Consider the following 72,089-nt stretch of genomic DNA (forward strand, 5'->3'; position numbering starts at 1 on the left):
GAAGGGGCAGCTGGTGAGTAATGACCTACCTTGACCCTTTACTGGCTGTAGGGGTGGGCAGGTTGTCTAACCTCTCTAAGTCCCAGGGGGGCCACGTGTAAAAGGTGGTTAGAACAATGTATCCTCACCACTTGGCCGACATTGACTCCCTCTCCCTTTCTGCCTTCTTCCTCCTTATTTGATCCTCCAAACATCCTTCATTCAATCATTCAACAAATTCCTGCTGGGCATGTGCTGTGAATCAGGCGCTAAGCTCTGGGGAACACTGTGAGGTGAAAGAATCCCGGTCCCGAAGATGAAGTCAAGAGGGGAAGTTGGAACATGGTGTCAATCAAATAACCCTCTGTGGGGCTCTGAGAGGGTATAATGGGAGCCTGACTCGGGGCTGCTAATCGGGGAGGGCATACAGTAGGAGGAGAGCCTATAGCTGAGAGTGTGTAAATAGAATAGAACTGAGGCAAAGTTTTAGGGAGGGTGGGGGGCTTTCTTAGCAGGAGAGTCAGGATATGCAAATGCCCTGTGCCAGGAGAGAGCATGGAGCATTCAAATAATTGCAGGAAGACTCAGGTAGCTACAGCTAGGGGCAAGAAGTGGCTGAAGGTGGTGAGGACAAGACCTTGCAGGGCCCAGTCATCCTTAGAAATCCGATTTTCAGACAAGAACTAGGAGGAGCCATAGCTGTGTTTCCCGTCACTGTGACAAAATAACCTGACACAATCTGCTTACAAAGAGGAAAGGTTTCAGTTCAAGGTTGCTTGCTCCAGTGGTTTTGGGCCTGGGGTGAGGCAGCACATCACAGCAGGAGTCCAGGGAAGAGCAAGCTGCTCACCTCACAGGAAGTAGAGAGTCCTTCAAGGACACACCCGTTTGACCTAACTTCTACTAGGCCCCACCTCCCAGTAGCACCGCAGGCTGGGGATCAAACTTTTAACACTTAGACCTTCGGGGGACCCTCAAGAGCCACAGCATAGCGATGGCTTTTCAGCAGGAGTGGGGTCCAGCCACGATATGGTCAGATGTGCCCTGAGACAAGAGAGCAGTGTGACACCCTGAGCCCCTCGTTCCAGGTGGAGGAGCTGGAGGGGGTACTCAGCACCTAGCACTTACTGGCAAAATCAACAGGACCCAGGGAGGGAAGGACCAGCAGGACGCCCAGGTTTCAGGCACGATCCATGGAAGGCAGGTGGTGCCAGTGACATCGGGACTCCAAGAGGGGACAGGACTGAGGGGCTGGGGAGGAGCCGAGCACCATCATCTTCATTTTGAGTTGAAGAAGCTGAGGTTCTGCCAGAAAAAGATTCAAGCGATGGCCGGGAGTTGGGGGTGGGGGCGCACAATGCTGTTTGATCAGACACCTGCTGCGCCAAGGGCCACTTCCTGTAGGGCAGTTAGAAGTGTCCCCTCGCTGAAGGACTGGGAGCCTGGCATCCGGCTATTCTGGAAAGAGAACTTCACACCTCATATGGAAGACAGAGCTGGTGAGAACGAAACCAAGAATGGTTTCCTGAGCTCACAAAAATATCCTGGGTGCTTTTAAAAATACTTCTGGGACATTCTTTGAATACTTGCCAGTTAGGCCCTTCCACCTACAGCGAGATTGCTTTGAAGCCGAATGATTTTATAGATAAGAAAACCAGAGGTTGAGGTTCAGAGAGGGAAGTACTTTTGCTCACGGACACACAGCCAAGTCCAGTATGTGAGGTTCCAACTTGGGACAAGGAGGTCAGCCTTGAATTTTTCTGAATTTCCCCAGGATTCAGAAATCTGAAGGAAAAAAAGTGACATGGATGTTAATATAATTGTCAGAAGTTAATTTCAATTTCCAAACCATTTCTCCATCCATCCCCTGGAGGGGGTATAATTGCCAAGTTGGGGGAAATGAATACATCTCATGCAAACACTGGCAACCTGACCCAAAGGGTAATTGGTACTGAATGCTAGAAGTCAGGAGAGAGCAAATGCTGGCTGGGGTCATGAGAGAAGTGGCAACAAATGATTGTTCTTTTAAAACTGCAAATATCCACAAGGCATGGATTGTACTGGGGGCATTGTTCTGTACCCAAGAGCTCTGTCTCCCCCTCCTCCCAGAGCCCTCTGCGGCAGCTGAGGGTGAGGCAAGGGGGGCGCTTCACCCTGGTCCCACCTCTGCTTAGGAGACCCCAGGACCCAGAGCAGCTGGACACTGACCCCAGCACTCAGCCATCCACGGGAGGCTGCCTGCCACAGTCCTGGGAGACCGTCCTTGTGCACAGGACATCCAACATGCAGGAGGTAGTTACTGAGGATTCGGGATGTGAGGGATGTTCTGTGAGATGCTTTAATAGGGAAAAGAGGACATGGATTCACCTCCCCCCCCACCCACCCCAAGGAGCTCACCTTCTCGGTACCCCGGAGTGGAGAGCCCTTTGGGACGGCACCCTGAAGTGACCTTAAACAGCCTTGGATCACGGGCTGGAAGGCTTTCATGGTTCAATTCTATTCCACTCTCTCTAAGCCAGTGGACCCCCAGTGACTCCCCATACTTGCTCCAAGTCTGCGGCAGGTAGACAACAGGTTCAGGCTCAAATTTATGACCCATTTTGCGTTCGCTGAAATCTACACTCACCATTAAACTTTCTACTTACAGTGAATGAAGCTGGTTTTCCATTTGTGATGGTCGTTTCTTTCTAAAATAAGTTTATTGGTATCAGAAAATCAAAAGCGTCTCCGTGGCAAGGAACATAGCCACCGAGATTAAGGACCGGTGGAGACCTGCCCGTGGCTGTCTCGCATTTGAGAGAAATTTCTAGAGAGGAAAGAAACCGCCTCCCACCCAGCGCCACGGACTCCGAATAGCCCTATGGAATCCTTGTCCCACCTATTTCCAAAATACCCTCAAGATTAGAGGACTTTCCTTTTGGCCCAGGATCCACTGGCAAAGGTCCTGCTTGGGCTAAGACAGCAATGAACAACTTGGATATTGTCTTCGGGGGGTGGGGGGGGATGGTTTCCCTCCCCCCCAACTCACCCGCTGAGGAAAAATAAATTAATAAAAACAAAAAGCCGGACATTGTTTCGCAACTAAGGCCTCAAGATATTTCAAGGGACAGTGATAAAAGAGACAAGGTCTTCTAGAGAGAGACAGACAGACGCAGAAGTGAAGCTAGGGGCCACCAGGTCGAAGGTTGGGACACAACACCCCACCCGCTGCCAGGGCCAGCATGAGACCTCAGATGCCCTGAGCAGGGAGGCTTCTCTCTCACCCCTTCCTGCGTCATGCAAAATATAAATAAACCAAATCACAGACACATCCTAACATGTATGCCAGAATTAAAATTAGTTTATACTTCTGATAAACTAACCGATTGCAAAATTCTAGATAAGATTGTCACAATGAACTTTTGTTTTTAGGTTTTGTTTGTCCCCCCTCCTGCCACCAACTCCCCTGGTGCACTGGGTGCATTTTTTAGAGTAACCACTGGTTGCTAAGGGACAGTGTGGTGGGAGTGTGGCTGGCCTAGTCCAGGGGCTGCCACGGTGCCCAGGCGCAGAATGTGGTCATGCCACCTGTCAAGAGTCACTCTGTGCCCTGAGTCATCTGTCAGCCTTTCAGCCAGCGGGTCAGGAACCGCCCCCTTCTCCCCGACCCCATCTGGGCCCAGAGACAAGCAGTTTTGAGAGTTTACTCTGCACGGATCCACACAGGGACATCGGCAAACACGGTGTTTGCCTTCACAGGTGTAGAAAGTGACCTATGAATAAGGAATAGGATGGTCTACCAGCCGCTGTCGTGTCACGCACAGTGGCAGTGAGAGACCTTCCTGGGGCGGCACAGCATGCTTTGTCCCACCTTATCCTTTTACAAATAAGGAAATGGGAGTTCAGCTCCCCATGGCTCCCGTCAGGGAGGGATGGCAGGAGTTGGTGTTTGATTTAATTATGGACAGATCCTGACACATGGTGCTCAGAAACTCTTCACTGTATCAGAACAAATCTTGGTTGATCTGCTGGAGGAGAGACAGGTTGGAACCTGGTCTCAGTGAGCCACCATTAGGCCTGGCGGGAGGTGGGAGGTGGAAGCGGGAGAGAGCTCGCAGGTGGTGATGGAGGCAGGTGCAGAACCATCCCTCTCCCAGCCTGCGGCTGCCTGGTCTGTGGGCAGCTTCTGTGTCTAACCAAGTGCAGAATCACCAAGATCGGTGCTTTGAGGGAAATACTTTCCTGAAAGTTCTACTCCGGCTCTACTTTAACGTGTCATGACCGGCCCAACTTGGAGGCCTGGAGAATCCTCCCTTCTCCCAGGCGAACTGGGGACCTTCCCCTCCTGCCCTCAGGGGCACAATGCCCACTGCGGGGAGTTGGTGGCCAAAATGGTTGTTTCTACAGCTCTCTCTGGGCAGCTTGCCTTCTGTCCCCTATCTAGCGGAGATCAGGCGATACGGGGACAAGGAGAGTATTATGGTGGGAACCCGTGTCCAGAGTGTCCTTAAAAGGGTGTGATTCTGTGCGCGCTGCAGGTTCGAAAGGGACACCGCCCACCCCTGTGTCCACTGGACCTTGGGCAGGAGAAGCACAGGCGTGGGCTGGCTGGGTCTTCTGTGCCTGGAGGAATGAAGAAGTTGAATTCCTTGTGTTTCATTTTATGGAGAAATAAGGAAAGGATTTTTTTTTCTTTCTTTTTTTCTGAGTAGGGCCTTTTTTGGTGACATAAAACAAACTTTTGTGTTGGCAGAACTGTGAGGCTGCAGCTGGGAATTCCAGGCGAGCGGGCCTCCCAGCACTGCAAGTGGGAACAGGCGAGTGGGGCCTGGAGCTTCCCCCCTGGGCTGGCTGCGGTGGCTGCTCTGACTCCGCGTCTCTCTGGGTGACCCCCCCAGTGGGTCCCCAACACCCAGGAGGACCAGATTTCGCCTGGCTCCTGGTGGACAACTGCCCTCCCCTCAGGGTTCAGGTTCTGATGGTGCATCCGACTGGGAGGCTCCCCCTGTTGAGAGTGGGGATTAGTGGACCCCGACACAGTCCCCTGCGAGGTAGGAGCGTGAGTCCTCTCGTTGGAAGGAGCAAAACCAGTTTGTGACAGAAGGAAGTAGACGGGTCACCTCATTCTCTGGGACGTCCGATCCATTTATGGGCCAAGCCCTTCTTTCCTGGGAGCCGCCTGCCACGTTGGCACCACAGGGTCCCACCCCCATCCGCAGTTGATTGGTCCAGGGACGAACACGTGACACCGCCGGGCCAATCCGGTTCTTCCCCTGGACTCTGCAATTACAGGGCCTTTGCTTGGGGAGCTCTGGAGTGGCCGGTGCCTCTGCAAAGACCAGGGGGTAAGAACAAGGCTGCAGGAAAGAAGAACAAAGCCGGTGCTGAGAGAAGACACCCAGAGACAGACAATGGACTGGACTGGTGCTCACCAAATGCCTGCTCCCTGTCTTTTTTTCTGGTGCTCTGGCTATCGTGCCCCCTTAATAAATTTCCCCTTCTGTTAGTCCAGCAGGAGTGATTTTTCATTACCTGAAACTAAAATCTTTATTAATGTAGATATTTAATAAAATATGACCAGTAATAACCAATATTTACTGAATGCTAACTATGTGCCACATACTCTTCCAAGAGGCATGTGAGTATTATCTTATTTAAACATCTCAACAGCTCTATGTGGGAGGTGGCATTATTCCCGTTTCATAGATGAAGAAACTGAGGCACAGAGAGCATTACTTGCTCAAGATCACATAGCTAGTGGGGCCAGACTTGAACCCAGCATTCTGACTTCAGCTTTAGATTCCTGGCCATGACCTTTCAATATAGGGCCCCCCTCCTATTTTGGGGGTGGGTACTGGGGATTAAACACAGGGGTGCTTAACCACTGAGTCACATCCCAGCCCATTTTTACATTTTTTAACTTTGGGACAGAGTCTTGCTAGGTTGCTGGGGCTGACCTCAAACTTGCCATCCTCCTGCCTCAGCCTCCTGAGGGATTGCAGGAGTGTGCCATCGCACCTGGCGCTACAGCCCTTTTCGATGGAGACTTCTGGAAGGTGGCGACTAGGCCCTTCTGAGCCCACCTCAGCACACATTCACTCAGGTCAGGAGTTGCTGACCGAGAAGGAGGCCTTGCTCTCTGTCCCCTCTGTCCCCTCTGCCCTGACCACCCCCTGTCTCTGGAAGCAGGGGGAGAGTCCAAAGTCCCTGGACTCTGCATTGGGTGGTAAACATTAAACCCTCTGGCCTTCCTTATTCTGAGTGCCCAGAGGGACCACCCAGGAGGAGGGTAGAGAGGGGACTGGGCCATCTGGGAAGGTCACTCTCACCTGGAAGCACTTGCTGGGTATCCCGGAATGAGAGGCCTGGCCTTTCTGTACCTCTCAGAGACAGGGCCTCGCTTAGGGGCCTCCACCGGGAGTCATGAGCTGGCTGACCTTGGCCGGGCCTCTGAGCCTCCGTTTCATTATCTGTCAGGTGGGGATTAAAACAACCCCTACCCAGAGCAGTACAGAGACGATGCTTCCAAAGGGCTTGGAAACCTGGACAGGGTTGGGAAAATGTTGATGTATGGTGTGAGCCAAGTAGGGGCCCTCCGTCTGGGGCCCTCAAAGTTTTTGTTTGATTTTTAAAATTAAAATTGGGAAGATAAATATCAGGGAGTTAAATGGGATAGCTCTGTGTGATAGGTTGCCAGGTATTTCAATTTACTTTTTCTTTTTGCATGTAAACTTTCTTGCCTGAACATAGATGATTTATATATTTTAAAACGTATTGGACTTTACACATAGGAAATATTTTTTAATATTTACTTTGAAAGGCTTTGGCAAACATAAAATCCTCCAGACACGCCAAAGAGCAGGAGAACTTGTCTAATGTTTGGGGGACATTTGTGAGTTGCGTCCCCAGCATCCTCTCTGCTCTTCTCTTTTGGGGAAGATCTGGTGGGTTGGTCCCCACCCACGGTGGGCCTGGATTGACTTAAGTCAGTCCCCCTGGTGAGTGGTTTAGGGAGCCCATGGTGGACGTTGGGCCTGTGAGACTCAATTCCAAGACTTATATTTGTTTGAGGAAATAGATTTTCATTAAAAAAAAATATGAAAGATGACATCCATCATATATCCTGGGAGCCTCTACCTGGATGAGAACAGGGTCAGGAGGGAGGAAGAGGAGGCACGAAATGGAAAGAGAGGAGCTATGTCCTGATGATGTCCCTGAGCCACCGGGAAAGTGGACTTTTCTATTTAGTGAGCCAACAGGTTCCCCCCTCCCCTCCCCTCCCCTTCCCTCTTTCCTTCCTTTCCTGGTGCTGGGGAGGGGAGCGGGGGCCTCCTGCGCGCTAGACGAGCTCTTTACCACTGAGCTCCATCCCAGCCCCAGATGCCTTGATTTTCAAAACCAGTTTCAGAAGTTGGGTTTTCTGTTACTTCAGCTTCCTAACTGGTAACCTGGGACCTGACGTGGAGGGCTGGGGGCAGCAGGCCCCCGCCAGCAGAGCTGGCAGAGCTGATACCAGAGCTGCCGAAGGTGGACCCGAGGCTCCTGGCTGGGAAGTTGGGATTCTCAAATAGCTGCCGGGGAGAGAGTTGGTTACACTGCAGCCCGCTCCGTCTTGGGATTCAAACTTGAGCCGAGAAGGCTGCTCCTCAGGAGCCTCGTGGGGAAATGTCAGGAGTTTGGAATGCTTGGCCACTTCTTGTGTCCTCATAAATTCTTACCAGAAAGGGCCATGCTTCCTTGATAATGCACTTGTTGAAGGGAGAGAGGGAAGACCTGGGCTCTGCTGAGAGAGGCCCTTTCCATCTGAGTCTTGAACTTTGAGTTGATGACGTACCCAGGGTCCAGCCCCAAAGCCGAATTCTCCACTCCATGCTGTTTAGTATAACAGAGGCCAGGAGGCAGGAGACTTAGCGGGAGATCAAACCACACACCCCTCAGGTTCCTCCTGAGCCCATCCTGACCCATGCTCCCTGTTCAACAAGGAGACCCATCTCCTCTTCTCAGCTCCTGCTGGATGGAGACAGGAGGCTGATCAGTAAGACCTCTCCTTCCCCGCCATGGCTTTGACCTGCTGCACTAGAGACCATCTATTAACAGGGGGCTGGCTGTGTGGGGGCCAGGCACAGAGACCAAGGCCAGTTATCAGAAGAGAGATTGTCCCAGGTTCTGTTCTGAACACAAAGTCATGGCAAGGCCACCTGGTTGGGTGGCTAGTCCATGCATTTGAGTGGAAACAAATAGATCAGATGCCTATGAGGCCTTTCAAAATAGTACGGCTGGGGGTGAAGCCCAGTGGCGGAACTGTGCTTAGATGTGCAGGGTCCTGGGTTCTATTGCCAGTGCTGTATATAGTAACCCCCACAGGGCCCATATCAGTCTGCCATGTAGACTTCTGCACTAACAGGAAGTGGGACCTTAATCATTACAATCTCCATGGGCACCTCACCATGGTCCGTTTCAGATGTGTGCAGGGAAGGCAGGGAGGTGGACTGGCAGACAGGCAGGAGGATGGACGGTCTTCAGGGATGGATGATGAAAGCCCCGGGGCGGAGTCGGGTGGAGGAGACTCCTCTCTGCCATCTGGTGCGCGGCCAAGCTTGGTTCTCAGTTATTAGAGATGGGTTCTTTCCTGCTTGCCTTCTGGAAAGGGCCACAGAGCTGCTCAGGCCGGGCCTGCCTGAGTCTGCTCTGGCCTCCAGAATCCAGCCTCTAGCCGACTGCCTTGACCTTTCCTCTTGGCCTGCAGCCGTCTCCAGGGCTGAGAATAGGAAGAGACATGCTCCCTCTCCGAGCACGGAGCATGCTCCCAAGTCCCTTGAGAAATAAGGACAAAATGAGGGCACTGTTTGCTGGACAATAGGGTTTTTCTTACAGGGCAGGCCTTTGGAAGGAAGGCTCCCTTTGAGGGCGGGAGGGGCTGGAGGACACCCTCTGGGTAGGGGCTGAGATGGGGATGACTGATGGAGGGAGTCCAGGGGCTGGAGTGGAGCTGTAGGTGTGAAGGGGCCAGGTGGGTTAATTCTGCCTGTGACCGAATGAAGATAAAGAAAAGGCTAGAGCAAAGGCTTGGCCACACAAGGGGTTAGGAGAGGGGGTGGAACAGGATCAGACTGTGAACCTAGGCCTGGGGTGAGGCCTGGGGCTTGGGCCTGTGAGGAACGTCACACGCTGCTCAAACCCAGACTTCAGACACAGGCAACCTGGGTTCAGAGTCTCCTTCTCCCCGGACTATTTGGGTAGTCTCCGGTGGACTCCCGCAACCAGTTGTCTTCACCCTAATCTCACTTTCTCTCCCCAGAATACTACTTAATGCCCCAGTTTGTCCCCTTTGGCCTGCCTGTCCCTTATCCGCTCCAGCTCTTTGTCTATACCCTTATCATCTCCGAGTTACTGTATAATCTACTTATTTGTAACGTTTATCATCTGACTTCCCTACCAGGGTGGCAGCTCTCTAAGGACATCTTTCTCTGCTCACTTGCGTCTCCAGGTCTTAGGACCCTGAGTGGCGCTTAACAGGCAAACCACAAATCTTGGTCGAGTGAATGAAGCTTCTAACCCTGTCCTGAGCAGACCCTCATTTAGAAAGCCAGGATGCCAATCCTGGGCTGCCTCTGTGTCACCACGGGAGCAGATGAGAGCTCCCTGTAAAGAGCTGGCGGGGGGGGGGGGGGGGGGGGGGGGGCGGTGCCGTCGGGGCGGCGGTCCGGGAGGCGGGGCCGGGCGCCGGTGGGGCCTGGCAGCGGCTTGGGGCCTGGCGGCGGCTTGGGGCCTTGTGGCGGCTTGGGGCCTGGCGGCGGCGGGCCCGGCGGCGGCGGCGGCAGGGGGCCGAGCTGCGGGGGGGGGGGGGGGCGTGGGCCGGGCGGCGGCGGGACCGGTGGCGGCGGGGGGCGGGGCGGCAGGGGGCGGGGCGGCGCTGCCTTCCGAGCGGCGGTCCGGGAGGCTGGGCCGGACGGCGGCGGTGGGGCCTGGCGGCGGCTTGGGGCCTGGCGGCGGCTTGGGGCCAGGCGGCGGCGGCGGCGGGGGGCCGGGCGGCGGCGGGGGGGGGGGGGGGGGGCGGTGCCGGGCGGCTGGGGGGGGCCGGGCGGCGGTGTGGCCCTGTGGCGGCTTGGGGCCTGGCGGTGGCTTGGGGCCAGGCGGCGGGGGGCCGGGTGGCGGGGGGCCTGGTGGCGGGGCGGCGGGGGGGCGCTGCCATCGGGTCGCACTGCCGTCGGGGCGGCTGTCCGGGAGGCGGGGCCGGGCAGCGGTGGGGCCTGGTGGCGGCTTGGGGCCTGGCGGCGGCTTGGGGCCTGGCGGCGGCTTGGGGCCTGGCAGCGGCGGGCCCGGCTGCAGCGGCGGGGGGCCGGGCTGTGGGGGGGCGGTGCCGGGCGGCGGGGGTCGGCCGGGCGGCGGCGGTTCCTTCCGGTGGCGGCGGGGCGCCGGGGGGCGCTGCCCTCGGGGCAGCGGTCCAGGAAGCGGGGCCGGGCGGTGGGGCCTGGCGGCTTGGGGCCTGGCGGCGGCGGCGGACCCGGCAGCGGCAGCGGGGGGCCGGTTGGCGGGGGGCCGGTCGGAGGCGGGGGGGGCTGGGCGGAGGCGGAACGCCGGGTGGAGGGGGACCAGGCTGCGGGGGGGCGGTGCCCGGCGGCGGGGGGCCGGCCGGGCGGCAGGCGGGTGTGGGGGGCGGGCGGCGGCGGGCCTGGGGGCGGCGGGGGGCGGGGCGGCGGGGGGCGCTGCTGTCGGGGCGGCGGTCCGGGAGGCGGGGCCGGGCGCCGGTGGGGCCTGGCGGCGTCTAGGGGCCACACGGCTGCGGGCCAGGCGGCGGCGGGCCCGGCGGCGGCGGGGGGGCGGGGCCCGGCGGCGGGGGGGGGGGGGGGGGGGCGGGGCCGGGCGGGTGTGGGGGCCGGCGCGCCCTGACCGGTCTGCGCATGCACGAGCCCGGCCAGGCGGCGTGAGGTCACAGGTGGGCGGTTGGCGGCGCTTGGCGGCGGCTAGCAGTCGGGCGGGCTGCTTTGGATGCTGCTCCCCAACTGGGGTCCTCCACACAGTGTAGCAGGTGAGCAGGCCGGGGCTGCCTTCGGGGCAGAGGTCGGCGGTCCATGAGGCGGGGCCGGGCGGCGGTGGGGCCTGGCAGCAGCTTGGGGCCTGTCGGTGGCTTGGGGCCAGGCGGCGGGGGCCCCGGCAGCGGGGTGGCCCGGGCGGGGGGGGGGGGGGGGGCGGGGGGGGGGGGCGGGGGCGGGCGGTGCCATAGGGGCGTCGGTCCGGCAGGCGGGGCCGGGCGGCGGTGGGGCCTGGCAGCCGCGGGGCCTGGCGGCGGCTTGGGTCCTGGTGGCGGCTTGGGGCGTGGCGGCGGCGGCAGGGGGCTGAGCTGCGGGGGGGGGGGGGGGGGGCGCTGCCTTCAGAGCGGCTGTCCGGGAGGCTGGGCCGGGTGGCAGTGGGGCCTGGCGGCGGCTTGGGGCCAGGCGGCGGCGGCGGGGGGGGGGGGGGGGGGGCGGGGGGGGGGCGGTGCCGGGCGGCGGGGGGCCGGGCGGCGGGGGGCCGGGCGGCGGTGTGGCCCTGCGGTGGCTTGGGGCCAGGCGGCGGGGGGCCCGGCGGCGGGGGGCCCGGCGGCGGGGGGGGGCGGGGCCGGGCGGCGGGCGGGCGGGGCCGGGCGGGTGTGGGGGCCAGCGCGCCCTGATCGGTCTGCGCATGCGCGAGCCCGGCCAGGCGGCGCGAGGTCACAGGTGGGCGGTTGGCGGCGGTTGGCGGCGGCTAGCAGTCGGGCGGGCTGCTTTGGATGCTGCGCCCGGGTGGGGTCCTCCACACAGTGTAGCAGGTGAGCAGGCCTGCGCTGCCATCGGTGCAGAGGTCCCGGAGGTGGCGGGGGGGGCGCTGCCTTCGGGGCGCGCTGCCGTCGGGGCGGCGGTCCATGAGGCGGGCCGGGCGGCGGTGGGGCCTGGTGGCGGCTTGGGGCCAGGCGGCGGTTGGCCCGGCGGCGGGGGGCGGGGCCAGGCGGGTGTGGGGGCCGGCGCATGCGCGAGCCCGGCCAGGCGGCGCAAGGTCGCAGGTGGGCAGTTGGCGGCAGCCAGCAGTCGGGCTGCTTTGGATGCTGCGCCCGGGTGGGGTCCTCCACACAGTGTAGCAGGTGAGCAGGCTGGCGCTGCCATCGGTGCAGAGGTCCCGGAGGCGGCGGGGGCGGGGCTGTGCCGTCGGGGCGTGTGTCCGGGAGGCGGGGCCGGGCGGCTGCGGGGGGCCGGGCGGCTGCGGGGGGCCAGGGTGGCGGTCCGGGAGGCGGGGCGGGGAGGCGGGGCGGGGCGGCGGGGGGCCAGGCGTGGGGGGGGGGGCGGGCGGCGGGGGGTGCGGGTCCAGCGGCGGGGGGCCAGGCGATGGGGGGCCGTAGGGGGGGGGGCGTGCCGTCGGGGCGGCGTGCCGTCGGGGCGGCGGCTTGGGGGGCGGCTGTCAATTTAAATAAATTAAGATAGCTAATTCTTTGTGTTCGAAACTATATTGTTTCATCCCAAACATTTTATTAAAAAATGTTTTTTTTAAATGATATTATTCCTTTTAACTTTTAACCAGAGTCTTCATTTTTCTGATGGAGAAAGACATAAAAATATAGAAATCATGATTCTTGATGATGACATTCCAGAAGGAGATGAAAAATTTCAGCTCATTTTAACAAATCCTTCTCCTGGACTGGAACTGGGGCAACAGACAATAGGTATTTGACAATTTCTTCTCCATAGCCACCTCTTTCTCATGCTTGTTTCCCTAATTTGGGGGAGAGACAGATTAGAGAGACTTCATGATTTCTACTTACAATAAAAAAAAACATTTTAAATTAGGCATCTTGGAATTCTATGTCAGTGTTTTTGAATGGGTATATTTATCTAAAGAACAAAAAAAGAGTTAGTTGGTACTAAAGATACTATTGAGTCATTTCCACAATTTAGAATGTTCAAAACATGAACAGAGAGAATGCAGAAAATATGTCTCAAGTGATGGCTATAAAGGAGGAGGAGAAAAATAGGTAAAACAAAATAAAGGGAAAGAAAAAGAATGTATAAGAGAATTTGACTGTGAGAAGAAAAAAAAGGAGAGAAAGAGAAACAAGTAAAAAAAAGAAACAAAACAAAACCAAAATTAACAAGACAAAAACACAGACCCTTAAGGGTCAATTCAAGGAAAAATAAACATGTTTAAAAAATGCTAAAACTGAGATAAAAAAAAAAAAACAAATGTATGTATGTATGTATGTCTACCAACGAATCACTCCAGCAAGAATACATACACACATGCACACTTAAAGAATCATCTCCACTTAGGTGTTTCAAAGTGTTGATAAAGGTGGATGTCGGTACCTATCCTCAACTGTCATTCTGTTTCTTCTTGGGCTATGTATTGAGAGTAAGAGACACAACCTTGGTTGGGGGTTAACTACTTCCTCTTTTTGTGTTGTTCACTAAACTGCCTACTGGGTTGGCCTAACATTGAAGTTGTTTGAAATAGCTTTCAGCTTCCCTGCTTACCATTATAAGACAGGAAGGAACGGGAAGTAGTATCAACTGCAGTTTTGTGCAGACAGATAACATTGATGCACTCCGAGTGTGGAGCTTCTGCACAGTCCTAGTAGTGATGTTCTGGTGGCTAGGGCTTAGGTCTAATCAGAGCTTAAGGACTTTGTTGAGTATTATCTTCCCTGGAGAACACACATTCCTAGTGCCAGGCTGATGGCAATCGCTGCCAGGATCTCAGGAATCTCCCTAGAATTCTATTTGTAGGACAGGAAAGCCAGTCCTCTCCACGTGTTTCACGTCTCTATAAGTCTTACACACTTATAGAGACGTGAAACACAAACATGGCCTTCCCACACTTAGTCCCTAAGTGTATTCATACCCACTTGTTCAGTTTCATGACCTCTTCAGCTGGTTATGTGAGCCACCAGACTCAAAGGGTTAGTGAGTTGCACTCCCCTCTGTATTTCTTACTTGAATCACCATGGGTACAATATTCTCCATAACTCTTGCATTTGTGTTCTACTAGGTACACGTTGGGCCACATGATGGGACATTATGGCAGTTCTTGTTTGATCTTACAGGCTTCTGCAGCAGCAAACAGCAAGGTGGCCTCCTCAAGATGACTTCCATGTCAGGTTGAGAGAAACAGATTTCACAACAAGCACATTTCAAACAAGAGCCTGTTGTGCAGCCTCTGGATAGCTAAATTATGACTTTTTATCATCCATAGGTTTTTCCATGCCAATAGGTTGTGTCTCTCTCTATATATATTACCCCTCCCCTCTGTGGCCAATCAGTGCTGCTGCTGCTGCTGCTACCAAGTTGGCTCCAATGTACTCTTTCTTGTTCTTTGTTCAATGCATCTTCATTTCTATGTTTCTAAGAGACCATGATTGTCTAAAATTGAATTTTAGTTCCCTTTTTTTACCCACCTTGCTGAGAAGCAGTTCTCCTGCTGCTTGAGTGTGGAGTCATGGAGCAACTGGAAATGCAACCTTCCTCTATTCCACTATCTTGAATCTCTTCTAAATTTATATTTCAAACTCTTATCATATGATAATTTTTTTCTTGTATCTTGTTAGTAGACAAGCATTTCATTTAAGGATGAAAGTTCTGGACCTTCTTTTCCATTACCTTTGCCTGACGGATAGCTCCAGGACATGTTGAGCAGTAGCAGTGCTGGCAGTCATCATTATCTTGTTTCTTTCTTTTTTTTATTGTTATTATTAGTTGTTCAAAACATTACAAAGCTCTTGACATATCATATTTTATACATTTGATTCAAGTGGATTATGAACTCCCAATTTTACCCCATATACATATTGCAGATTCACATCGGTTACACATCCACTTTTTTACCTACTGCCATACTAGTGTATGTGGTATTCTGCTCCCTTTCCTATCCTCTACTATCCCCCCTCCCCTCCCCTCCCATCTTTTCTCTCTACCCCATCTACTGTAATTCATTTCTCTCTCTTGTTTTTTTCCCCTTTCCCCTCACTTCCTCTTACATGTAATTTTGTATAACAATGAGGGTCTCCTTTCTTTACCATGCAATTTCCCTTCTCTCTCTCTCTTTCCCTCCACCCTCTCGTCCCTGTTTAGTGGTGATCTTCTTCTCATGCTCTTCCTCCCTATTCTGTTCTTAGTTGCTCTCCTTATATCAAAGATGACATTTGGCATTTGTGTTTTAGGGATTGGTTAACTTCTGTTTTTACTGGGAATGTTTTCACTGTTTCATCATTAAATTTGGTCTCTGCTGTTGACTTCTGAGAGGTAGCATCACATCAGGTTGACAAACCTACCTTCCATTCTAAGATTGCAGAGTATTTTCATATAATAAAGGAATATGAAATTTTATGTAATGCTTTAAAAATGACCTCTCTTTAAAAAAAAGGAAAAGGTACTCTTAAAATGATCACTTGAGGTCGAGAGTTGACCTTCTTTCCAATGAAATATCCACACTCATTTCAGCATTTATAACAGCCCTTCTTATTTTCACTTATCATTGAATATTTTTGTTTTGACAGCTGTAATTACCATCCTTGCTAATGATGATGGCCCTGGAGTTCTATCATTTAACAACAGTGAGCACTTTTTCCTGAGAGAGCCAGCAGCTCTCTATGTTCAGGAAAGCGTTGCGGTCTTGTACTTTGTTCGGGAACCTGCACGAGGACTGTTTGGAACTGTGACAGTTCAGTTCATTGTCATGGAAGTGAATTCTTCAACAGAATCCAAGGACCTGACTCCTTCCAAAGGCTATATTGTATTAGAAGAAGGTGTTCGACTCAAGGTACAGTATGCAACTTTAATGAGGATGAAGCTTATAACTCTAATATTTACAAAATATTTTTTCCTGCATCCTCAAAAGAAGAAAAAGATATTTCCAACTTAGGTGAGAAATAAAGACACGATTAGATTATTATGTGACAAGTGCTAATGTACTATATAATATGTATAGAGGGCAACTGAAGGAATTTACTATTAATAGAGAAATATGGAAATAATAAAAATACACATTTTTTTTTAATTTTAAATTCCAAACTTATTTAAATGGTATACTTCACTTTATATGTAAAGCATAAGCCAAAAAAGCTCCCAGCCTCAGTCAGTCATTTCTTTTTGCTATATTTTAATTAAGCAGCATGTAACTGCTGCTTCAAACTGTTTGAGAATAGGAATAGTGTTTTAAAGAGAAAAATCCTGGATTTGAGATTAATTATGAATGTGATCTATCCTTACATAAGTTTAGTTTCCCAACTTATTTTTCTATATATTTTCCATTCCTGTATATTGATTTTCTGTTCCTACTAAACTTTATTTTTAAAAATATAGTTGAAGTTTAAATTAGTTCATCGAATTATCTTTAGACATTTTTCAAGCTAGCTAAAATACTGCTTTAAAGAAATACATTTGGGGCTCGCCTGGCATGCGTGCGGCCCGGGTTCGATCCTCAGCACCACATACCAACAAAGATGTTGTGTCCGCCGAGAACTAAAAAATAAATATTAAAAATTCTCTCTCCCTCTCTCCCTCTCTCTCCCCTCTCTCCCCTCTCACTCTCTCTTAAAAAAAAGAAATACATTTGCAGCCCTTTCCTCTAAACTAATTCATCTAACAATCAAATAACTTTCTCAATTTTAAGTTTTTGTAAAGTTCAACATATTTTTTGTTCATTTTTTAAACGTTCTTCCAAATTTAAAATCTTTGATTTCTTCAAAGACACACTTAAATTGTGAAAAATACAAAAGTTCAAATTTGAAGTATATTAAAATTTGTCATTGCTTTATTCACATTTTTCTCTTAATAATTTTTTTGTAATTTAAAATGTTTAAAATTTTTTTACTGTAATATTTTGTGTCTTTTTCTCGGCGTGTATTTAAGTAAAACTTTTGTTCATTTGGTAAATTAAACATTAGAGAAAATTAGATTAAATATTTTTGGCTCACACAACTGTTTTTGCTCCACGTTTTTATTTTGACATATAAATAGTAAAATGCACCAATTCCAAGCATATGGATTAATGATTTTAAACATAGTATACACACATATAATGACCTGTATTAGTCAGCTTTTCATCACTATGAACAAAATACTGATAAGAACAACTTAGTGGGGAAAGATTTATTTTGGCTTAGCGTTTCAGAGGATTCAGTCTGTGTCATCGGGCTCCAAGGTAGAATCATCTTGGTGGAAGGGTGGAGTTGAGGAAAGCTGCTCAGCTTATTGCACCCGGGGAAAACAGAAAGCAAGAGGAAAGTGCCAGAGAGAACCCAGACCTTTCCAGGAAAACCTCTATCCCTTGTGACCCACTTAATACAAGTAATCCATTCAGCCATCAGTGGATTAATCTACTGATGAGATCAGAGCCATCATGATTTATCACTTTCCAAAAAGTCTACCTCTGAGCAGATGAGACTTTGGACAACATTTCATATCCAAAACATAATACCTCCACTCAGATTAAAGATATTAACACTACTATTACCCAGATGGTTCTCTTGGCATCTTGCCTTTTCAAGAGGAAACCACTTTGTAATGTTTTAATTGACTCATTTTTGCTGATTCTTGAGCTTTGTATAAATAGGGCCTTATAGTATCTATTATTTTGTGTTTAGCTTCTTTCATGCTTCTTTTGTGTGGTTGCGGACATCCGTAGCTGATCCTTTTTTATTGTTGAATAGAGTTTTGTGGAACAGATCACCATTTATTTATCCATTTTCCTGTTGATGAACATTTGGGTTGTTTTCTAATTTGTTCCTACTATGGCTTTTTTGTAATATATATATTTTAATTGTCAATGGACCTTTATTTATTTATATGTGGTGCTGAGAATTCAACCCAGTGCCTCACACATGCTAGGGAAGTGCTACCCCTGAGCCAGAACCCCAGCCCCTCTACCATGGCTTTTTAATGGTGAATCCTAGACTACAAAGACATTAATGAAGTTATATAGCCAGAGCAGGATAAAAAAGTATCCCAAAAAAGGACATGAATTTAATATTTTAATATTTTATTCTGTGTTATTTAAAAATGTCATTTATTTTTTAGACACTTCCATGTAGTGTACCACAGTGTTGAAAATCCCAAAAGTAATAACATGAAAATCCCAAAAGTAGCTATCACATTATGGGGACCATTATTAAATAAAAAAGAGGTGCTGTTTTTTGAAAGACATTATTTTGGTTTCTAAAATGTTTAGTAAATTTCTCTATGTGTTTTGCAAATATATTCTATTCTAGTAACTTTACTTTTTTATTTTGTTTTCAGGCCCTGCACATTTCTGCTGTATTAGACACAGAACCAGAAATGGATGAGCATTTTGTTTGCACCTTGTTTAATCCGACGGGAGGTGCTAGACTAGGGGCTCAGGTTCAAACCTTGATAACAGTATTACAAAATCAGGCCCCTTTGGGGCTGTTCAGTATTTCTGCTATTGAAAATAGGTATAATTTATTTATAAGAAAATGTCACTTCTGAAAATAAGGAAGAAATAATTTTTGACATAAGAAAATGCAAAAGAAAATTGAGGTGTGATTATGTAAAGTGGACTTTTAAAATGAATTCCAGACTTAACCATGGCCTGCTTAATGGTGTCATCAGAATTCTTATTTTCTCATACTTCACACTTCTAGGAAAAGGCCTGCATTATTTTGTGATTTTAGAAATAAAAAGCAAGAAAAAATATAAAATATACTTGGTCACTGAATCCAAATACATTACTTTTTAAACATATTAAAATGATTATAATTATAAAATTTCCTTTGGAAACTGACAGATATTTATATACAGTATATTAAGAGATTTAGTTTTATTCTTATACTAAGAATTTCCTGTTTTTTCCTGTCAGATGTTTTTGATTTATGTGTGAAAAAATTCAAAAAAGACAGTTTTAAAATGTGTAATGTTAAATTACTGATCTTCAGTATTTTCTGATTATAAGTGTTGCATTTGTACTTAAAAAAACTCCATAAATGAATATTTTCAAGCACACATTTGTCTTGAAAATATTCATGTATCAAATTTGTGCATGTCATTTGGGTTGTATAAATGTAGAAGCATATTAAGCATATACTGGTAATGTGACATATATTTTAAATATGTAGAAATTATATTCTTTTTCTGTTTTCCACAATTTCAGAGCCACTTCTATAGATATTGAAGAAACCAACAGAATGGTATACTTAAATGTGTCGTGTACTAATGGCATTGATTTAGCTGTGAGTGTGCAGTGGGAGACGATATCTGAAACAGCCCTTGGCATGAGTATGTTTAGTTTTTTATGAGAAAAAAATGCTGTAACTCAGAAATGTTGCATGTATAAGATTTACATTATTTCCATGAATTATAATTTATGGGTTTATTAAAAATGGGAAACAGATATTTAATTTTATTACTATATCCAAGAATATTTGAGTGCCTAGGAATGTTACTGAGCTCATGGAGCTTAGAATTTAAGGTGTACCAAAATAATAAGTAAAAATCAATGTGGAGGAATCAATTATGCAAAGAACTGGGTTGGAGGAACCTGGGAGACACGAGGGGGAAGCTTTAGAGGCAGGAAACTCAGGCATAAAAGGACATGTCATAATTGAAGAACCTCAGTGAATAGGGAGTACAGAAATAGGGGAGATGCAGAGATCATTGAAGAACTTGAGAAATATTTTATGGATGTCAATCTTTTATCCCAGAGTTAATGGAAAACCTTTGAGTGGTTTAGGCATGGGGAAGATGGTATGGTATGATCATGTTTGCATTTTTAAGTGTTATTCATAGGACCGTGTAAAGAATTGGTTGGTATAGCAGAGAAGAGAGGATGCATGGAGATGAGCAAAAGGGCAACAGATGATGGAAGTTTAGAGCAGGTGATGAACTGGGTGCAAGGGTGAGGGTGAGACCCAGATGACTCCTAGTTCCTCAGCTTGTGTGGTAGGATAGAGTGTCTTGCCACTGACTAAGAGATGTGTGAAAGAAGGCTAGGTGGTGTTTTGGTGAGGGAATTAAAATAAATCTGTTTTAGCACATTTTAAGTTTGAGTTCCTTTTGAGAAGGCGTTTATACTCAAAGGAAGGTCTCTGCTGCAAGATAGACTTAGGGATCTGACATGTGTTACTGTTTTTAAAGTCATGGACATTGATTTAACAATCTGAGAAGAGGAGCTGTAGACAGAGAAGGGAAGAAGACCCAGCCTGAAAATTGAAAAGCATCAGATTGAATGGCTAGGGATAGCAGAGTGATCTCACGAAGGGGATTTGGAGACCTGGTGAGAAATACAGGAGAAAACAGTAGATTGCAGATACTAGAAGAGTGTGTTAAAGGGTGGGAGATGGGCTGGGGCTATTGCTCAATGTCAGAGTGCTTGCCTAGCATGCCCAGGGTCCTGAGTCCAAACCCCAGTGCTGGAAAAAAGAAAAGAAAGAAATAAAACATGTTTTAGCATATTTCCCTTTAAAATTACAGTTAGCAAGTATTTATATTTAAATAGACCTTGGGAAAGTTCATATGGCTATAGAGTGAAGTATTAGTACTCCTTTTGTTATCCATAATTGTTATTTTAAGTTACTATTTTTAAGTTTTCTAGCCTCTTTCTCTCTCTCTCTCTCTCTCTCTCTCTGTCCCTGTCTCTCTCTCTCTCTGTCCCTGTCTCTCTCTCTCTCTCTCTCTCTCTCTCTCTCTCTCTCTTTCTCTCTCTCTCTCACACACACACACACACACACACACACACACACACACCATGGGGAATTCATTTGTATTGAAGTCATTAGTCTCAATGTTTAAATAACAAATTAGAGCAGATAAGTTTGAGAAGGAATTATGCACTGGTAAATAATGATTTATGTTTTTTAGGGGTAATGGATGTTGTCTTTTCCATATTTCAAAGTTTTTTTGGACAAGCCAGTTTCTGGCTGGTGTTTCTTTACTTTGGAAGATTCAGTATATGGTATAATGTTAAGAAAATCATCATGTACTATTTACCGATGGCAAGGGATTTTTATTCCAGTAAAGGTAAACATTGCTTATTTTTTTCCACAGTGCACAAAATAATATATACAAGTAAATGTGAGATACATTATGAGTTAACTGTTTTTTGTAATTCTCATTTTCTAGGATTTAATGATACAAAATCCTAAAACTTGTGAGGCCTTTAATATTGGTCTTTCCCCCTACTTTGTAATTACTCATAAAGAAAGAAATGAAGAGAAGTCTTCTGTTAACAGTGTGTATACCTTCACATCTGGATTCCAGTTATTCCTGGTAAAAACAAAATCTTCATTTTATATTGCTTTACCTAAAAGAAATTCAGATTTGTAAGACTGATCTAAATGGATGACAATGTATATTCTATGTTAATGAGTAACAGAACTTTTTGCAAGTTGATACAAATTGTAGCATGTATCTTAAACGGGGGCTATTTTTGTTGGCTTGAAATGATGTATGCTTATGATATATGCATACCTAGTGATCAGAATAGTTTTAAACATCGAGTCTTAAACATCAAATACTAACTCATTAGTATAATATTTAGTGACTTTCTGAGTTAAACTCTTTAAATTTTTATTCCCACTTTTCTGTCTTCCTTGCAGGTGCAAACAATCATTATTTCTGAGAGTTCCCAAGTAAGATATTTTACTTCAGACAGTCAAGATTATTTAATTGTTGCAAGTCAAAGAGAGGATTCCGAATTAACTCAGGTTTGAATCTTTGAAAATGAAGATCTCCCCAACTTTTAAAAAAATACTGTAATTGAAAGTTATGAGGTAGGGTCTAGAGATTTGGTATAAAAGAAAACCATAGTTTGTGGTAAAGTAGTAAAGGAGAATATGAATATTTATTGGTCCCAATTAACTTTTAAACAACAGTTATGAATATTATATGTTCTTCAAGAGCCAAAGCAAATGTAATCATAAACATGAACATTTAATAAGAATTTAATTGAGTTGGAAAACATTATGGAGGAAAATCACACAGCTAGATAGATGGTATCACTAAAAATTCATGATTAACATTACCAATTGGGCACTCAGCATCACCCCAGAAATTTCACATTTTTCTAGCACACTACATCTTATAATCTCCTTAATGCTTAATTGATAATTTTTGTCTCTGGTGCTTCTGTACATGCTTCTTATCGCATCATTTTCAACTAATGACCTCAGTGAAATGAAAGTCACTAGAGGGAGATTACTTATTTTCCCAACACCAAATTCAAAATTCCACTTAAAAGCCAGTGTTGCCCCTCCCTCCTGCTGCAGCGGAGGAGTGTCCTTCTGGAGAAGCCCTTCCTTTCACATGGCTGCCCCTCAGCCTTCATAAGGTTTAGTTATTCCCTCCATAGCTGGCATTTCTTTCTCCACGAAATTATTACAGTTGGCATAAATAGTTGAGAATTGTTCAGTTTACAACGAAATCCCTTGATCTCTTCCCTTTCTGATTTCTTTTTTTTCATTTATTTTCTCTCCTTTTCGGTAGGACGTTGTGAGAGAAGTGTCAGCTAGCTTTGTCTACTTCTCATGCTCACCCATGGCGACTGGGTTGCCAAATCTAGTGGATATGTTTATCACTGTCATATACAACTTCCCACCAGCATGAGACTTAGTCATACCCAAATCTCATCCTCCTCTACTCTTGCTTTGTGATACCACAAGGCTTTCCTTCTTAAGAACTCTGTCTGCTCAGTCTCCATTGCTGGATCCTCCTCCCTTTTCTGAATCAATATGTCTTAGAGTATTCCATAATTCAGTTTTAGTTCATATTTCTTCTTTCTTTTCACCTACTATGGGAAATTTCATCAGTTCTGTAGCTCTTCATAGGAACATTAGGCTAGCTTTACATATCAGCTGTAGGCTAATGTCTTTCAAATCATATCTGCAACCTTTCCTCTGTAGTCCAGACTTGAATGTCTAACTGCCTATTGATGCATCCACTTAAATATATTTTAGGAGTGTGTTATAATGTATATCAAGCTGAACTGTAATTAATTTTCTCTATGAAACTGTGCTTGAGTATTTGCTTTTATCTCGGGAAGTAGTAACCTCAGAAATGCAAGTGCTCAAGGGAGAATTCTGTGATATATTTTGTTGAATTACCCCCTTTTTTTTCTTTCACATCTAATTGATCATTAAGTGTTTTTGAATCTGTGTCTCCATAATATTTTTGAGTGTAGACATTTCTTTCCACCTCAGCTCATCTCCATCTAAGCGTAGTTCTTATCTTTTCTTACCTGAACTGCTAGTCTCCAAGCAAGTCTCTGAAGTTCTCTGATCTCCTCAGATTCATTCTCTATTGGTAGCGAGAGTAATCTTTTAAAAATATTGATTCATGTTACTCATTTAAAAAATTTAGTGATTCCCAATGATAATAAATTTAGCATTAGTTAGTATACTATATATGTAGGATAACCATATTTCTTCTAGCCCAGGATAGCACTGGATCATGCCATGTCCTTGTATAATTATTATTAATATTTCAATCTCTAAAGAACCCCTACATGAATGGTAATTGTATGGTCACCCAAGAAAGGATACTTCATGACCTCCCCTTTCCTGTCTTGACTGTTCAACCCCTTAGCACTGTCAGCTTTCTGGGCTAGTTTTTATTCAGAGCACCATAACCATCTGTATCTTAGAAACTGTCATGTCATTCCTTCTAACTTCATTCCCCTAATACATACATTTCTTTCATCATATCATCCTGACTTTTGGCTTCAGTACCAGTTTTAATTTATGGTCATCATTTGTTCAGTTATTGCTATGTGAGTTTTTGCCTTTTCCTCATCGTTAATAAGAGTGATAAAGGAGGAGGTCAGTGTACCCAGGCTCCTAGCTTAATGCTTGTCTCAAAAGTCCTAACTGTTGACTGCATAATTATTAATTTTTCTTTTTTAAATTAGAGCTTTATAGTTATACATAGTAGTTGCATTCATCCTGAAAAACTCATACATGCATGGAAATCTATTTTAGTTCATGATATCCATTTTTCCCTCCTCTTTTTCCCTTCCATCCTCCTTCCCCTCTCCATCCCTTTCCTCCACTCTGCTAGACTTCCTTTCACTTGTCTATTATTTAATATTTGATTCATTTGTATTATCCTTTCCTTACCTCCTCCTTTCCTTATTTTACTCTAGCTTCTGCATATAAACTTTGAGTTTCTGAGTTTGGCTAATTTCACTTAACATGATATTTTCCATTTTCATCCATTTACCAGCAAGTACCATCATTTCATTCTTTTTTATGGCTGAGTAAAACTCCATTGTGTGTGTGTATGTATCATAATTGTGATACATATTAAGAATATATATATGTATATGTATATATGTGTGTGTGTGTGTGTGTATATATATATATATATATATATATATATATATATTTCATTCTATTCCAGTCATCTATTTATTGGCATCTGGGTTGATTCCATAAGTTACCTATTGAAATTTTGCTGCTATACACTTTGAGGTGGCTATATCCCTGCAGTGTGTCAATCTTATGTCTCTCTGGAAAAATACCAAGGAGTGGGATAGCTAGGTCATAGGGTGGTTCCATCTCTAGGTTTTTGAGGAATCTCCATACTGCTCTTCAGAGTGGTTTAGTAGTCACACCAACCATGTTCAAGTGTACCTTTCCCCCCCCAACATCGCCAGCAATTATTATTCATATTCTTGAGCAGTGCCATTCTGACTGGGTTGAGATTACATTGTATTGTAATTTTGATTTATATTTTCCTGATTGCTGTTGAACATTTCTTTCGTATATTTGTTGGCCACTTGTGTTTCATCTTTTGAGAAGTTTCTGTTTAGATCTTTTGCCCATTTATTGATTGCATCATTATTATTATTATTATTATATTATATTTGGTGCTAAGCTTTTTTTAATCTTCTGGATATTAATCCCCTATCAGAAGAATAGGTGGCCAAGATTCTTTCCCTTTCTGTCATCTCTCTCTTCATGTTCTTAATTGTTTCCTTTGCTGTAGACAAGCTTTTTAGTTTTATGGCATTCATTTATTCTTCATTTTATTTCTTGCACTTTGGGGGTCTTGTCAGTATCTATATGATGGACTATGGAGCCTATGTTTTCTTCTAGTAGTTGTAAAGTTTTTGGTCTAATTCCCGAGTCTTTGATCCATGTTGATTGGGATTTGTATAGGGTGAAATAGAGGGGTCTGTTTTATTTTTGTATACATAGCTATCCAGTTTCCTACCACCATTTGTTAAAAAGGCTGTCTTTTGTCTGTCTAAAATATAGTTTTGACAGATTTTTCAAATGTCAGATGGCTGTAAGTATGTGGATTTGTCTCTGCATCTTCTCGCTGTGGCTGCTGCTTCCTTCTTGCTGCGAGGTAAGGAAGAGGGAGGGTGTGGGTCTTCGTGGGGGTGGCAGCCAGGGGGGCGGGGGCGACTTCAGCGGCCTGCCAGGACCACCACCGCCTCGGGGTCTCGGTCCTGCCGCCTCCTCCTGCCGCCACCTCGCTGCGGCGGCGGCTGCTTCCTTCTTTCCTCAAGGTAAGGAAGAGGGAGGGTGGGGGTCGGCGTGGGGGGTCAGCTTGGGGGTGGCAGCCAGGGGGGCGGGGAGGGGACGACTTCAGTGGCCTCGCCTTCCTGCCGCCTCCGCCTCCTTCCTGCCTCCACCTCCTTCCTGCCTCCGCCTCCTTCCTGCCGCCGCCGCCTCGTTCCTGCCGCCGCCGCCTCGTTCCTGCCGCCTCCGCCACCTCGTTCCTGTTCCTGCCGGCGCCGCCGCCTCGTTCTCCTTCCTGCCGCCACGATTGAGGTCGGCTTTGGGGGCAGCTAGGGCTGTGGTAGCGGCGGCGGCAGCTTCCTTCCCACCGGGAAGTAGGGCAGCGGGGATGGGAACCTTGTTAACTTTAGCCAGGGCGGTGGCGGCGGCAGCTTCTTTCCCGCTGCAGGTAAGGCGGCAGGGCTGGGGTCCACGTGCGGGGCAGTAGGGGCGGCGGCAGCTTCCTTCCAGCGGCAAGGTAGGGCGATGGGGCTGGGGTCCTGGGGGGTGGGCAGTTAGGGCGGCGGTGGCGGCAGTTACCTTGACGCCAGGAAGTAGGGCAGCGGGGATGGTGTCCCCGTGGGCTTTGGCTGGGGCGGTGGCGGCGGCAGCTATTCCCGCTGCAGGTAAGGCGGCGGGGCTGGGGTCCACGTGGGGGGCAGTAGGGGTGGCGGCAGCTTCCTTCAGGCAGCAAGGTAGGGCAGCGGGGCTGGGGTCCTGGGGGGTGGGCAGTTAGGGCAGCGGCGGCCATAGTTACATTCACGCCAGGAAGTAGGGCAGCGGGGATGGTGTCCCCATGGGCTTAGGCTGGGGAGGTGGCGGCGGCAGCTTCATTCCCGCCGCGAGGTAAGGCAGGGTCCTGGGGTCCGCATCGGGGCAGTAGGGGCGGCTGCAACTTCCTTCAGGCGGCAAGGTAGGGCGGCGGGGCGGGGGTCCTGGGGGGTGGGCAGTTAGGGCGGCAGCAGCAGCTAGGTTCACGCCAGGCGTCCACGCCACCAGTGTCCCCGAGCTGCGGGGCCTTTTGGCTGCTCCTATTACTTGCCCGCTGGGGCTGCGAGCTGTCGGTGGGTGACCTTCCCCACAAAGGGCCGCGGAGCTGCGTGGACGCTGGCAGCAGCAGCGACAGCGGCAGTGGCTCGCCTATGAGGGCGCAGACATTTGTTGCAGTTCTTGGGGCTTTGTTGTTTTCCTTGGGCTTTTACCCTTCTTTTGGTTAATTTTGGATAAAATGTCCCCCGTGATGTAAATATTGAGCAAGGAACCTTGGTGACGTGGGGAGCTTTGCCGAAAGTGCAGTTTGGATTCTGCTTTTCCCATGGTGGCGGCTGGATGAATCTTCACTGCTGGCTGTGGAAAAGGCTAGGGAGGCTTGTTAGTTGAGTTTTAAATTTCCCAGTGTTGTGTTTAAAGGTTTTACGTGCATAGAAGAGGAATGTTCACCTTAAATAAGCATATGAGCGGTTGACAGGGAATGTTTTCCTCTGGGAAAGGGAATTTGGTAGCTCTGACCCATGTCAGTCTGTGAATATTTAGACGTGTAGTGACTTTTTAACATTTTTCATAAAAACCTGTTATTTACAGTTATGTTGTTAATACTCCTTGCCTTAAGTTCCCCGGCAAATCTTTTTCATGCCTTCTGAGAAAGTAGACAATTCATAGATTATCCAAGGAATGGAAAAAAATGTGAGTGGGTGATTTCGGACAATCCCTGAGAGCTGGCATTGTAAGATTCATCCTATCCCCAGTAACATTTTCATACAATAAATGTGAACACTTTTGAAGCCTTTTTATAAAGATACAATTTGGGAATGATATTAAGATAAGGAAAAGCTGTTGATTGATTTCTTAGATTAACATTTCTTCCCTCTTCTCTTTCCTCTTTAAAAAAGTTTTTCAAGTGATAACTTCATCAAATGGCCAGTGATAAGCAAATGTCCGATGATGACAGCCCCAGCACCAGCAGTGGCAGTTCAGATTCGACCAGCAACACCCTGCTGCTCCAGAGCCTGAAGATCATGAAGAAAGAACCTTCTGCCACCCAGGGGAAGAAGAGCACCAAACTCTCTCGCAAAACCACTGCTAAGTTATCCACTAGTGCTAAAAGGTAACATTGTCAGGTTGTCTTTCAAGCAATTGGATGCTTTTATTTTTACATCAAGAACAATACTCCAGAAATACTTCATGACCAATTTTATTTGTACTTGAATGAATTGTCATCCTTTAGGGAGCATGAAAATATCCTCACTAAAATTATGCTTCTAAGCAAACTTATTCTGTACTTTGGTAATTTCAGCAAGAGTCCTAGAGACTGAATTCTCATCCTGACAGTTTAAGGAGTTGGCAAGGAAAATTTGTGAAACTGAATTAGATGGTACATTGGGGATGTTTCCTTTTGTGAGTTATACTCTTGAGTGAAATTAGCGTGTGTCCATGTGGGTGTCAGTCCAGGCATCTGTGGTGGCAACTTCATAAAAGGAAATATGTCACTTTTCATGAAAGGAAATGATCAAAAAAGTTTATATTTGCTAAAAAATGTTGAATGTCAGGCCTTGGCTTTTTTTGAAAGCAGATTTTAAATTTGCTTAGTTTTACAAACAAGTCTTTAAATCCTGCATAATAGGTATAATTTTTTTTGTAGTTATAGTTATCCCTGTTTGTTCTTGTGAGAACAAATAAAATGGAAAAGTAGCCATTAACAATCTCAGGTGTCACTTTGCTGTTAAAACTTTGCACATCTTTAAAACTCCTGGATGTTCTTGACATAGTAGTGAAAATCAACAGCAGGAAAAAAAAACATTTTGTTGGTTATAAGTGAAAGATTATTTGTTTCCTGCTGACTTTTATTTTCTATTATGGCAAAAAAAATCCATCAATGGGACTCCATCAGTGATAGTGGTTGTGTTGAGTAGAACTCTTGTATCAAACATAAAGTGTACCTATAGCATTACCTAATGTTGATGTTTTGTGGTTTTTCATTGATCACAACTAAAAGAAAAAGGAAATATAAAAACTGATCAATTATTGCATTTTATAGTGATTCATGTTCTTATTTTTCTATACATTTTCACAGTCATTGCACCATTAATCAAACACTAATGAACTTGAGAATATTGTATTGAATAGCAGCAGTCTTTGAAATAATTTAAAATTCTTCTCAGTATGTTGTAATCTTGTGGAGAGAACATTAAACAACTTTTGAAAACATTTTAAATTTCAAGAAAATCAGAGAAATGCTCTTTTTCCCCTTACCTTAAGGCCCTCTTTCCTCCAAGAGTATGAAATTTAAATTTGCGTGCTGTACCTAAGATCAGAGAAAAGAAATGGTTAAGTAAGATTGCTAAAATAGTCCTTGGAAGTTTTTCATTGGTAAAGGTATTTGTAAATTTTAAACTTTTTTTAAACAGATAAAATATTGACAAAACTATTAATGTGCTCTTGCAATAGCTTTCTAATTTTTACCACAGTAAAAGTGGATTGAAGTCATTGTCAAAAATATTCTAGTGCTTTTCCTCCTTCTGTTTTGTCTCATTTGCATATAAGCTTGAAAAGAGAATTTCTTTGGTAAAAAGAGTTTTAAAATAGATTTTACATCGTTTTGTTGAGTAGTAGTGGAGGACTTTCTCAAATCAGGTGTAAAACCTATTTACAGTACCAAGTGAGAAAAAAGCTGCAATTTTCTGTTAAGGAGTTTGGGTTATGCCTCTGAGAACAAAGAGGAAGCAGCCATGTTAGCATTACTGAAGGCAAAACCAGCCTTGCAGTTACCTGCATGATGGTAGAGGGCATTCTGATTTTCTGGTTATTCTGTAGACTGTCTCAAATCCTTTTTGTCTGTTCCCATTTCACTAATAGAATTCAGAAGGAGCTAGCTGAAATAACCCTTAACCCTCTCCTAACTACAGGTAAGAAACAAATTTTGTTATTTTGATTTCTAAATTGTGGAATGATATCAGGAGATGAATGTATTATCCTTGTATGTATGTGCAGCAGAAGAGGCTAGCTAGCTATGTTTGCTTCCTTAAAACTTTGCAAGTGCTTTAAACAAAAATTTCCTAGGTGAATTAAATTAGGGGAAAAACACTGTTTAGCATGTATCATATATTCTGTACTTATGAATATACTGATCTTGTGCTTCTTGCTGAGATTTGTTTGAGTGGTGTTGATTTTTCTGTTGTTTTTCTGTGGAATACATTTATTCACAAGTATTTTGTAGAAACCTGTAAGGTTTTAAGTTTTAAAGTTAATGTTTGAGTGCAATCTGAACTGATTTTCCAAATTTAGAAATTGTTGAATATGGTGTTACAAAATGTGAAAGCATTAAACAGGAGTATAGTTGTTTTTGTTTGATTTATTCAGTAACTTGCCTAAAGGACAAATTTTATGTGCTAAGCTATGGTTGTAGTTGTTATTTTCTAGAAAACACATTGTTGGAATTATTTACATTTTAAACAAATATCCTAATGACTTGGGAAAATTCTTAGAAGTAAATTAATTGGAATTGTGAGAAGAATCAAATTCAGTGGAACTCAGACTTTAAGATTGGTTGACAAATTGTATTAAAAGTAGCTGGTTGATTTTTTTCATTTGTGTCTTATATAGTGTTCTGTTTATTTTTGAATGGTGACTGTATGGTTTACAAAATTTATCAAATTTAGAGAGCAATATTATAAATAAATTGCATAGAAATATGTGCTCAAGAATGAGAGGGGAAGGGATGCTAGAATTAAGGCAGTGTTATGATTTGATATAAAAATGTTTTGGTGTTTAACCTGTGTTTTTGCTACAAATTGTGTTTGCTCATGTTGATCAGCACCATCTCTGAAGTCTACTTGAGACATAATAAAGAAAAATCCATTTGCTACTTATTGTGTGTGTTAACCAGATTCCCAGATAAGGGGGATCTGATCCTGATTTATCCAGTGAATTAACAGTTTTGCTTATATTTGTAGTCACAGCCATTTCAGTTTAAAAAGCAGACATGAATGTGAACTAATTATAAACAGAGTGGTATGTCAGATCTCAAAATATTACTTAAAAAGTATACTCCTCAATAGTGTAGCCACTAGCCACATTCTGACTATGGACCAGGTTGTTGTGGTTAGTTGAAAATGTGATATGCTGTAAGTGTGAAATGCATACTGGATTTTTACATCTTGAAATAATATTTGGCATGTTTAGTAAGTGTTTTAAAAATTGTATTTTTATCATCTTCGCATAGTTATTAGAAAATTCAAAATTACATGTGTAACTTGTATTATAATTTTGTTGAACAGTATTGCTTTAGAGAAGAAGTAAATCAGTATTTCTTTTACCCTTCTAAATGGTGTGTCAAATCTGTACCATTTAGGAGGTCAAGTTAAATTTGCTCTGTGGAAGAATCACTTAACTTTCAGAATATATTCTGATAATTTCTGTTGATTTTCTGCAAATGGCTTAAACCAGTGTATGAATTTACATCTAGAGAACATAGTAGACATATTGAATACTTTCAGAGCAGTAATTTACTAGTACATTTGGTAAAGGAATGTACTTTAAGTGTTTAACCCAGGACTGTTTCCACAAGGTCACAGGATTATTTTAGATGAAGTAAAATAATCTAAAATAATAATAATATTTCTGTGAAATAGAAAGTAAGTTTCACTTATCGCATATTTTTTTCTCTTTATATACCAGATTTCATTTAGGTTCATGAAATAATGCTTAACATTTAGTGATTTAACTATTGAAGCAGTAAAACTTTGGGCTTGCTTGTGCACAGTAACATGGAATACTTATATCTATTTTCTTTTGTCACAGTCTTTGGTGACTGTTGGCTATTGAAAAGGACATCTTTTAACTTCTCTAGTTCTTTAATATCTGAGTTTCTTTGTGGCTGTGTAAGTGATTCAGGAAAAAAAAAAACAAATGTAAAATACAAGTTTCTTAGGAAATTAGAAGTTGTTTCTTACTACTTTGGGGAGAGACTTTTTTCCATACACCTCATATGTAAAATAATGCAGATACTTTTGTGTGTCTTTGGATTCTTCTGGGTAGAAGGTTAGTTCTTGTAATTTTGATAGAAAAGCCTACATTTGTATTGTGTTTTTGCTTTCATGCCAGAAAATGCAATAGATTGTGGTATTATATTTATTTTAACTCATAGCTGCATAAATGAGAATTTTAGCTTTATGGTAATTGTATTATTTAGATTTGTTAATTTATGTTGTAATTAAAAATGGGATTCCACAGTCATAAGTATATTTAGAATTTGTGTGTTAATATTGCATGAGACCTTTGAAACCTTATGCTTGCTACTTCCAGGTGCAATTATTTAATTATGGCTTTTGGTAAGGTGTGTGTGTGTGTGTGTGTGTGTGTGTGTGTGTGTGTGTGTGTGTAAACTTGTCAAAGTATGTGGCAGTTAATTATCCCTCAGGGAAGAAATGTTAAGTGTATCTGGGTACATTCAGGAAAATGTTGAATGAGATATAGGAAAACCAGAATTACTTGTACTAGGGAGATTTGTCTTAAATCCCATCTTTTGTTTTAATTAATAAGTTATTATTTAGTTACATAATTAGGTCTAATATACACATCCAGGATGGCCTTTGAAAGATATCATTGTCAAATTAAATGCATGACTTTAAAAGTGTTTGATTATATGTCAATAGGAATACTTCTTTTTCTTTTAGTAAACAAGGTTGATAAAGATTTAATTTCTAATGATTTGATGGTATTTTAGGTTTTAAGTATTGAAGGCCTGTGGGCCAATGCATTTTAAACACAGGGAAATAATATATGTTTTTTGGTTTACTTTTATACTTTTTACATTCTATATTTTAGATTACGGTATAAAAATCAATTCACCAGTGAGCATGAAGGGAAATTATTATGAACATCCCTTTGTTTTACAGAAAGTTATGGACGAGAGTTGTTTAGTAATGTGTTGACATTTACGTTCTGTTTATCAAAGGATGTGCTTCCTTTTCCACTTAGAGTTAGCACTTGTGTAAACAGCAAAAGTTTGGAAAGGTGCTGGATTTCTAAGTTAACCTTGAATTTCTTTTCCTGTATAGAGGGTACAAACATGTACTCCTAAATATTAATGGGTTTGGACTGAATCTATGTTAAAGAAGATATTTAAGAGTAATTGTAAATCCTTTTTGGATGAATGGAAGGCCTTATGGGGGGTAGATATTACAGTTTCAAGTTTATATTAATCATATGTTGACTATCAAAACCTGAAATTAGCTACTATAATACTTGTAAATACTATAATACTTGCAAATTTTGTTAACTTCCCTTTTTTAAAGAGAGAGAGAGAGAAAGAGAGAGAGAATTTTTTAATATTTATTTTTTAGTTATCGGCGGACACAACATCTTTGTTTGTATGTGGTGCTGAGGATCGAACCGGGGCGCACGCATGCCAGGCGAGCGCACTACCACTTGAGCCACATCCCCAGCCCTTAACTTCCCTTTTTAAAAGAAAGAAAAAGAAGTAGCATAAGTTCTAAATCAGAAGTTGGCAATTTGCACGTAAGAGTAATTTTCTGAGTATAAACTGTGTTTCTGATGGTTGCCATATCTCTCACTATTGTCCAGTGTAGATTAGAACTTTGCTAATTAAAGGGTGATCTTCAGACTAGCAACATCTGTATCACAGGTGTGATTGTTAAAAATCAGAATATTGTTTTCCCCTAACCAGAAGTACTGAGTCCGAATCTGAATTTAATAAGATTGCTAACTGAATTGTGTGTCTATTGAGGTTGGAAAAATCCTGCTACTGAAGCCAGACTGTTCAGATCCATGCTGTGCCACTATTGGCATGCCACTTTATATAAGTTACGGGATATTTTTGTTCTTCAGTTTTCCAAGTTGTAAAATGAAGATTAAGTTGATCTCCCCATTGTATAATTATTGTGAGGATGAAATGAATTTGTTGAAAGTTTTGTTTACCACATAAATTGGATCCCTAAAGTGGATACAGCATGATAAAAGTAGGTGAGACAGTTTAGCAGCATGCCCTCACTCTTGCTGGTGTTTGCTCCAGTGCATCCACATCCTACTTATTGGAAAAATTACATCTTAATTCATCATCTAATTATTGAGTACATATCAAGCAGTTTGTTTTTAATGTGAATAAAAGCAGGTTTTTTTTTTAAAACTTGAGTTAAAACAGAAAATTAGCCTAAAAGTGTTGATCATAGATGAACAAATACTCAATCCCTTCCAAAAAATATGTGTAAACTTAATGATACTTTAAAAGAATGCCTGGGATTGGGGCTGAAGCTACTGGCAGAATGCTTGCCTAACATGTGTGAGGCACTGGGTTTGATCCTGAGCACCATATAAAAAAAACATAAAATATATGCATTCTGTCCATCTACAACTACAAAAAAATGTTTTAAAAAATATTTATAAGAATGCCATGACTATGACTGCCCAGTAAAGTATAATAAATTTTTTAGATAGTTGTATTAGTTACTATTTTCCCCTCTTTAAATATCCCATTTTAAGAGTTTGTGATTTTATTCAGAATGCAGTAATTTCAATATTTGTAAAATTTACACTCATAATAGTATAGTTTACCAATTACTTCAACATAATGTAGTGTAATTCCAGGCAAAACAGTGAGTTGGAATTTGAAAGAAAATATTAAATAACTCATATTCTTTACTTTTTTCATAATTGTGATATTTAATATTATTCACTTAAAGATTATTTAGCTATCATTTCTATTTGCTTATAGAAAGTAGTTGATAATTACAGTAATTCTAATTGTGTCCAACTACAACTAAAAATTAAATTTTAAAAAAAGAATTCTGTTTGGGCATTTCATTAGAATTTAAAAGATGAAATATCTTTAAACATTTAATGTTTCTTTTGCATCTGGATCACGGAAGTTTTTGCCTCTTCCCCATATTCATAGTCTAGGAGATAGTTGACAATACCTGGAGACATTTTGCTTTTCAAAACTTGGGGAAAAAGGCTCTAGCATACAACAAAGAATTGTCTCCCTTCAGGAGATCTTAATGAAATAAAACATATATATGTTTCTGTTATGTTTTACTAGGAATATTGAAGTAACTTGTGACTACAGAATGGGAGTCACCTTTGTATTGTCTTAGTGATGAAAATAAAAACCAAATGAAGAGCATGGCTTTCTCACCAGTGTGTAATTTAGTGTCAAAATCTAATATAATGTAATCATAACTTTCTGCAATCATAGAAAGTAATGTAATTGCCTCTTCGGAAAAATGTGAGAAGAGAGTATCAATATCAAATTTTGAGAAATGTTAAGAATAAGGGAAGCATCTGGAAGAGATGGGAAGGATCAGTCTCTAACCACAAATTTTGCACACCTCTAGTTCTCCCACCTCCTACCACATATCTGGCTTTGTAAAACTTTACTTTTTATTTTTTGCCTTAGATAACTTAGCTAAAAATTATTCCAAAATTATGTAAAATAAATGTAATTTTCCATTATTAAACTTTTGTTTTCCATAACACATTAAAAGGAAAATTAAATAATAAAAACAGACATAATAAATTCTTGTTTGATATAATCATTTAAATATCTTTTTTAGACAGCAGTAATTCAAACAAAAAATACTTCCCTTACTTAAAATGTAACATTTTATATTAATGAATCAGGAGGCTAAAACACTAAAATTGTCAGACTCAGTAAATCCTTCAAATATTTCATCTATAGAGGCACAGTAAACACTTAGTGTAAATTATAAAAGGTTTTTTAAAATATATAAATTCCAGGTCAAAATATATCAAATCAAACATATATCAACTTTACTTCTCAATTTACTTCTCTATGTAATCATATTTTGTTGACTCTAAATAACATTGTCTGGTAACTGATAATGACATTAAAATTTGTATCATCTCTCTGCTAAAATATAGTAAACTCTACTCTGAGCCCCTCATTCATAGGTCTTACATCTGTTATCCCATCGTCAGCAATAAAGCCAATGAGATTATTCTAAAATATAAATGTCCCCATGTTATTCTTGTCTTTGCTTTTTAAAGGACCAAGCAATGTACTCTCTAATTTCTCTTTTGCCTATTTTCCCTTTGTTGTAGAATTATATTGTGCATTTCAATCAAATTAAAGTCTTTCAGTTCCCTTAACTGTCTAATATATTTCTAGTTAGGCAGATGATGATGCACCTCCTGAAATCCTATTTTCTTTTCACAGACCTCTCAGTCTCACTCTGCTCCATCTGGAAATATCCAACTCCTCTTTGGGATCCTTATAAAATCTCCCTTTTGTGAACATACACTTTATACAGTCTCCTTGATGACTTGCTGCTTCCCGTCAGTTCTATTTTGGAAATATTTGCAAAACTGCATTTATTACCTCATATCACAGTTATTCATTCACATCACTATTTCCATTTGCTGACTATGAAAGAAAACCTTTCTGGTTTTGGCATCTGCCTTGGCAGCAGCAGTCGGAGAAGACAGCCTGGAAGACCTCCTCTTAGGCTTCTTCTTAGCCTCACTTTCTTCAGAGCTGACCTTCCTCTGGAGCTTCCTGGCTGAGAGCACAAGGCTCATGCAGGTGCTGCAGGCAGTGGCTCTCAGGAACCTTCTGAAACTGTGCTGCCTGGCCACTGCTGCTGTTCCCACCACATGAGTTGCTGTGACACACCAAGTATTCAATTATTTTAATTCAGTTTTTACCATAATTGAGACATAACTATAGGCAATTTTAAATCTCTAAATTTTGTGATTTTAGCTACAACAAACCAAATAAAAATCAAATCCTTACTATTATGTTTTGTTTATTCTGCTTTCTAAATAAGTTCTCATTTTGTCATTATTGCCAGTGCTTACAACCCTCCTTTCTCTTATCTCTGGCCTAGAGAACAGTGACCTGCCCCTGGTTACTCTTCCTGTCATGAGCCTCTCTCAAGTGTGCCATTCTCCCCTCTCACAAGCATTAGTTTCTAAAATAAACATTTAACCATGCCATACCCACAAAAGTAAGAAAGTATTCTATTATTTATGCAATAAACTCAATATTTATTCATATGTCCCCCAGCTCTTCCAAGCATGATCACAAATAGTCTTCCAAATTCCCTGTAGGAACAAACTCAGCCCCACTAATACTTGTTCACATCATTCCTTCGCTTCACACAATTCCTACCTCTTCTGATTTTTATTGCTTCTCTGTCTCTATTTATGCTTAACATTTGCCAACATAGCCTCCATTGCCTCTAGCTCCTTAAGTTCCACATTGAATTCTCTTTTTTTCATGCCCCAAAGAATTTCTGCTGCACCATCATTACTTTCCCATCCTAATAGAAGTGAGAGCTTATTAATCTAATTTCCATATACTTTTTCAAAAGCTTTAATCATAACATTAAGTGTGCTTTGTCTGTTTTTACAAATAAATATCTTCTCCATTATGATGCAAATTCTTTCAGGATTGATATTATATTGTATCATTTTTTATATCATCAACATCTAGTATATAAAAGGAAGAATGAAAGAATAATCTAAATATAAAATATATCTAAAGTTTCTAGTTACTGTGTATTATATCCAATATTCAGAGCTATAATATTAATTCTATATTTTGTGACAAGGAACTTCTTGTAATAATTCTACAGTGCAGGTGGACATAAACTTTAAAGCCCAAATGAAAGCCCCACACCACTTACTTTCCCCAGTAATAAATGCTACTTTTGGATTATGCTAATAAAATCTAACCTTCCATTAGATAGATGATTTCTGAATATTCTTGAATAAATTACCTCTTAAACAGAATAAAATTAGAATGGCATTCACTTTATTAATTAGCAATTTTTAAGACAGGCAGAGATACAATTTACATACTTAAATATGCCCATCTATTATACATATATATTATATATACATATATTTTTGTCAGGCCTACTATTTCTCTATCCTCTAATAGATAATGAAACAAAGGTACTTGTGTTTATCAAGTGTAAAATAATGCTTCTGTGGATGTGGGGAGTAGTTTTTAATTGCCTGCTATTACCTATGGAATAAATTTAAGAGTTAAGTTTGATCACTTAGAAATGCTTGGTTTTAATGCTTATAAAAATTGAACTTACACATATTCTGAAAAATACATTTTTTAAATCAAACTTAAGCTCATTTCACTTTCTCTCTTTAATATGTCATCAACACAAAAGCTTTTATCTCTTCCAATCTAAAAAAGAGTATGTTATTGTGGATAAGTGAAGGAAACAGCAAAAATATAAAAATTAAATATTTTGTGTCACAAGTCTTTTATGAGGAATAACATTTGTTTGATTTTTATTTTTTGAAAGCTAAATATGTAAATGCTAATTCTTTAAAATTGGAATGGAACTTATTGATGTCTATTACCAGTATCCTTTTTTTCACTGTGTCACAAAGGGGAAATTGGGCGCATCAGGCCAAGAAACTACTCCAACATATTACACAGGAGAACTTTAAAAAATCTAAGGGAAATTGGACAGTGGCATTTGCAAAATCAAGCAGCATGATACAAAAATTTGAGATCTATCTAAGTCAATAGGATGATTTTATTCAAAGAGAAAAAGTCTCCACTGTCTCTCAGATTGGCAAAATCAGTTTCCTTTGTCATAAAATTGCTTAAAATTCCAAAAGGTAACATTTCATATGTCAGTGACTTGTTCAAATGGCTATCCCCTACCTTACCTAAGCCAATTAACATCACTATAAATTTTGTTCATATTGATTTGCCTTTCTTAAAGTATAAGCAGGAAAAATTCCTCACTGTCTCAAAACCTGCTATTTTTTCTCAATTATTTTGTGACTTCCTGGCTATTAAGTAGATGGAATAATATTTAATGCTCACACAACTGGGGCATCTGAAAATGAAGGGAAGTCCATCTTCCTTAGCCACTCTGTCCTGGGGGATGACTCCAGGTTCCAGTGCCAAAACAAATCAGGAGAAAAACTTTGTCTCAGAAGTATTTTATTGTGTGTTAAAATGGCAAAAATAACAAACTGAGGTGGGTGTTTGTTTTTTAGAATCCAACTCAATTATAAAATGTACTAAATTAATTTTCCAAAATAGTCTAATAATCTCTCTCAGAAATTACAGTGATGCAGTGGTTATTTGCATTTTCCTGATTATATTCTATTTTTTCCTCAGAGGGGGACCTATGTCCAAAGGGAACAAGTCCTATCAATTGAGTGTCATAGCAATCATGCAGAAGCTTCAGCATATCAAAATGTCAGAAATCAGACAACAGAGAGAGAAGATGAACGTTTAAATAATAGAAAAATCTTCAGTAGCGCTGAAGTTTGGTAAAGAAAGAAAAAGGGAGGTGGGAAGAAACTAAAGAGTTAATGAGGAAATAATTTATGAAGAATTTTATAATGCTTTCCATCCCTTGTACTAAGTAATTGAAGTTTTAAGTATAAAATACAGGCTCTTTTTACATTTTGGACAGACTGGCTCTGCTATAGTGTGGAAATTTGTCTTGGATGGGAGCCAGAGCAACAGTGAGAGATCATTCATTCATCCTGTTGTTTCAGGTATCTACTTACCAGTTAATGATGTCTTGATCTCAGGCAGTTTCTGGACCTCAGCATTATGATGGTTCTGCATTGCAGAATTCTGTGCTGTTGGGGGTTTTGCTGTAAAAATGTAGTAGTTTATCAGTAACCAAGGCTTCTACTCACTAGATGTCAGTAATATTTCCCTCACCTCCAGTATAACAATATCTCAATATCTTTAGGCATTTTCAGATGTTCTCAGGGGAGTCTCCCACCCCAGAACACTGATTTGTGGTAATAACAAAGAGGATAGAAGAAGGAGAATTGGAGAATATTTAACTTGTTAACAACAAAATGATGATGTATTGAAAGTAACATTTGTAGATGCAAAATTTAAAGTGTGTCTGCTTTTGCTTTTTACTGGGAACAGTTACGGTGCTTATATAGGGAGGTGCTGATATCAGACATATGAGCTTAAAGAGTAAATTGAAAAATACACACACACACACACACACACACAGGAGAGTCAGAATATTATTATAGTATTCCAACATAAAATTAAGGGGAACTCAACTAAAAATGATAATTAAAGTAGAAGAAACCAAGGCGAACAATTTTCAACCCCTACTCAATCTCTCCAGTTTGAACACCTATGCCCATCATATTAGCTATTTTAGAATATGAAAATACAAAGAAGTAATAGTAGCTATTTTAGAATATGAGAATATAAAGAAGTACCAGATTTTAACATTCAGAGTTCAGAAAATATTTATCTTAGCTACTTATTATTTGGAATGTTCATAAAACACAATGTAATGTCTTTTCGAAGTGTCTGTGATTTTAGGGATATAATATGGAAAATCAAAGACAACAATATTCTATTACAAAAATGTGTTTCATATTTGATGTTAGAATACAACACATTTGTTTTCTAAGTTAGATTCAATAAAGATGAGGAGCTTAAAGTTATCTGGACAGAAGAAGAGAAAGGAATCAGTCATCAGTTAGAATGAAAGAAACCCATGATTGCACTTGAAAGGGTGTTAGCAGAAGCTGTCCAATAAATTCACAGAAGATGCTTCTGCTTTAATAAATTGTTGTGCTATCAGCCAGGCACGGTGGTGCACAACTGTAATCCCAGTGGCTTAGAGGCGCATGAGTTCAAAGGCAGCCTTAGCAACAGCAAGGCGCTAGGCAACTCAGTGAGACCATCTCTAAATAAGAATACAAAATATGAGGGCTGGGGTTGTGGCTCATAATATAGTGTTTGCCTAGCATGTGTGAGGCCCTGTGTTTTATTCTCAGCACCACATATAAATAAATAATAAATAAAGGTCCATCAACAACTAAAAAATATCTAAAAAATGCAAAATAGAGCTGGGATGTGGCTCAGTAGTCCAGGGCCTCTGAGTTCAATCACTGGTACCAAAACAAACAAAGAAACAAACTGTTGTACTATCAAATCCTTTTGTAGCACTTGAGCTTCACTTTCTCTACTTGTACTGACGGATCAAGGTTTTGTTTGTCCCAAATCTATAATTTGGTGCCAATTGTCTGTTTATCTTCTGAGCATGAAAGGGAAATCTCAGCCTTGAAAAATTTTTTATTATTAGTGTTATTATTATTGGCCTGGTAAGAACCACAATAGTGCTTTTATGAAGCATAAGAAAATTTAGGGGTTCTAAAACTTTATTCTGAAAAAAAGTAATTTTATAAATATTATTTCATGTTCAAAGTATATTCATATACAGCCTTACATTTTCAAATGACCAAAGAATGAGGAACACTTAAAAATAATGTGTTTCATTATTCACATAGGTGGAAATAAAGTTGTAGGTTAAATTTTAGCATTAGTACTCATTCTCTGATTTTGTGTTATTTCTACCTATTGTCAAACATCTAACAATACTTTAGGAATAGGATGTCAATTTTTTATGTTCATAAAGTTCAGTGTAAAATAAAAAAGAATTATCTTGATTATGGCTAATATTTTCTGTATAATCTTATGAATCATTACTACTGGATTAGCATTTTTCAAAACCAGGATCAAACATGTGTTTTTCAACTTTATTACCTTTTTATACCTATTATTAGAGTAAATAAATTGGCATCATAATTTTAAGTTAATAATTTTTTTTCACATAATGGATATGCTAAAATTAAATCCATTCCTTTATATAGACTTGTAGAATCTACACCCAATTTTCAGATGCTATAAAAAATGTCACAGTAATCTTCATATATAAGTAGATATATATATATATATATATATATATATATATATATATATATGATACTTGTTATATTTTGGAAGAATATTCATGAGCTAAAAGGTGTTCATATTTTTTAGTATTTTTTAAAATCAGAAAATACATTAATTTGCTCTTTGATTAGTCCAAATGCAGCTTAAACTTTTCCCATTGTCCTCCATCTTTTACAACACAGTTGTTTTCAGCTATTTAATTGTGGAAACAATAAAGACATTACTCTGAAACAACTCTTAGTAGGCAAAAAATTTTAAAAAAATGTTATCACTAAGAGATAATCTATTAATCTCTTTGTGACACTTGGTTTAATTCTCAGCTTCAAACTCAATAAAATTCCAGGCATTTGCATAAGTTGTATATTATCTAATAAAGTAACACTGTTCTTCATTTTTCTAATCTAAGGTAATATATTACCTTTGTAATATATGGTGGTAATAAATTTATCTTTTTTCACCATAAGTAGTGGACTTTAAATCCAGTAAATTTGATCATTCTGTTGCACATTGGTGTTTTTTATTTGGGTTTTTTTTTTTTTTTTTTGGTTTTTCATTGCATTGACTGATTTGAGTGATTTTCATATTGATTACTCTTCCTTTTCCTTTTTTTCTCTCTTCCTTTCAACATATTTAAAACCTGGAATTCCCTTTTCTTTCTTTCAAAGCAATTTTTTTCTTTTACAAATATTTTTAGATTTTTTAGAAAAATCTTGCCCATCTCCAAATTCTAAAATGATTTTTCACCTTAAAAATTTTACATATTATTTAGTATGTATTTCAGCATTTCTTATATGTTAATGCTGCCTCTGTATTTCTTATTTAGTAAGGTATGTGCCCTGTCTCTTCCTAATTGTAGAAGCATTATTTTTTTTTCAATTGATAATATCACTTTTTCATGTAAATTTTTACTATTTGATAGATATAATACTAATTTTATCTGCAATTTATGGATTCTTTTTTTGTGAAGTCATTTAAAATAATTTTGCAGTCAAATCTCTCATTACCTTTTCTTACGTTAGCCTTTTCTACATAAAGCCAATTCAATGTAAAATTAAAAATTGTCTCATTAAATTTTTCACACAGTTATGATTTTGTATTTAATATTTTAAACAATAATATATTTGGTTTTCAGCCTGAGAAGAACTGGGTTAAAATGCCCATTTTCTCCATTAATATTTCAAAACTTGGAAAAGTCAGGGATCTTTGAGTATCTTTAAATGGAGCCTATTAGGAACCATAGGGGTTAAATTAGATAATGTGTGTAAACTCTTAACAGATGTCTTGCTGGTAGTAAATAATAAATGATGCAGAAAGTTATTTATGGCTTTATACATAATGAGGTGTTTTAATTTATTATTTACCAAATACATATTTATCGTAGAAGTTTAGGCTAAATATGTCTTTGGTAAATAATAAATTATTTTTATTAGTTTTGACTTATCTCTTGAAGTTGGGACATTCAAAAGATAAGTCAAAACTTAATGAATATAGACCTGAAAGTAATATGAGAGTTTTTCCAATTATAGTTGAAATATAATGAAAAATTAAAAAGTAGTCATGGATATAGGACACATAGAGAAACTTCCTGTTCAGGAACATCACTTTGGTCTTTGGAGATTTATGTCTTCATTCTCTGACTCTTTAAATGGAACAGTACAATAAATAGTTAATGTCTTAAGAGTGATTGCAGATCAACAAGCAAAGATAAATACAAAAATGTTACAGGACACAGTGTTCCTATTCAATATCCTTGAAGTAGTTTCAGATTTAGATTGATTCTAGGCACCCAGGCCTCTTAGACATCATCAGGAACATCTAAATTGCTTTCTCACAACTTCTACAATGTTGGGGACCACAAATCAAGTCAAGATGGCATCTGGCAGTTTGCCAGGAGGAGTGGTTTGTGAGGCAAGGCCACTGAGCCATTAAGATGATAAGGATTCCTTATTGGCTGACTGCTGTATCTAGATAATGCTAATTGAGTCAAGCTGTGTGTAATCAGGTATATATTCCTCTGCTGTTCCGCAATAAAGTGGTGCCTGCTACCTTGGGTACCCACTACCTTGAGTTCGTGCTCAGTTCCCTCTGAGTTTCTCCTCAATAAAGCAGTTCCTGCTTCAACCTTCAAGTTGTTTATCACCTCCCGGTTATTTTACCCAGCCGGACTGCAGCACTACAAAGCCTTCTTATCACCTCAATTTAGAAGGTACCTCATTAAATTGCTTTTAGCCAATTCGCTTTCTAAAATACTCACATTTCACATACAATAAAAAAATTTCTTTAGCTCTACTCTTTTAACTTGCACTTGATAGCATACAGGCATTCATTAAGTTTTACTGTCAGCAGAACAGCACAAATTTAACAGTTTTGTGATCCATTTTTACTAAATAACAGAAGAGAAAGTGTTATGTTAAGGGCAGTGTGAGTTTAATTTTCTGTATCATTTAAAATTACTTAAGTGCATCCCCAAAGAAAACTAATATATTGATCAGATATAATTCACTTCAATGTTAATAAAACCTTAGCATGAATTGTTTGCATATACTAGCAAAAGATATATAAGTGAAAATAATCTACGAAGGTTCATAATGCTTATATAGCACACAAGAAATCTATGGGATAATAATAACAAGAGACAAAATTTGATGTGTATAAGAAGAAATATATTTTAGTGAAAAAAGTTTGATATTTAATTGTGGCTTTAAAATACTCTTCTATATTAGATTATATAAATACACAAAGAGAAATATTGCATCCTGGTCACTCTCCAGTAATCTGCCCATGTCACAGACGGGTGGACGGACAGCACTCTGACTCACCCTGTGCAGGCAAGCAAGGAGCTTCCTGTCCCAGCCACATCAGAGGAAGATACAAGACAAGCACCAGTTCACCTGCCATGGTATGAGGGAGGATCTAGGGACCAATGCCCAGAGACACATTATTTTTAACAAATGCAACACTCACTTTCTCAGCCACTGGAAGTGGAGCATAGGTCTACAAGGGGGAGTGGCCATTCTGACCTATGGCCTCTCACCCACCTACCAGCACCACTCACCAGGGTGCTAGGAGGTGCTGTCATTGGCTGACTGCACCAGGCATGCTGGGTCACAGTGATTACTACATCCTTCTTTCAGCACTCAGGGACCCCTCAGTTCCACTGGACCTGGGAGAGACTGGAGGGGGATGGGAGGATTTGAGGATATACTTTAATATGTGTATATATAAGTATTTACTTATTATATCTTTATATGTATATATGTATATATTTTACATATTTATCGTGTCTTTATATGTGTGTATATATTTTATGTGTGTATATACATACATGCTTATGAACTTTATACTTCCATGTGTATATTGATACTTAATTGAGAGTAGAGCTTCTATTTATCATCTTTATTTTTTTGCATACTGTTTCTTCCATATTGATAACTCTGGTTTGGAAGCATAGAGGGAATAATTTAATTTTCATGTCTCATAAATGCTCATTTCTTTTGTCCCATAATACATATCAGTCAAAGAATAAAATTGCAATACTTCTACAGTATGATTACTGGAAGCATTCTGGGGTTTTATTGTTAGTTTTGGTTTTGGTTTTTAGCATATACTCTCTCATTTCTTTTTTTCTTTCTTTCATTTTTATTTTTTGCATTTTCTGTTTCTTTTTTGCCAGTGTTTTTTAAATTGATTTTTAAAAAAATTAATGACAGCAGAATGCATTACAATTTTTATGACACATATACAGCACATATTTTCATAATGACAGCAGAATGCATTACAATTTTTATGACACATATACAGCACATATTTTCATATCTCTGGTTGTATATAAATTATGTTGACACCAGTTCGTGTCTTCATATATTTACTTTGGATAATGTCTATCACATTCCAACATCCTTGCTAGTCCCCTTACCCTTCTTTTTCCTCCCACCCCTCTGCCCTATCTAGATTTCATCTATTCCTCCCATGTTTCCCATCCCTACCCCTCTATCAGTTAGCCTCCTTATATCAGAGAGAATATTCAGCATTTGTTGTTTTGGGATTTGCTAACTTCACTTAGCATTATGTTCTCCAACGCCATACATTTACCTGCAAATGCCATGATTTTATTCTCTTTTATTGATGAGTAAAATTCCATTGTGTATACGTGACACATTTCTTTTACCCATTCATCCACTGAAGAGCATCTAGATTGGCTTCATAGTTCAGTTATTGTGAATTGTGCTTGAGCCACATCCCCAGCCCAAGAAAGATAATTCTTATGGAACACAAACACATTTTCAAATGAGATGACTGCCTCGATAGTTAGCACACAGTGGATAAAAAGGTTGTGGAGCCTGGCACAGTAGTGCATGCCTACAGTCCCAGCTACTCAGGAGGCTGAAGCAGGAGGATGGCTTGAGCCCAGGAGTTCAAGGCCGGCCTGGGCAACACTGTGAGACCCTGTCTCTGTCCCAGGAGTAATGACCTCAGATTCTGGAATATGGGATGGAATCCTGACTGTTTTATCTTCTAGTGGTGCAACTTCAAATAAATCCCTTAATCTAGCTGTTTCCATTTCAGCATCTGCAAAATGAGAATAGTGCTAGCAAGGACATAGGGTTGTTGTGATAGTTAAAAGAGTCAATGCATGTAAAGTGCCATGAGCAGTGCTTGGCAGTAGTAAAGTAGAAGTGTAGCTCTTATTATTGGGTATAACTTAGCCTTTCTCCGTATTCAGTCATTAGTATTTCTTTATTCCAACTTTGATTTTATAGGAAGACTTCAATGAGAATGTTCCTGCCTGGCTTGTCTTACATCCAGCCGGGAGTTAGTAGTCCTTGTGGAAAGGAACCCTTCATTCAGTTCTTGGAACAAGCCCTTTTAGGCCTGTTTTAGCAATGAGCTCCAACGACCGTGGCTAGAGTGTGTTCTGTACAGTTTCCACATTTATCAAAGAGAAGCCTGTAGTTTGCTTCTTAGTACTCTAAATTCCTGAACCCAAAGTGCTCTTTTGGCCTTTTCCTGCACCATTGGAGAAAGAGCAGAGAGTTGTTGCATTGAGTGTTCTTGTCTTGAACTGATTTTATGACATCTTCTTTGATCAGTGTGGAAACCAGTACAGGAAGACACTCTCAGGTTTTCTCCACTCAGAGGCAGGTATCATCTGCTCTAATCATAGCTAGCGTCAGGTCTTCCTACCTTGTTGAAGCTGCAAGTGTGGTCATGTGTGTTTCTTACTGCCCACTGCAGACCTCTCATTGTTTTAAGATACATTTTTAGTTGTAGATGGGCACTGTTTTAGTCAGCTTTTTCACCTCTGTGACCAGAATCAACTGTGGAGGAGGAATGTTTATTGGAGGGCTCATGGTTTCAGAGGTCTTAGTCCATAGAAGGCCGACTCCATTCCTTGGAGCTCCAGGGGAGGCAGCATCATGGCAGGAGTGTGTGACTGAGGGTAGCAGCTCACATCGTGATCAGAAAGCAGAGAGAGAGAGAGACTCCACTGTCCAGATACAAAATATATACCCTTTAGCCATGTGCCTGATGAACCCCTTCCTCCAGCCACACCCACCTGCCCCAGTTACCACTCAGTTAATCCCATTAGGGATTCATTCACTGATTAGGTTAAAGCCATATCCCAGTCATTTCTCCTCCAAACCTTCTTGCATTGTCTCACATGTGAGCTTTTGGAGGACACCACATCTAAACCATAACAGATGATACCTTTATTTTATTTATTTTTATGTGGTGATGAGGAAGGAACCCAGTGCCTCACGTGTTCTATCACTTGTGTTCTATCACTGAGCTACAACTGCAGCCCCCAGACCTCTTATTTTTGGAGCTGTTTTCTGAAAGAACTTGTGTCCTTATTCACAGACTGTTTGAAGCAAAATCCAATCAAGGTTTTCAAACAAATATTAAATGTCTTCAGGCAATTAACTTAAGCATCCTTTTCTTCTGCTTACCTCTCATTCTGTTATATTTGATAATTAAATTTTCCCAGTTCATGCAATGGAAGGTGAGGTAGCACTTTTGACCACTGTAGGGTGGTCAAACCTGAAGTCTGGGGCAGAAATGTCAGTTTGAAGGATGAAACCAGTCAGTTGGACTGATTTCTGATTTTCACTAGGACCTAGTCCTGCCTTGTGTATTTTCTAGTTCCCTATTTGTGTGTTGCTCATCATGTTCCTTTTTTTTATGGTTTTCAGGTGGAGTTGGCATGAACTTAAAAGCAGCAGATACTGTTATTTTTTTTGACAGTGATTTTAATCCTCAAAATGACTTGCGGGCAGCTGCCAGAGCTCACCAAATTGGCCAGAACAAGTGAGTGAGTTAGACATTGGCACCTTTCTGCTCTGTTGGCTTGCAGCTGTGGATTGGGGAGGAAGGTGGACCGTGTAGTCCTGACAACAGTGCCACGTTGGAGTTAGAGACCACTGGGTTTGAACCCCGTTGTGCTACTGGCTTGTAGAGTCATGTTGGGGGATCAGTGGTCACATGATCAGTTCAGACTCACTTTGTTGAAAAGAACAGTTAAATTCCAAAATGATTAGAAGAAACTTAGAATTTATTTAGTTCATGTTTCTCACATTAGATCCTAATTCAGTTTAAAAATGAAGTTAAAGCCAGTGGGTGCACATGCCTGTAATCATTATCAGCATGGGAGACAAGCAGGAAGATCAAGTTTAAAGCCAACCTTGCAACTTACCTAAACCCTGTCTCAAAACTTTTTTTTTTTTTTTAAGGCTAGGATTATAACTTCATGGTAAAGCTCCCCTGGGTTGGGTTCCCAGTACCACAAAGAGGAAACAAAGTTGTGTTCAGCTACCCTTTGACTTGAGGTAACATGCCTGCCAGGGGTTATCCTGGCTACAGATGAAGGCCCAATAGTGGTCACTTCGTCTTCCTTCCTCTTCCTCTTTTGGGGAAAAGTTCAGGAAGAAGTTGAGGCCAGATTTCTCTAACAAATGCTCAGGTCCCAATGAGCAGTGTCTTTTTCCTTTTTCCCTCAATGTGGCATTTGGTTCTGCTTCCTTTTGGGTGTATTTTCCTGGCATGCTTTTTTCCCCAGCTTTGCAGACTCCTAACACTGCTCTCATTTGACTCCAGTACAGGGCTGGGAAAGTGATCCGGCTGATTGGCCGAGACACTGTGGAAGAAATAGTTTATAGGAAAGCAGCCTCCAAACTGCAGCTCACCAACACAATCATAGAAAGAGACCATTTTACTCTGGGAGCCCAGAAACCTTTGGCTGATCCTGACCTCCAGGTAAAATGTATTCTTTTTAGAGTCTCATGATTTATAACTAGTACTCTCTGTGGATGAGAATGCAAATAAAAAGGACCAGCATTAACCACCCATTGTTGCAAATTACCCATTTTTTCATTGGCCTAATTCTTACCCTCTCAGTACCTAACTACATGCAAGGTGCCATACAAGCTAAAAATGAGGGTGGCATTTAAAGGCAGAGAAAATAGAATAAAGAAAATGAGCTTTGAACCATCTAACTTGGATTGAAATTCACATCTTATCCCTTATTGGATGGATGACTTTGAGCATGTAACTGAACATCATGGATCTAATCTCTTCATGGCTTCTAAAGATGAGTGTGCCACTAGTTACCTCAGAATTTGTTTAAGTTCTTTTTTTTTCTTTAAATCAGTGATGATTAGTTTCATACCTCCTCCTTAATCCCAGACCCTTTGAGTAGTGACTTACAGTACTCATTCCATACTCAGAGATGAGTGAACAAGATTAGGAATTCAAAATTATGCCATAGGATATAGGGATGAAAGCACTAGAGTTAATTTGTTGAAGAAGGAAAAATTAGATGGGAGTCAAATGCTGTCTTAGAATATCCTAGAGAGCTCTCTTTTGGTAAGAGGTTTGGAGTTATTCCTTAGCAGCAGCCTTTGAGATAAAATTGAACCTATATTATAATATACCCCAGGTCGTTTTGAGGGATTAGATGCAGAGAGATCAACCCCTAGTATCTAGTATGATTCAGGCATGAAGAGAGTAATAAATGTCTGAGAAAAGGTAGTAGCTGTGGGAAGATCTGCTGTAGGAAACTGCAGAGAAATGACAGGAGTTGGCTCTTGTTTTGAGGCAGGCAGTGAGAGAGAGCAAGTTCAAAGATGGCTTTAAGCCTGAAAGATGAGAGTAGAAAGTAGGAGATAGGGATAGAAATTAGAAGGATGAAGATAATGTAGGCTTTAGTCAACAGAGTTTGTAGTAAAAATCAATATACATTATTGTTAGAAGGAGACTCAGAAAAGAAAGGAATTAGAAAAGTTTGCAAGAAAAACCAGGCTTTAAAAGGATCAGCTTATCAAACAAAAAATTCAAGAGGTATGTGAAAGGGAAAAAATTACACAGTATTACAAGCAGAATCATCAAATTTACAACTAGCCCAAGCATGAGTTTAAAAATGGCAGTTTTCTCACATCTGTATCTTTACACATCAGCATTGCAGACAGGGAAGGTGCTGTTTTTGTTAGGGAGTCACTGACCTGCAGGAAAGGTTCACAGATTTGGGGGTACTAGAACCTGAAAGAAGAACTCTAGGTTTTGTTTGTTTGCTTGACGTTTGTATATCTTAGAGAGTAACTGGAGTCTTTGGCCTTTTGTGTTTTGAGTCTTCTGCATGCTCATCTATCATGGTGGCTGGGCAGGCTGTGCATTTTATTTTCACACTATTGAAGAGGCAATTTCAAATGGAAGGTGAAAGCTTGAGAGAGAGGTGCATGTACACTGTAGGTGTCTAAATACACTTCTTCACAGGATCTTGGGAGAGGAGCTCATCATGGGCTGTTGTGAAGGCACAGGTGTCAGGAGTTAGAGGAGACAAATTCTCAGATGCTCGATGCTTCCCCAGTGGAGGGAGCTCCAGGCATTCAGTCAGGGGTTTCTCTATGACATTGGCTGCTAGCACATCATTGTGAAATGCACAGGCACAAACTCTGCCATGGGACCAGATCTTGGGGCCAGTACAAACTATGGGCTGGTGGAGAGGACCTCGGTGGGACTTCCTGCACAAGCCATGGCAAGAAATCACACTCTGGTTCTGTCTTGATTCTTTCCTCCCCACCAGACTGTGAGTTATTTATGGTTGCCAGGAACAAGGGTGATAACTCACTGCCTTGTCTCAAAATACAGCAGGACATTTTTTTTAAGTTATTAAAAGAATCTAATAGTAAAAGACGTGGTTCTGGTTTGATAAATCTAAGCAGTATAGAGCAGTGAAGTCCTGAAAAAGGAGAGCAGGTTCCTTGTCTTAGAAGGAGAACACAACAGAAACAGAGAACAGATAAAGATGCGGTGAACACTTATTGAATGCTTACTGTGTGCTAAGCATTGTGTGACGTGCACTTTTTCCAGTTGTTTCAGAAGAAGAATAACAAAAAAATGAGATAGACGTTGTCTTTACCTCCATCTTAAGAAATTTTCCAAACATCAGATTCATGACTCTAATCCGAGCACTCTTTAACTTCCAACTACATGCTCTTAGTTACTATAATAAAGTGGTTTTCATTTAAAAAATGGGTAGTTCCTTAAAGACACGTTGTGAGTGAGCAGTATCGAGGGAAGCCAGGAGACATAGTCCAAGGAGTGGACGAGTGAAGGGTCCCAGTATGGACTGAGCCTCATCATAAATACTTGGCTTTCTTCTGTTTTGGGTACTAAATGCCAAAGCCATTTGGCTTGGTTTTATATATATATACACATACATATATATATATATATATATATGTACACCAAGGTTAAATATAAATATAACAGTTATGGTTTTGCTTAGTTTTTGTCATAGTTTTTATCTTGGATATTTTCAAGCTAAAGTTTCCAAGTTACAGAATAGGCAATATAGAGATAACTAACCAAATCTAAAAGGGCAAAATGAAAATGAAGTCCCATGATGTGGATCCCAATTGGTTCAGAATTCCTAAGAGATAGTACTTAGGGAGGTGGAGAGTTGCAAGTAGCAAATGAAAGCCAGGTAACACTATCTAAGATTCTGGTTCCAATAGCCGTAGGAAATAGGCTGAGTATATCCCCTAGGTGGAGCAAGAGGGCAGGATGGGGAGTGCCGCAGGACTATCCAGGGAGATTGAAATTGAGAAAGGGCTTTTGGGTCTGGTGATCAGGGTGGTTATGGTTTTGCCAAAGTGGGTCCCATAAAGCACTGTAGTAGCAAAGCGGCTTGGCAAGGACAGGTGGCAGCTCATGGTGAGATGAGGTATTCAGTGGCACCTTTTCTTTATAAGAGTTTGGCAGTGGGAGAGGTAAGAAGGTAGCCAACAGGGTCTCTGACTTCTCTGGGGACTGCTGGAAGTGCCTGTAAAAATTGCTGGTGAGAAGTGCTATAGAAGATGCTGGGAATCATTTTATCTGCCCCCACTCCTCAAAAAAATTGGAGGCCAAAAAATTTTTTTGGTATTGTAAATAATTGTCAAAGTCAACATCTCTGATCATCATTTATCACCTCTCTGCTTATTCCTCATCCAACTCCAAAACAGCCTGGCAGGTGTCATTTGTGATGGAAGAGAAGAAAGTCCATCAGGGAAAGAATTACCTGGTGTCATTTAGACACTTAGCAAGTCACACATCCTCATCTGTGTTTTCATGAGAACTAACTGGATCTCTCATTTTCTTCATTCAAGTTGAGTGACATACTGAAATTTGGCTTGGATAAACTGCTGTCTTCTGAGGGGAGCATCCTGGAGGACGTAGACCTGGAGTCCATCCTGGGAGAGACAGAGAACAGCCAGTGGGCCTCTGATGCCCTGCCTGCAGCTGGAGGAGGGATCAGAGAGCGGGAGGAAGGAAGTGAGTTGGGGTTAGGTGAGCCAGTGACTCCATCACCTCAAGCTAGGGTGTGAGTGAGATGCGTCCCCACGGGTAGTCCTGTGTCCTGCTCTGGCACCTCTCTTTCCTACCCAGCCCTATAGTCATCTGTTGACATTCTTAAGGCTTCCTGGTCCAAGAACTGCCAGAGTAATCCTTGTTCCCTTGAAGCTGGACTTTGAATCCAAGTGATGATATTAATGTTTATGGTCCTGTCAGTCTCAAGGATTAAATTTGAACCTTTTCTCTCTTGACACAGACTTCTTCTCTGGAGTTTATTTGGTAAACCTGCTATCTTTATGATGGTGCTTTGCACAGTGATACCTCTTCTCAATAGTAGAATGTTTTTTAAATTGCAAATGATATTTATGGACATTTATTGTGTTCATCAACAGTGCTGACTATGTCATGTGCTTTAGGTCTTTTAAGACCCATGAGGTGGGGGGCTGGGGTGGTGGGTCAGCGGTAGAGCACTCACCTCACACGTGCAAGGGCCTGGGTTCAATCCTCAGCACCACATAAAAACAGAAGTAAAAATGAAGGCATTGTGTCCAACTTCAACTAAAAAAATACATATTAAAAAAAAAGACCCATGAGGTGTAGGAGATCATTTTGTCTTCCTTTTTCTTTTTTCCCAGATTTGGTGTCTGTCTGTCTCTCTCTCTCTCTCTCTCTCTCTCTCTCTCTTTATATATATATATATATATATATATATATATATATATATATATATATATATATATATTTATATATTTTTTTTTTTTTAGTTGTAGATAGACAGCATGCCCTTATTTTATTTTTTTAATGTGGTGGCTAAGGATCGAGCCCAGTGCCTCACACATGCTGAGCAAGCACTCTGCCACTGAACTACAGCCCTAGCCCCACTATTTATCTTTTTGTCCGTTTTCTGTTCTGAAATATTTGAATTTCAGACTTGAAAGGAGTTTTGTTTTGTTTTGTTTTTTTCCTCATGATTATTTTTAAAATGACTGTTTTCCTGTATCAGCAATAGGGAGTCAATCTGGGCTGGTGTGAGAGGGTTTTACTGACCTTTTTTAGAATTTTTTATTCATATATGACAGCAGAATGCATTGTAATTCTTATTATACATATAGAGCACAATTTTTCATATCTCTGATTGTATACACAGTATATTCACACCCAGTTCCTGTATTCATACCTGTACTTTGGATAATAATTATCACATTCCACCATCTTTAATAACCTCATGCCTCCTCCCTTCCCCTCCAACCCCTCTGCCCTATCTAGAGCTTGTTGTTCCTCCCATCTCCCACTCTCTATCCCACTATGAATCAGCCTCCTTATATCAAAGAAAACATTCAGCATTTGGTTTTTTGGGATTGGCTAACTTAGCATTATCTTTTCTAATTCCATCCATTTACCTACAAATGCTATGATTTTATTTTCTTTTATTGCTGAATAATATTCCATTGTATGTGTGTGTGTACACACACACACACCACAGTTTTTAATCCATTCATCTATTGAAGGGCATCTAGGTTGGTCCCACAGTTTAGCTATTGTGAATTGTGCTGCTGTAAACATTGATGCAGCTGTGTCCTGTAGTATGCTGTTTTTAAGTCCTTTGGGTATAGATTGAGGAGAGGGACAGCTGGGTCAGATGGTGGTTCCACTCCCAATTTTCCAAGTAATCTCCATACTGCTTTCCATATTGGCTGCACCAATTTGCAGTCCTATCAGCAGTGTATGAGTGTGCCTTTTTCTCCCACATCCTCGCCAACACTTATTGTGGTTTGTATCCATAATAGCTGCCATTCTGATGAGTGAGATGAAATCTTAGAGTGGTTTTGATTTGCATTTCTCTAATTGCTAGTAATGATGAACATTTTTTCATGTATTTGTTGACTGATTGTATATTATTTTCTGAGAAGTGTCTGTTCAGGTCCTTGGCCTATTTATTGATTGGGTTATTTGTTTTTTTTTTTTTTGGTGTTTAGCTTTTGAGGTTCTTTATATACCTAGAGATTAGTGCTATATCTGATGTGTGAGGGGTAAAGATTTGCTCCCAAGATGTAGGCTTGCTATTCACCTCACAGATTTGCTTCTTTTGCAGAGAAGAAAGAAACTTTTTAGTTTGAGTCCATCCCATTTATTGATTCTTGATTTTAATTCTGGCACCAAAAGAGTCTTATTAAGGAAGTTGGAGCCTAATCCCACATGATGGAGATTAGGGTCTACTTTTTCTTCTATTAAACGCAGAGTCTCTGGTTTTATTCCCAGGTCCTTGATCCATTTTGAGTTGAGTTTTGTGCATGGTGAGAGATAGGGATTTAATTTCATTTTGTTGCATATGGATTTCCAGTTCTCCCAGCACCATTTGTTGAAGATGCTATCTTTTCTCTAGTGCATGTTTTTGGTACCTTTGTCTAACATAAGATAATTGTAGTTTTGTGGGTTAGTCTCTGTATCCTCTCTCTGTTCTGTACCATTGGTCTACCAGTCTGTTTTGGTGCCAATACCATGCTGTTTTTGTTACTGTTGCTCTGTAGTATAGTTTAAGGTCTGGTATAGTGATGCCACCTGCTTCACTCTTCCTGATAAGGATTGCTTTAGCTATTCTGGGTCTCTTATTTTTCCAGATGAATTTCATGATTGTTTTTCTATTTATATGAGGAATGTCATTGGGATTTTGATTGGAATTGCATTAAATCTGTATAGCGCTTTTAGAAGTGTGGTCATTTTGATAATATTAATTCTGCCTATCCAAGAGCAAGGTAAATCTTTCTATCTTCTAAGGTCTTTTTTTGATTTCTTTCTTTAAGGTTCTGTAATTTTCACTATAGATCTTTCACCCTTACTGAGCTTCTTAATTCAAGAGTTCTTTCTAGCCTGGCACAGTGGTGCACACCTGTAATCCTGGTGACTCCAGAAGCTGAGGATCATGAGTTCAAAGCCAGCCTCAGCAAAAGCGAGGCACTCAGTGAGAACCTGTCTCTATTAAATACAAAATAGGGCTGAGGTGGCTCAGTGGTTCATGCCTCTGAGTTCAATTCCCAGTACTAAAAAATAAATATTTAAAAATCTCTCTCCTCTCTCCTCTCCCCTCTCTCTCTCTCTCTCTCTCTCTCTCTCTCTCTCTCTCTTAAAAAAAAGACACAACTGATGTGACTATGTGTACAACCAGAGATATGAAAAATTGTGTGCCATATGTGTAATATGAATTATAATGCATTATCCTGTCATATATAACAAGTTAGGATTAAAAATAAATAAATTTTTTAAAAAGATAAAAAAAGTGGGAAAATCAGAAAGTAATATCGTTCCATGCTGTACATATCACTTCCCTTTCTCAAGTACAATCTGGCACAAAATGTGTTGAGAAGAGATTCCCCTCCAAAAAAACAAATCCACTGGGGCTGGGGATATAGCTTAGTTGGAAGAGTACTTGCCTCACACGCACAAGGCTCTGGGTTCAATCCCCAGCACCACCAGAAAAAAAAATCTGATATTATATCCAATGGCATGAACAAGATTTAAAAAGCCACATAACCATAATGAGAGCACAAAGCACACAAAAGGCTTTCTAGATTCCAATCTAGAAAAAAAAAACAAACATATCCCAAGGGAGGAGAACAATGTTCTTGCAATTACTTTTCTCTAAGGAGTATCTTAGTATGGTGATGAATGACCTTTTTCCCCCCCAGCACTGAGGATTGAACTGAGGAGTGCTCTACCACTGAGCTACATCTGCAGTCATTTAATGTTTGTTTTGTTTTTGTTTTCCTTGAGACAGAGTCTCACCAAGTTGCCCAGGCTCTCCTGAAACTTACCATTCTCCTACTTGTCAACCTCCTGAGTAGCTAGGATTATAGGCATGCACTATTGTACTGGCTACAAATTATATGTTTTTAAATCAGGAAATTGTCATTTAGAGAATATTATTCCCATGAGTCCTTTCTATATAAATTATTATAGAGCAAGCTTCACACAACCAATTGAAGAGACATTATCGTTAATAGATTATCCTATATTGTAGTTAATTGTATGGAAAAGAAACAATGTAGCAAAAATGAAATCATAAAAACAAAGACATTTCACATAGTAATGTAGATTAAAATGTCATCCAACTATAAATTCCCTCAAAATGCATGGACCAAGATCCTACCCAAGATTGAGACTTGAGGAAGGACTGACTGTATCCTTTAAAGGCACAAACTCGTTTTTTCTTCTCTTTGGTACCCTGTGCCACACTGTAAAGAAGCCCAGGCTATCTTGCTAGAGGGAGAGTCCATTTGAAGAAAGCCCCTGACATTTGAAAGACCACATGGAAAGGGAGACTACATAAAGCCAACAGTCAGCACCTTAGTTCCAGACATACAAAGCCATCTCAGACCTTGTAGTCTAAATCAGGCGTTTGCTGTATGGGTGAGCCTAGGTGACACTGGAGCAGAACCTTGGTTAAAGTCTTGACTTACAAAATTATGAGAAATAAAATGGTTGTTTGTTTGGTAGTGGGGATTGAATTCAGAGGCTCTCGGCCACTGAGCCACATCCCGAGCCCTATTTTGTGTTTTATTTAGAGACAGGGTGTCACTGAGTTGCTTAGTGCCTCGCCATTACTGAGGCTGGCTTTGAACTCTCGATCCTCCTACCTCAGCCTCCTGAGCCACTGGAATTACAGGTGTGCACCACCACTCCTGGCAAATGGTTATTTTTTAAAGCCACTAAATTTTGGAATTTTAAAAAATATAGCAATAGATAACTAAAACACTGTTTATTGATGATTTGCAGGGCTTTTATTTAATGACCAGTTTTATTAAAGAATACCCCATTTATTTCTACTGTGATCAGCAAACAAACTGATATTCAATATTTAAAATTTTTTGAAACTGATTAGTTTGCCAAGAATATAACCTATCTTGCAAATTTTCATGAGGACTAGAAAAGAATATATATTCTGGAGTTGTTGGGCATTGTCAGTCAATGTCAATAAGGTTAAGGTGGTTGATAGTTTTGTTCAGACTCTTGTGTATCATTAGTGATTTTTTATACTGTTACTATCAGTTGTTAAAAGGCTGTTAAAAATTCAAAGTATGGATTTATCTCTTCAGTTTTGTCAGCTTTCATATATTTGGGGCATATAAATGTTTGGTTGTATGGTGTCATGTTTCTGTGTTCTTAAAAAACACATTATAGTATTATGAAATGTCTTTCTTATCTCTTATAAAACTCTTTATCTTGAATTTAAATTCATCTGATGTTAGTATAGCCTCTGCATTCTTCTTGGCTTACTATTAATGATGTATTTTTATTTAATGTAATTAAATAAAATTACATTAAATAAAAATTAAATTTTATTTAATTTATCCACTAGCTTTTAGCTGTATTGCTTTACATTATTGTTTTAGCAATGTTTCCAGGAATTATGAAATGCATTCTTTAATTTATCACAGTTTTCATAGTTTAAATTGTGATACTTTCTCACATTTCCCCAAGTCTTTTGTGCTTTGTCGTCATACATATTACAGCTGTATACCCTATGTTTTTTACCTTAGTCATGTTTCCAAGAAATTAAAAGAATAAATATGTATACATATTGCCTTTTATATTTACCTACATTTTACTATTTCTAGTACTTTTCATTTCTGTTTATGGTGCATTGTCTTTAAAAATATCTACCCCAAATTCTCCACATTCCTGTATCATGTTGCTTCTCTCATTATGAAGTAATATCTATTTTCCCACCCACTGAGTCTGGGCTGGTCTTTTGTCTTGTTTTAATGAACAAAATATATTTTTGGTGAAAGTGATTCCATGCCAATCCTAGACATAACACCCTGGGAAGGTGTATACATTCTACTATTATCCTCTAGAAATCTAATCAACAAATAAAAAATTTTAGAATGACTGAATGACTAAAAGCATTTGAAGAGATAAGCCTGACCCAACCAGTTGAGCTAGCAGACATGTAAACGAAGCTATTTTGTCAGTTCTACCTTTGGTTAAACAATTCCTGCTAAAGGAAACCACGTAAGCAGTAATAAATACCTAGAGCAAAGGACCCATCAGGTTATGTAAAGCCAAATCATAGAATAAGGAGAAATAACAAAGAATTTTTATATTAAACCATTAAGTTTATTACACAGTGAACTAAAGCACACAGTGCATCTGTTTCTACCTGATGGATCATCTCCTTTTATCCTGAAGAGGTTCTTTTAGCATTAATAGTAGAGATCTATTGGTATTGAATTTTCTTTTTATTTATTTGAAAAAGTCTATTCTGCTTTCAGTTTTGAAGAGTATTTATCCTGGATTAGCAGTTTTTGTCTTCTAGCACCTTAAACCTTTCCATTAACTTTAACCTCTCATTTCTGATAAGAAGTCAGCTATCATTTTAGTCATTTTTACCAATGTAAAACACACCACTTTTTTCTAATTGCCTTCAAGACCTTTTTCCTCCTAATTGATTATTTACAGTTGACTCTGATGCATCTAGGTGTGATTTGCTTTGTAACTAACCTTAGTATTCACTGAGTTTCCTAAATCTGTTAACATCTTTTTTGTTAATTTGGGATAATTTTAGCCATCGTTGTCTTAAATATTTTTTTCTGTACAATTTATGCGTCTATTCTTCTAGAAATCTAATTATATGTATGTTAGGTCACTTTGTACTGATAGTAACCAAGTCTCTATTTTTTTCTTTCTGATTTTTAGAACAGATAATTTTTATTGGTCTATCTCCAAGTTAACTTTTTGCTGTTTTTGCACTGTACAATCTGATGATAGATTTGTTTCATGAATTTTTCATTTCAAATACTATACTTTTTATTTCTTTTAAAAGAATTTTTTCATTTATATGTTGACACCCATATCTACTTATTCATTATGATTAAGCTTTTCTTTAACTCCTTGAAATTAGTTATTAAAACTATTTAAATTTTTTTTCGGCTAATCCTAACATCTGGGTCAGCTCATGGAACTTTTTTTATATGTGATATTTTCTCTTGTGGTTCTCATTTTTCTATCTTCTTTGCATTCTGGCAAAATTTAATGATATTCTACATGCCTATAATCCCAGTGACTCAGGAGGCTAAGGCGGGAGGATCAAAGCTAGCCTCTGCAACTAAGGGATGCACTTAGCAACTCAGTGAGACCCTGTATCTAAATAAAATGCAAAAAAGTGCTGAGGTTGTGGCTCAATGGTTAAGCACCCCTGGGTTCAATCCCTGGTACCAAAAAAAATTTTTTTAATTATATTCTGGTCATTTATAGATGATACATCATAGGAAGTCTGGATTATGTTGTCTTCCTATAAAGGATATTCTGTTTTATTTGTCATGCAGGCTAATTACTGGTGAATTGTTTTGATCATATTAGATTTGGTATTACTATTATTATTATTATTTGGTTCCAGAGATTGAACTCAGGGTACTCAATTACTGAGCCACATCCCCAGACCTATTTTGTATTTTATTGAGAGACAGGGTCTTGCTGAGCTGCTTTAGCACCTCGATTTACTAAGGCTGGCTTTGAGCTCGTGATCCTCTTGCTTCATGCACCTGAGTCACTGGGATTATAGGCATATTCCACCGCGCCTCACTAGGTTTGGTATTTTTCTTTATTTCCATATTTCATGGTGCATTATACTTGTACATAATGGTGGGATTTGTTGTTATGTTTGCATGCATATGTACAATACAGTGATAAAACTTGGCCAATATCGTTCTCGAGTATTTCTCTTTTACCTGCTTTCCTCTCTCCCCTGATCCCTTTCCTCTACTGATCTCCCTTTGATTGTCGTCAGATTCCTTTCACACACACACACCTTTCTTTTTCTTTTTCCTTTCTGGCTGCCACATACATTTTCAGCATGAATCAATTTTGGTTTCAAATTTAGGTCTACCTTTTTCCCTTTACTCTTTTGTGTGTGGTTCTTTTTGCTAAGGCTTATTTCTGAACTCTTAATTAAGTACCTGATATATTAGTGAAGCTGCTGCAACCTGACTCTGCTGGAAACCTAATTTCTTCCAACATTGCCATTTAGCATCATCTTCAGTCTCCTTTATAGCAGTCAAACTCTGCTAAGCCTTAAAGAGTCTCATCTGGTACATTCATATGAAAAATGAATTTCCTCCAGGCTTTTAGTATTCTCTCTCTAACACACACACACAATCACATTGCACCCACCATAAATAGCTCAGACATTCTTGTCCACAAAATTCCAACCACTATGATAATCTTGCACTTTGATAATTTTCTCCTTAACTCAGTATGACCTCCATCTTACTTGAGCTTCATCTCCCTAATTGTGTTTTGTGCACCAGGCCTACAGTCATGTCTGAAATTAATACCTGAAAATGTTTAGTTTTCCTAGTTTTATACACTTTTGTGTCAGGAAAACAAATCCAGTACAGTAGATCTATAACAGTTTCAAGTAAAAGTACTAAATTACTTATATCCTTGCCCATCAATAGTGGTAGAGGCACTTAGGTGAACTTACATAGAAACTGCAACATCTTACATACTCAACAACAATTTCATTGCCCATGGAACCCAAAATTAATTGAAAGAGTAAACCCCAAAATGGATATCTGAAAAATAAACTGGTCAAAATTAGTAAGGCAATCAGACTTAAATAATCATATATTTTACCAATAGCACTAGCTTAAAAGTATGGGTCTACAATAACTAGAAAAATACAAGTTAATGGCTAGAGTCATAAAAGTTTCTATTATGATAGGCAGTCTCTTATGATGCTTTAATATTATATGATAGTTGTGAAATGATTACAAACTAATAATGAACATAATCTATTTGCAGATTACAATTTTCTTCCCTGTATTATCTACAAAGTTTAGATACACCTCAAAATGCCCTGGAAAAGAAATTTCTTAAGTCTCATCAAAATGAACTGCCAGGTTTTTTTCCTACATTTGACATGACACAGTGCCAAGATTTCTAGTCCTGAATACACACTTTCTATAGGGGAGGGACATTTATCTTGGCAATTAATAGATCATTTATCTCATTTCATACAGCCAATTTTAGTCGTAAGAAAAGAAATGTTTATGTATTTATTCTGCTGACTTTAATCTATAATCTAATCAGGGATCAACAAACTTTTCCTGAAAAGAGACTGATAATAAATATATTAGACTTTGTAGGCAAGTCTTCATTGCCACTCAAGTGCCAATGTAGCACAAAAACAGCCTAGACTGTGGGTAAATAATATAAGCTTCTGTATTCTAATAAAACTTTGTTTACAAACGCAAGTGTTATTGTTGGACACCGTGAAAGAAAGAAAGAAAGGAGGGAGGGAGGAAGGGAGGGAGAGAGAAGGTGTGGGGAAAGAATGAAAGAAAGAAAGAAAGAGAAAAAAGGAATAAAGAGAACAATTTAAAAAAAAACAGTGTCAGGCTGACAGGTATGATTTGCTCATCACTGTTCCAGAGTATTAATGTTTATGCTCACAATAGATGTTTGGCTAGGCTGCATACATACATACATACATATATACATGAAAGCAATTTTGTTCTTTTGTTTGCTTTCTTTTATTTTTTCCATTTTTTTGTTGATACATTATAGTCGTAAATCATGGCAGTATTTGTCGTAACATATTTCCACATGCACAATATAACACTATAGTTTGGCCAATATCATTTCCCAGTATTTTCCATTCACTCCTCCCTCTCCTGGTCCCTTTCCTACACTCTACTGATCTCCTTTTGATTTTCACTTTTCTTTCCCTTTTTCCTCTCTTGCTTCCACATCCGAGAGAAAACATATGCTCCCTTGATTTTATGAGTTTAGCTTATTTTGTGTAACAGAATGTTCTAAAGTTTCATCCGTTTTCCAGCAAATGACATAATTCACATTTATGGCTGAATAAAGCTCCATTGTGTGTATATGCCACATTTTCTTTATTTATTCATCCTTGATAAGCACCTAGTGTGGTTCCAAAGTTTGGCAACTGTGAATTGTGCTGCTATAAACATGGGTATGCATATACTACTCTAGTATTATGACTTTAATTCTTTAGGATAAACATTGAGTAGTTGTATACCTGGGTTATATGGTGGTTTCCTGCCTAGTCATTTGAGGAACCTCCATACTGATTTCAATAGTGGTTATATTCATTTACAATCCTATCAACAGAGAAAAAAGTGTCCCTTCTCCACATTCTCTCTAGCATTTATTATTGTTCATATTCTTTTTTTAAGTAGTTGGACACAATACCTTTATTTTTATTTATTTATTTTTAATGTGGTGCTGAGGATCGAACCCAGGGCCTTGCACGTGCTAGACAAGCAATCTGCTGTTGAGCCACAACCCCAGCCCCATATCATTCATATTTTTGATGGCTGCTATTCTGACTAGAGTGAGATGAAAGCTCACTGTAGTTTTGATTTGCATTTCCCTAATTGCTATTGATGTTGAACATTTTCATAGATTTGTTGTCCATTTTTATTTCTTCTTTTGAGAAGTATCTGTTTAATTCATTTGCCCAATTAAGCTAGGATATTTGAGGTTTTGGTGTTAAGTTTTTTAAAGTTTCTTATATAGTCTGGATATTAATCCTGTGTCAAAAGAGTAGTTAGCAGGGCTGGGGATGTGGCTCAAGCGGTAGCACGCTCGCCTTGCATGCATGCAGTCCAGGTTCGATCCTCAGTACCACATTACAAACAAAGATGTTGTGTCCACCGAAAACTAAAAAATAAATATTAAAAAATTCTCTCTCGCTTTCTTTAAAAAAAGAAAAAAAGAGTAGTTAGCAAATATATTTTCTCCCATTCCATAGGTTCTTTCTTCATGTTACCAATTGTTTCCTTTGTGTGCAGAAGCTTTTTAATTTGATGCCATTCTGTTTATTAACTTTTGTCATTATTTTCTGAGCTTTAGGAGTTCTAATAAGAAAGTCATTGCCTGTACCTATATGCTGGAGTCTCAAACCTATATTTTCTTCCAAGGATTTGCATAGTTTCTGGTCTAATTCCTGGGCTTTTGATCTCTTTCAAGTTTGTACAGGGTCTAGTCTTATTTGTCTACATATGGGTAATCAATTTTTCTGGCACCATTTGTTTAAAGCCTGTCTTTTCTCCCAATGTGTTTTTGGCATCTTTGTCAAGAATCAGATGACTGTTAACTGTGTTGGATCTTTTTCCGTGTCTTCTCTTCTTTCCCATTGGTCTATGTATCTGGTTTTATGACAGAGCCATGCAGTGGTTATTTCAATAGCTTTGTAGTATAATTTGAAGTCAGGTATTGTGATGATGCCTCCAGCTTGCTTTATTGACTTAGAATTGTTTTGGCTATTCTGAATATTTCATTCTTCCAAATGGATTTCAGGACTGTTTTTTCTACTTCTGGAAAAATGATATTTATTATTATTATTATTATTATTATTATTTTAAATTTATATGACAACAGAATGCATTACAATTCATATTACATATATAGAGCACAATTTTTCATATCTCTCGTTGTATACAAAGTATATTCACACCAATTTGTGGGTATTTTGATGGGAATTGCATCAAATCTGTATGTTGCTCATAAAACCAATTTCAAACATATACAATCATATTAGTAGTGATTTTAGTGTCCAAAAAGAGATCTACTAAACAGTAATTACTGGGCTGGTTTGGTGACTTGTAGTCCTAACTACTCAGAAGGCCAAGCCAGGAGGATTGCTTGAGTCCAGGAGTTGGAGATCAGGTTAGGCGACATAGCAAGACCCCCATCTTAAAAATAATAATAATTACTGATGTCAAAACACATCTCAATCATTATGATAGTCACTAACTCTTCATTGTTTTCCTTGAAACTCTAATATACAATTAGTGAATGTCAATTTAGGACTAATTGGGCTGTTTTATAGAGGAGAAAGCTGATTATAATAGTAAATGAAATCAGCTATCATGAACTGATTTGTGTTTATTTAATTACAATTATCATGCTGATGACTCTAATATGTAAAGTCTCCACCTATAGTTCCCTAGGTGCTAATTTTAAAAACGTGAGTTTTCACTAAAAATAAGAAAAGAAACCCCTCCATATGCATTTCAATAATTCAAATTGTATCATAATTTGACTATTAACACAATGCAACTAGTTCAGATTTAAATTCAAGATTACACAGTGCAAAAGAGGGAATAGTCTTGGAAAGGAAAGTAGAAAAATGTAAGATCCCTCTTAGAGGTCAGAAAAAATAAATTCAAAAATGTGATTTTTTTAAAGGTAGTGTTAACTTGAAGTGGAAAACAAAAAGCAAAAAAACCTTTGAAGCAAATTCAGTTGTGTTTACAAGGGCCTTTGAGTTTCTTTGATGTTTTAGTGATTCTGGTTTTTAAAATGTTGATTTGTGGAGGATGGGCACAGGGGATTGAATCTAGGTGCTTAACCACTGATCCACATCACCAGCCCTTTTTTACATTTTTTTTATTTTGAGATAGGAAATCCATAAATTACTTAAGGCCTTGCTAAATTGCTGATGGTGAGTTTGAACTCAAGATCCTCCTGCCTCAGCCTCCAGAGCCACTGGGATTACAGTGTGCATCATGAAGCCCAGCCTTAAATGTTGATTTTATAATCCTTTCTTTTTAGCTGATAAGAGAAATTACAAAATACAGAATACTTGCAAACTACAAAATATAGGATACTTACAACTAAAGGTGCTTTGTTAAATGATCAGAGTTTAACTAACATTTCAAGCAGTGACTCTCAAACTGGGAGAGTGATACTAGTCTTTTCAAGAGAAGTTTAGAAATGCCTGGGGGCATTTTGTTGTTGTTTCACCATGACTGAGGAAACTACTAACATTTTTTGGCCAGGCCCATAGATAGTATATAACCTTCAGCTAGTAGGAATAGTCCAAACCAAAGTACCAATAGAGTTCTATCAAGAAACCCTGGTGCAAAGAAGTAATCTAACAAGGAAAACACAGTTGCAGTTAAGTAAGAGAACAGAGCAGGTGCCGGGTGCAGTGCTTCATGCCTGTAATCCCAGTGGCTCTGGAGGCTGAGGCAGGAGGATCGTGAGTTCAAAGCCAGCCTCAGCAAAAGTAAGGCCCTAAACAATTCAGTGAGACCTTATCTCTAAATAAAATACAAAATAGGGCTGGAGATGTGATTCAGTGGTCTAGAGCCCTTGAGTTCAATCCCTGTTACCAAAGAAAAATAGACCACCCAAGTGATTTGTTTGTACCAGTAGGTCTACCTAAAACGAAAAGGGATTTTATGCAGTCAAATTGTTTTATTATCCATTTAAATATAATTCTTTATTTCTTTATGTTTGTCAAGAAGTAAATATATTTAAGATAACAATGAAAAATAATAAAAGAATGACAAGTGTAGGAACCTAATGATGACTTACACTTTTTGATTACAGACTTGACATTCATCTGAAATGACAATGCAATCCCTAGCTACTGCAACAGAAATCCTAACCTCTGGGTGAAAAAAAAGAGGGATGTTGAGATACCTTCAATCATCTTTTCTCACTTCTGAGTAAGTACCAAGAGAGGTTGGCCAAAAATATTTTAAAACCTAAAACATGCTATTAAACTTGGCTTTTCTTTAAAATAAGTGCAAGTATATGATATGGCCTAGTGTTAATTTACAATCCCTACTTTCTTATGCTTTGACTGTCTTTAAATGTGCCCAGTTTGAACTGAGATGTGCCATAAGTCAGATATCAAAGACTTATTATGAAGAATGTAAAATAACAGTTATATTTTTATTATGATTACAAGTTAAAAGGATGTCATTTTGAATATATTGAATTATGTAAAATGTATTATTAAATGAAGCTCATCTGTCTTACTTTTTAAAATATGACTTCTAGAAAATTTAATTTACATGTAGAGTTAATATTATATTTCTATTGGTGGTTCTAAGGGATCAGTGAGAAATAAGAGAAAGATCATGTTCAGATTCTCTATTTCATCATTTGCCTTTGATGTCATTCACTGATCCTCCTTATGTATTCCAAACCATTTCAAATTTCATTTGGATTTGGGTAAGACTGAGCTTTCATGCTAATCACAGAGAACTTACTTTCCCATATATATTTGTTCAGTGTCCCCCACTGAGTATAGTCTTCATAATAGTGTTTATGGTCCTGTTTCTAATTTTATACTGCATGCATCAGTTAAAATGCTGAAGATTCAGGAGGGTTTGCTTTGCTTCAGTGTATGCTCTGGTAGACTATATGTTATCCCGAAGAACATATTTTCTCCTCCACTCTCCCTGTCTCCTCCAAGAGGTGCTTGTGATCTTCCAAGCACACTTTTGGAGGATGTTATCAGCCTTACTTTGTTTCAGTGAGAAGAGAACAGTTTCCAGAGTATGCACTATCTAAAAATGTCTTCTTAGTGATGAAAGCATTTATTGCCAAGACTTTTGTTGCTTTGTCAATTGTCTATATTGGCTGTAACCGCCAGGATTTTGCTGTTTAATTATTTAAACCACATAAATGGGCAATCTTTCATATATTATCTCATTTTCTTCTTAAAAAGTGAATTATAAAATTTTAACTTTGACCCCATATTTGTATAGATGAAATATCTGAGACTCAGAAAAGTTAATGATTTCCCTATAGTCACACAATTAGACTTCTGACTCTTACTACAATCTTTTTGGCTATATTCCTTACTTCTGCTGCTGTTCTAGTAAGGAAGTAATTTATATTTCTGAAAACTAAATGTATAAAGCCCAACAGTGCACTGTGGAAATTGAGATGTGCAGGCCACAAGTCCCCAACATCTGTTCTGCATTTATTTCAACACACCAAATATTTGACCTCCGTGAAAAGAATGCCAAGGTAAATTAGGCAGAACCAGAAACAGGAACTCATATATGCCATATATTAGTGGCAATTTCAGATGTTTGAGTTTCTTTCTTTGTACAGTTGAAAGTGGAATAATATTTCAGGGCTAGACAAACAGTAGATGCTGGCAGAAGACCTTGCCTTGTATATGACTCACTTCCATTAGTACAGTACACTTCAACATGACTTTTTAATTGTGGGGAGTGCCTCAGCCCTACTGGTCATGCCCAGCCTAAACCTCCATCTTCCCTGGATTTAAGGGCAAGATACTTGTTTAAATTCCACTTAAGTTATATGATCCCTTTACTTAAAGTCTAATATTTTCTGCATTTTTATTCTATTAAGTCTAAATCCTTATGCTTGATTTTCAAGGAATTTCATAATCTGACCTAAGCACACAAATATGTCATCCTTTATAGAATCCTTTCCTCTTAGCAAAATGAGGTGTCCTTACTGTCCTTTAAACATACTTCTTTCTGCTGAGTCTTTCTTATGCTGTTTAATTCACTTGCCTTTTATTCTCTTTTTAGAATCTGAATCCTATGTACTTATCCAGGTCTAGCTCAAATCCCAAGACTCATCTCTTACTTTTAACTCTTTAGTGTTTACAATTTGTACCAAAATACATTTTAGCATTTATTTTGTGGCAGGGTAGTGCCCTTTCCACCCCCCCACTACACTAACTTTTACCAAGGAGGAAACTGGTGTTACCAAGAAAGACCTGTTTATTTTTTTAGGAGTTCCCACTCTCGGGATTATAATGAGGATCTAGAGTCACCTCCACCCTTGGAGATAGATCCCAGATTGGGGTCCTTCGGCACAGGTGTAAAGGTTGATCCATTGCCTAAACCTCTTACACTGGCACAGAAGATGATGTACACACACACACACATACACACACGCGCCAAAACTCGAAGGAAGGAAGGGAGGGAGGGAGGGAGACCCTTTGAAATCCATTGAGAAATGATACTGTTCTGGTCAACCTGACAGAAAATGGGTATTTGTTGTCATTTTCTGACTTACCATATTGTGACCAAGCATAGTGCTTTTATTTTTATTATTTTTTTTTACTAAGACCTTTACTAGGATTCACCTGGTTTATAACTTTCTACCTTTAAATATAACTGAATCTGCTGGAAGGTGGTGGCAGAGTCTGTAATCCCAGATATTCAGGAGGCTGAGGCTGGAGGATCACAAGTTTGAGGTAAATGTGGGGAACTGAGCCAGACTCTGTTTCAAAATAAAAACTAAACTGGTGGCACACACCTGTAATCCCATCAGCTCAGAATGGTGAAACAGGAGAATTGGGATTTCAAAGCCAACCTTAGCAACTTAACGAGGCCCTGAGTAACTCAGTGGGACCTATCTCTAAATAAAATACAAAAGAGGGCTGGGGATGTGGCTCAGTGGTTGAGTTCCCAAGAGTTCCATCTCTGATAGCAAAAAAAAAAATTAATAATAAATGAATAAATAAAATGGGCTAGGGAGTAGCTCAGCAGTAGAGCACCCCTGGATATTTGTACTAGGGAGTACAAAAAAAAAAAAGAATTTTCAATGCATATTACTTTTTGTCTAGTTTATTTCATTCAGAATCTCCCTGTTTTTGCTATTATCAATAGTTCTTTATTCTTGCTAAGTATGTTTCCAAAATTTATTATCTATTTTCCTATTGATATACATTGGGGATTTTTTTTAAGTAAACCAGGTTATATTTATACAGTGGAAAATTATTAAGCAATGAAAATAAGAAGTACATTCACATTCAACAACTTGGATAAATCTTATAAAAATACATATGGAGCTAAAAAAAGCCACATACCAAAGATCACATGTGTATGATTACAGTGTATAAAGTAACAAAACAGGCAAAACTAACCCTTGTTATTAGAAGTTAAAATAGTGCCTAACTCTGGGGGAGCGGAGGGAATAATTAGGGGAGCAATAAGAAAGGGCTCATGAAGGTGCATTTGATGTCCAGTTTCTTGACCTGGGTTAGGGTTCAGTGGATATGTTTACTTTGTGATAATTCATTGTGCTATACGTGATTTTCTTTTGTCTGTTATATTTAATAAAAGAGAAGCTCTATTAACAGTAAAAAAATCAGTCTCTACATTCATGTAAAAGTTAGTAATCAAATGCCTACTATATGGTTAATATGAGTATAAGGGTTCTGAGGCATGTAAGACAGACATGTTCCCACAGTCCAACATTGGGGATTTTTTGACTATTACAAATAAAACCACCATGAATAGTTGTGCACAAGTCTCAGTGTGGATGTATGCTTTTATTTCTCTGGAGTAAATATCTCGACAGATGTGATTTAACTTTTAAAGCAACTGCCAAACAGTTTTCTAACAGTTTGTGCCATTGTTTGTACTACATGTTATAGTCTGCAGTTCTAAGAGAGATACCATAGTCTTCATCTTTGTCAACATTTGTTATGATCAGTCTTAAATTTTGTCCATCCTACTGTATGTGTAATAACATTGCAGTTTTGATTTACATTTCAACTTACGTTGGATATCCTTTCATGTGCACATTCACCATATTTGTATCTACTTTGGTGAAGAAAAAAAAATCTTCTGCCCATCTTTTCAAATTGGGTGATTTTTCTTATTAATAAGTTGTAAGAATCATTTGTATATCCTAGATATCATTCCCTTGAGAGAGATATGTTTTGCCAATACTGTGTCCTAGTCTGTCAGCTTACCTTTCCATTTCCATAACAATGAATATAGAATAGACAAAGTTTGTTGTTGTTGTTTTTGGTACTGGGGATTGAACTCAGGGGCATACCACCACTGAGCCACATCCCCAGTCCTATTTAGTATTTTATTTAGACAGGGTCTCACTGAGTTGCTTAGTGCCTCACTTTTGCTGAGGCTGGCTTTGAACTTGCAATCCCCCTGTCTCAGCCTCTTGAGCAACTGGTATTACAGGTATGTACCACCACGCCCAGCATGAGACAAAGTTTTTAAGTCTGATTTATTTCTGAGAGGAGAGAGAAAAAAGAGAGCATGAGGCAGAGAGAGCTAGTTAATTTTAAAAGTCTCTGCCAAGCAGCTTTTTATATTTTCTTCCAGAAGTTGTATAGGTTTAGCTGTTACATTTAGGTCTGTAGTCTATTCCTACCAGTAGTGTGTGAGGGCTCCTATTGATCCACATCCTTGCCAACTTATTATTATCTTCTTGATTATAACCATCTTAATAGATGTGAAGTAGTATCTCACTGAGGTTGTACATTTCCCTAATGGTGCTGGGTATCCTTTCATTTGCTTATTTGCTTTTGCATATTTTCTTTGGAAAAATGTCTATTCTAATTTCTTGCCATTTTTTTTCATATTGAACAATAAGAATTGCTTGTATATTCTAGGTAGTTATATTCTAACTACATGAATTGTAAATATTTTCTTCTATGATTGTGTTTTCACTTTCTTCGATGGTAGCCTTTAAAAGTTTTAAATTTGATGAAGTTCATTACTTTATTATTTTTTTCTTTTCGTGCTTGGGCCTTTGGTGTCTTAACTACAAAGTCATTGTCTACTCCAAGATTTACCTATGCTTTCTTACATTTAGTTTTGGTATATATATATATATATATATATATATATATATATATATATATATATGTGTGTGTGTGTGTGTGTGTGTGTGTGTGTGTGTGTGTGTGTGGTGTGTGGTCCATTTTGAGTTCTTACATTTATGTCTGTGGTCCATTTTCAGGTAATTTTTATGTGGGGTAGGGTTTAACTTAATTCTTTTGCATTAAAGACTACATCATTTTGAAATATATTTTCATTTGGAATGCAATTCTAGGATGTCAGTGTTTTTTTCTTTCAGAACTTGAAAATGTTGATGTACTGTTTTCTGCATGGTTCTTGAATGAATTTTGACATTTTACTTTCACTCCTTTGTACATAATGGTGTCTGTTTTCTGTAGATGCTTTTCAATTTTTAGCACTGGTTTTAAGCATTTAGTGTATATTTGTGTCATCTTTATCATTTTTCTTATTCATTGAGCTTTTTGAATCTGAGTGTTCATCAGATATAGAACATTTTTATTTATTATTTATTCAAATGTGTTTTTCTCACCTCTTTTAGGAACTACCATAACATACATATATATATGTTGGACTGGTTGAAGCTGTGCATACTGATGCTCTGTTCAGTTCAGTCTCTTTCTCCATGTTTGATTTTGGAGTCTTTATCACTGCATATTCAGTTTGCTGATATTGACTTCTTCAATGTCGAATTTGCTGTTAATCTCATTCAGTGTAATTTTCACCTTAGCCATTGTTTTATCTGATTTTATCTAATTTTATCTGTTTTATCTAATTCAGACATTTTTATATCTTCTTTTTCTCCTTTACATGCTTATTCTTTTCCATAGCATCTTGAACATATGGTATACAACTGTATTAATGTCCTTGTATAATAACTCTATCACAGTGTAATTAATGATCATTTCTATTAATTTTCTTTTCAACATGGGTTATATTTTCCTACCTCTTTGCATGCCTCATACATTTTTATTGGATTCCAAACATTGTGAATTTACCTTGTTGAGTACTGGATATTTTGTATTCGTTTAAATATTCTTGAGCTGTGTATAGCTTTTTTTTCTAAACTATCTTGGAAGCATTTTTATCTTTTTAAGATTCTGCTAGACTGGAGTTACCTTCAATCTTGGGCTAATTTTTCCCTTTTACTGACTATGTTACTTGATGCCCTTTTATTATAGATTTTCCATTCTAGCTGGTGATTACAAAAATTGATCTCCATGCCAACAATCACCACCACCTTCCATTCTGTTCTTTTCTGAAGGTTCTTTCTCTGGCCTTACATGTGTGCCCATTGTTACATAGCCACAGACTTCAGGGGAACCGTCCATAGATGTCTAGAGAGCTAGTGCATGTACACACTCTCCCTCCCTCTGCAATTCCCTACTCTCCCCTTTATTCTGCTCTGGGACTTCTAGCTGCATCTGTCTCTTCAGACTTTAAAATCCATCTCTTCAACTCAGGAGATTTTCTATTTGAGTTTCCCTTCTCTGGATGTGGCCTGAAAAAATTCTTTCCAGGGAGTAAATTGGGATAATCCTAGCACTCATCTCTCATGCTTAACTTTATCTTAGAGGTCACTCTTACGCTGCTTATTATCTAATATCTGAGAACTGTTGTTTGTATTTTGTCCACTTTTTTCCAATGTTTTATATGTGAGGGTAAATCTGTTGCCCCTCTTGGAGAGATTTAGTCTTCCATAAATGTTTAACACTATTTTCTGACTCATCAT

At 39.8% G+C, this 72,089-nt stretch overlaps 1 protein-coding gene across 3 annotated transcripts; it reads left to right on the forward strand.

Annotated features, from left to right (window-relative positions):
- Window positions 1-10,886: 10,886 nt before the first annotated feature.
- On the forward strand, window positions 10,887-38,635 carry LOC144252980 (adhesion G-protein coupled receptor V1-like). Of its 3 annotated transcripts, XM_077794975.1 has the most exons (13): window positions 10,887-10,987; window positions 12,490-12,631; window positions 15,458-15,720; window positions 18,198-18,373; window positions 19,069-19,193; window positions 20,775-20,933; window positions 21,036-21,182; window positions 21,512-21,619; window positions 25,169-25,262; window positions 27,307-27,521; window positions 29,270-29,319; window positions 35,607-36,065; window positions 38,550-38,635. In XM_077794975.1, exons 2-7 carry the CDS (start codon window positions 12,535-12,537, stop codon window positions 21,056-21,058), a joined length of 843 nt encoding a protein of 280 aa, XP_077651101.1. In that variant the 5' UTR covers window positions 10,887-10,987; window positions 12,490-12,534; the 3' UTR covers window positions 21,059-21,182; window positions 21,512-21,619; window positions 25,169-25,262; window positions 27,307-27,521; window positions 29,270-29,319; window positions 35,607-36,065; window positions 38,550-38,635. The 3 variants fall into 3 exon arrangements, with proteins under 3 accessions (XP_077651101.1, XP_077651102.1, XP_077651100.1); XM_077794976.1 differs by lacking the exon at window positions 35,607-36,065; XM_077794974.1 differs by lacking the exon at window positions 38,550-38,635 and having other exon boundaries at window positions 35,607-36,177.
- Window positions 38,636-72,089: the final 33,454 nt, after the last annotated feature.

The sequence above is a fragment of the Urocitellus parryii genome, unplaced genomic scaffold (assembly GCF_045843805.1).
Source record: "Urocitellus parryii isolate mUroPar1 unplaced genomic scaffold, mUroPar1.hap1 Scaffold_79, whole genome shotgun sequence".
Taxonomy (NCBI): domain Eukaryota; kingdom Metazoa; phylum Chordata; class Mammalia; order Rodentia; family Sciuridae; genus Urocitellus; species Urocitellus parryii.

Coding starts and splice junctions, on each gene's coding strand:
- LOC144252980 (XM_077794975.1), top strand. CDS start 12,535: ATGATTCTTGATGATGACATTCCAGAAGGAGATGAAAAATTTCAGCTC. Junction 18,374..19,068: donor ATTTCTGCTATTGAAAATAG/GTATAATTTATT, acceptor CCACAATTTCAG/AGCCACTTCTATAGATATTG. Junction 20,934..21,035: donor GGATTTTTATTCCAGTAAAG/GTAAACATTGCT, acceptor CTCATTTTCTAG/GATTTAATGATACAAAATCC.